General features: G+C 38.9%; 7 protein-coding genes and 1 long non-coding RNA gene across 14 annotated transcripts in view; 6 read left to right on the forward strand and 2 right to left on the reverse strand.

The window, feature by feature from the left end:
• Positions 7100 to 7630, reverse strand: LOC109949498. Its single transcript, XR_002271955.1, has 3 exons — positions 7548 to 7630; positions 7360 to 7392; positions 7100 to 7211 (listed from the first exon to the last, which is right to left on the reverse strand). It is a non-coding gene; the product is annotated as an uncharacterized LOC109949498 (long non-coding RNA).
• On the forward strand, positions 10754 to 22544 carry LOC18773055 (probable LRR receptor-like serine/threonine-protein kinase At1g53430). Of its 4 annotated transcripts, none has more exons than XM_020565203.1 (28): positions 10754 to 10893; positions 11093 to 11255; positions 11400 to 11471; positions 12586 to 12657; positions 12784 to 12855; positions 13196 to 13267; positions 13404 to 13475; positions 14379 to 14450; positions 14580 to 14651; positions 14842 to 14913; positions 15018 to 15086; positions 15342 to 15416; positions 15645 to 15716; positions 15835 to 15906; positions 16187 to 16258; positions 16474 to 16542; positions 16637 to 16702; positions 18583 to 18648; positions 18739 to 18795; positions 18872 to 18921; positions 19218 to 19582; positions 19750 to 19942; positions 20165 to 20299; positions 20394 to 20506; positions 20623 to 20836; positions 21334 to 21568; positions 21701 to 21851; positions 21951 to 22544. In XM_020565203.1, exons 1-28 carry the CDS (start codon positions 10776 to 10778, stop codon positions 22347 to 22349), a joined length of 3330 nt encoding a protein of 1109 aa, XP_020420792.1. In that variant the 5' UTR covers positions 10754 to 10775; the 3' UTR covers positions 22350 to 22544. The 4 variants fall into 4 exon arrangements, with proteins under 4 accessions (XP_020420792.1, XP_020420793.1, XP_020420794.1 ...); XM_020565204.1 differs by having other exon boundaries at positions 20234 to 20299; XM_020565205.1 differs by lacking the exon at positions 14842 to 14913.
• Positions 23288 to 26279, forward strand: LOC109949601. The gene is made up of 3 exons (XM_020565673.1): positions 23288 to 23785; positions 24216 to 25342; positions 25460 to 26279. Exons 1-3 carry the CDS (start codon positions 23288 to 23290, stop codon positions 26277 to 26279), a joined length of 2445 nt encoding a protein of 814 aa, XP_020421262.1.
• Positions 32366 to 36468, forward strand: LOC18773159 (bifunctional protein FolD 1, mitochondrial). 4 transcript variants are annotated; one of them, XM_020566887.1, is made up of 6 exons: positions 32366 to 32827; positions 32998 to 33338; positions 33480 to 33716; positions 33800 to 33961; positions 34466 to 34535; positions 35926 to 36001. In XM_020566887.1, exons 1-5 carry the CDS (start codon positions 32680 to 32682, stop codon positions 34496 to 34498), a joined length of 921 nt encoding a protein of 306 aa, XP_020422476.1. In that variant the 5' UTR covers positions 32366 to 32679; the 3' UTR covers positions 34499 to 34535; positions 35926 to 36001. The 4 variants fall into 4 exon arrangements, with proteins under 4 accessions (XP_020422476.1, XP_020422474.1, XP_020422475.1 ...); XM_020566885.1 differs by lacking the exon at positions 34466 to 34535 and having other exon boundaries at positions 32372 to 32827; positions 33800 to 33967; positions 35926 to 36468; XM_020566886.1 differs by lacking the exon at positions 34466 to 34535 and having other exon boundaries at positions 32376 to 32827; positions 33010 to 33338; positions 33800 to 33967; positions 35926 to 36468.
• On the forward strand, positions 38135 to 42620 carry LOC18774668 (aminoacyl tRNA synthase complex-interacting multifunctional protein 1). The gene is made up of 3 exons (XM_020566918.1): positions 38135 to 38735; positions 38901 to 39107; positions 42093 to 42620. The coding sequence occupies exons 1-3, from the start codon at positions 38253 to 38255 to the stop codon at positions 42234 to 42236; spliced, it is 834 nt and encodes a 277-aa protein (XP_020422507.1). The 5' UTR covers positions 38135 to 38252; the 3' UTR covers positions 42237 to 42620.
• LOC109949937 (pentatricopeptide repeat-containing protein At5g08305) lies at positions 39114 to 41971 on the forward strand. The gene has a single exon (XM_020566917.1). It carries the CDS (start codon positions 39132 to 39134, stop codon positions 40761 to 40763), a length of 1632 nt encoding a protein of 543 aa, XP_020422506.1. The 5' UTR covers positions 39114 to 39131; the 3' UTR covers positions 40764 to 41971.
• On the reverse strand, positions 47620 to 49546 carry LOC18774517 (cytochrome P450 94C1). The gene has a single exon (XM_007204984.2). It carries the CDS (start codon positions 49363 to 49365, stop codon positions 47860 to 47862), a length of 1506 nt encoding a protein of 501 aa, XP_007205046.1. The 5' UTR covers positions 49366 to 49546; the 3' UTR covers positions 47620 to 47859.
• The window catches only part of LOC18772046 (proteinaceous RNase P 2), a 7073-nt gene continuing 4091 nt past the window's right edge, over positions 67695 to 70676 (forward strand). The window contains exons 1-3 of the mRNA XM_007207947.2: positions 67695 to 69467; positions 70443 to 70544; positions 70660 to 70676. The exon at positions 70660 to 70676 is cut by the window's right edge and continues 159 nt beyond it. Coding sequence (XP_007208009.1) covers positions 68562 to 69467; positions 70443 to 70544; positions 70660 to 70676 — 1025 coding nt within the window. The 5' untranslated portion in view covers positions 67695 to 68561. The remainder of the gene's footprint in view (positions 69468 to 70442; positions 70545 to 70659) is intronic.

Below are 70676 nucleotides of genomic sequence, written 5' to 3' on the forward strand. Positions count from 1 at the left end.
AATTAAAATCCAAATCAATATATATTGATATTAATAAAATTTAAAACACTCCCCGGCAGCGGCGCCAAAAACTTGTTGTGATATTTATTGCAAGCGCACAATTCGCACAAGTAATTTAGTGATGAGTGAAGTGTCGTTCCCACGAAGAGTGATTTAATTTACCAAGTACCGATTGTGATTAACCCAAGACTTTATTTGAACAATTGATGATGAGATTTGATTGATTAATTAACTAAAACAATGAATAAAAACAAGCGTAGAAAAATAAAGTAGTGAGATTCATGTTATAAGAGCACTAGAGCTTCCGATTTCACCATAGCCAATTCTACCCAATTCCCTTAGCATGTTAATCCTAATTATTATCTATGTTGACAGTTGATTTTCCCTACTTTATTCTATACTCCATCCCTGGTTATACCAAAAGTATTCTTATTACCAACCCACTCTATCCCTAGTAATGGAATTAAGATAATAAGAACCCATTAAATTCCTTGGAAAACCTACAAAACAACCACATAAGTCATGACAAACATCCCTGTCTAATCATGTAACTCATGGCATCTATTACAAGAAGCAACCCCAAATTGAATATTCCTATCGTCAATTTAGCATCAAAACAATTAAATGTTGGCCAAACATTCAAAGCATTAAGCATGGTAATAGATACTCAACATGGAAAAATACTTGGAATTAACATTGACTAAAGTAATTGAGTATTCATGGCTAGGCTACATCGTAGCCCTAGCAAGAAGAAATTAGTTCATGACAACTTTAATAAAAACCATGATAAATAGTATCATAGGAAAGAAGTAACCAATTGAAGATTTGATCTCTGCACGACAGCAACTCTAGCTCCAGGTTGTCTTCTTTGTCTCTCTAAAACTCTCTCTCTCCTTTGAGTGTTTCGGCGATGAGTATGAATGTGTAGGAATTTTAGGGTAGATGATGGAGGATGGATGATGGGTAATGGATCCCTTCAACAATGACCTAAACTCCCTATTTATAAAACTCCTAGAAATCCTACCTAAGGAATAATTACAATTGTTATAAAAATAGGATTCCTTCTAAAATAAGGTCTTCTTTATTTCTCCTTGTTTGACTTGATAAGACTTGCACCATCTTGAACTATGAATTTTGACAACATTCCTTGCAACAAAAGGAATGACTTGGCTTCTTTTTAATTGATCTTCATCTTCTTGCCCTTTTTAGCACACTTTCTCCTATTTCACAATTCCTTCACAAATCTCACAAAACCAATTACAAACAACCAATTTAATCCAAGAAATTAATAAATAAATAAGCAAAGGAGGCATAAAATATATATATAATATAGACTTATCACTCTGCAGGTGGAAAGGCAGTAGCAAGCTTGATATCCATCACTTTTTGCATATTTTATATAATATGCTATATAGCTAGTATGTTAGTATAATAAGATTATATTATTTCATCATGGTTTTGAGAAGAATCTATCGAAAAAAAAAAATTCCTTGCAAGTAAAGGTGTGCAGGAGGAGCTTGTGCAGGTTCGTCCACTTTGTTCGTGAAATTATCACTCAAGGAAGCAGACAAACGTGAATGCAGACTAGCACTAAGGTTTGTCTCTACTTTTCATTTCCTCTAGTATTGAGAGGAACCCACGAAAAAAGAGAAGGGATATTCAGGTTGACAGCCCATGATATATAATATTAATATGAAAAGTTTATGGTAATATAATATAATATATTTATTTGCTTTCTAATTACTAATTAATAAAAATGAACGGTTTCACCTGTTATATTTTTAGTGGTGGTTTTTATTCCTACATTTATTTTATTTACTGTATGGTGTAGGTTTATTACCCATACAACAGTATCTATTTAAAAGGGTGGTGCGGGTTTATCGTCCACGCCTTTACTTTTATTTAAATGTATGGGACAGAATTAGTGCCCATACAAGCACGTTTACTTTATCGCAAATTTACTTTTACTTAAAGTATGATGTGGAATTAACCCTCATACTTTATGAATTTACTTTACCGCACATTTAATTTTATTTAAGGTATGGTGCAGGATTAACGTCCATACAGCAAGCAATTTAATTTATGAATTTATTTTACCGCACATTTACATTTATTTAAAGTATGGTGCGGGTTTATCGTCCATACCAGCAATTTATTTACCAGCAATTTATTTTATGGATTAATTGTGTTGTATGATGAGTTTTTACAGTATGCAGATCAGGACCAGAAGTTCCTTGATCCTCATCATATAATTACATCAGGACTTTAAGATCCTTGATGATGATATTAATATGAGAGCTGGCAGTCTCTCCGGTACTATATTTGTAAACATGTGATTGGACTTGAGGGTCCTTGATCCCTGACATGTAAATAAGGACCTGGGGTTCTTTAATGATGTAACAGTACCGTATTGGTTCATAGTGCCGTACACATGGATAATAACTGTACTGGCAAATGTACTGTACACATGAATAGATACGTATTCATGACTTGATAAATAGTACCGGATATATGAATAGTGACGTATACATAAATATTAACCATTTTGGGTAAACCGTCACTATTCAAAAGGGAATCTGCAGTTCCTTAAACTCATGGATGAGCAATTAAATGAGATGCCAGAAGTTCCTCAAAATATGGACAATTATGTAAGGGCTTGAAGTCCAGAAATATGTACAGAAAATTGTAAAAATGTTCATACCATGACAATATGTGATTTTGGCCCGAAGTTCAAAATCTAAGGGGATTGAATGTCCATACCATGAGAATATGTGATTTTGGCCTGAACTTCAAAATCTAACAGTGTTGAGAACCTAAAGTTCCAACAGTTAAATGGACAACCCTTGAGGTATTATTGCAAATTGTGGTACACCACATATTTCTTTGGCATAAGAAAATGATGAATTTAATAAAGTTTGATTATGTTGTAATCGACACCTCAAGGAAGAAATATATTTTGTGAATTCTGGTTGTTAAGAATACACCGTGAAATGGATAATATCAATATAAACCTCAAATAATGAATTGAGGCTCCCCACATATTTTGTTATATCTGGGCCGGAAGCACATGGATTCAAAAATATGAGAGATCCCGAACTTGAGGTTGTGGGCATATAGTAGTTAATGCTCTTCACTACTATATTGCGATATTATCGTGGCTTTTACTCAATTCATATTTCATGTCCATTTGAAAAGGGCAAATAAATTCTGAGTTTGTGTTTAGCCCAGGCCAAAAGTTTCGGGCTCCCATACGTTGAAATATGAAATTTGGGAGAGTCGATGTGGTTATTTGAACCTATAAGGCACAAGGTTCCAAACCATCATTTTGAAAAGACGTAAAAACCACAGGTGCAAGTTTAAGAATGTGTGCGATTATTATAACAGGAAAGGAGCATACAACAGATAGATTTTTTCCACCTGCAATGAAGGTGCAGGCTCTGTAAAATCTATAAAATTACATCATGTTCTGGAAGCCTCTGAAGGAAGAGGACGACGCCTCTTAAGCTTAGCCATAAGCCTCTCGTGGTCTCCCAAAATTCTTTCATTGGAGACCTGCAGCATGTCCAGCCTTCTCAGTGTATCAACGGAGTACGAACTCACCAGTTTCAACAAGGCATTATTCTCTCCTTTAAGTTTATCAACCTCCTGTTGAGACTCATAAAGCATTCTTTGAAGAGACGAATTTTCAGTTGTTAGCTTCTGAACCTCGTTTGCTCTAGCACGCAAACGATCAGCCATGTTAGAAACAGAAGCAGCACTCTGAATGCTAGAAGCCATTGAGTCATCAATAGCCTCTTCCTCAGACCTCCTTGTTAACAGTATTTCATCCATTGGAGTAATGAAATTCCTAGCTACTATGACAGCAGTAGCATCATTCATCATCACAGAATCATTAACTGTGAGATGACGATTTTGGGATACAAAGGATGGACGCCAAACTTTGGCGTCACTGGTTGTTGTGGGAGTATCATTTAAATTGAAATAATTTGGGCAGGAAGAAGAGGAAGCCATTTTAAGAAGGTTTCGAAGAAAGTCTTAGAAAAACTAAAGTTTCAGAAAATGAAGGAAGTTGAGTTGAAACGCAGTTGCTCCAATCAAGTTTTGCAAAGGCAATATCTATAGGAGGAAATATGGCTACAGTTTCCAGGATCCTAATATTATCTCAGATCCTCATATTCTCTTTTTCTTTTCCAGATTCCAAAACCTCACGCGGCCTCCATTAATGTTTGTCGGCACTTTCGGCGTTTTCAAGAATTATTTTCGTCAAAGCCGATCTTGCTTTGCGGATTTCACGGAGCTACTTTTTCAAAAGTACCCCGAGAATCTCGCAATTTTCCTATGGTTAATTTGAAATTCACCGGTTCTACCTATTCCTCTTATTTGTGTATAAATGTGTTACTAACGAAATTTTCTTTGCAGAAGACATCTACTTTTCTCCATACCTAGTGATGCGATATCTACTTGTTTTTCTTATCAGTGAGCACTCAATATGCCCGAGAAGCAAGACTATCTCTGATCATCCATTCAGGAAGCTAGACTATCCCTGATCACGTTTCCGCTACATCAAGGAACTGTGAAGGCGACCTTATGCTCTAATCTCCTGAGGTCCTTCTAGACTAGGAGAAATGAAAGCTTATTGTCTGCTCCCACCAGCTTCCTTCCCTGATTGCTTACCTTATCTTGCAATCAATATCACAATTTTTTTTTTTGCATTTTTTCTCTTTTTGTAACTCTCTATTCATAAGAGATTTTATTTCTTTAGAATGAACATCTGAAGAAAGAATCCATGAAGTGATCCTAACTCTGAGGGTTATTTGTTTTGACAGAGGCAAAAGAGTTGTGATTTTGCTCTTGCAGGATATAACTAGATCATCAAGCTCTACATTATATTTACTGGGCCGATACGAGCTTGAATGATACTTGAGAGAAGTTTCTCCCACCTAAGAATGTAAGCAATATTTGTGTTATTTTATGTTTATATACTTATTTGATATTTTATCTTGAAAGGTAACCAAATGAGGAGATAAGTCCGTTCTAAAAGAATGACTTGTATGTATCCATGAATTATTAACGCAAATTTTACAGATTGCAAGTTGGATACATTGATAATACACTGCACAGATTAAAGTCTCATAAGAACAGAATATGGGTATAGCAGTGATCAATATAATGCACGTCTGTTGCGTAGCAAATGATATGGATTGAAGTCCCAAAAGGACAACCCTTTAACATGTCAATATTGATATTGTGCACGCCTAATGCGTAGCAAATTATATGGGTTAAAGTCCCATAAATTAATTGACATGTATGTATTAATCTGTGGCATGCCTGCAACATGACAGATATATGGGTTCTAAATGTTCCAACTCCCTAAATGGAGATTATCCACGCCCTACTGTAAAATAACGCTCCATTGGAGGTTATAATCCACATTCTCACATAATAAAAGCCCCTTGCAGTGGCTTGGGTACCCAAAAGCAAAGAAATGCTTATAATTGATGTATGTGCATGCACATGAGAATGGTAGGATCATGAATTGATGAATGACAAATTTTAATTTTGGAGTAGCTACTCAAATCATCAATGGGCTGTGTTGATTGGAACCACGTTCAATTATTAAATGTCGATAATATCATTAGCCAAAATGGAATGAGGTAATTCCATTATAGATGAGAATAAACGTGAAAGAACAAACCCACAGTACGAACCCCAAAAGATGTTAATACTGAAAGTTATACTTGGGTGTTCGGAATAAAAAAGAATATACCTATTTTGTATGACACAATGTTTCTGGCATAAACAAGGAATATTGGGTTTTTTCATATTTACATATTCAATTGTGCCCCCTTACCGCACAATTACGGAGACCAACATATTATCTTTAAGGGTTATTAAATGCACGGAGCATATCGCCATAAGCGATTCCCTAAAGATGTATAAATAGCTGGGTTAAAGCTATATAATGTGTCATAAAGTTTAATCCCTTTAAACAAAATCCTTGAAAGGATTGAAATTGCATGAAGCAAGTCCCTGAAGGACATGTGCCTGAAGCACAAAATCTGTACTCAATGTTAATGTGCATAAATTGCCTCAGTGAGTATATTGATTATAATGTGTTTGCAACACATTAAAGCTTTTGAAGAGTTCAAGAAATATTTGTCTCGACTTAAAGATCGAGCATTATGCCAACGAGATTCTTGCTTATACTAAGAAAGTATTGAAACATTTTTTGAGGATTATCCGTTGGGCACTTAAATATTTTTCCGGAAGTATACTGGACCAGATAAAGCTCAGCTCTATCACCACCACTTGGGGATGATACTATGAAAATTTTTATGGTCGCTTACTGGAAAAAGCTAGTCATATCGGGGGGAGCGTGCCAACTATGATATTCAGAAAGATGATCAACAGTATGGCTTAAAGATATTTTGCCAAGCATCAGGGGGAGCGTGCTATCAATAAAGATCTTCAAACACTGTACTCTTTTTCCTTCATCCAGGTTTTTATCCCACTGAGTTTTTTCTGGCAAGGTTTTAACAAGGCAGTGTCGCACGCGTGTCAATATACACAGAATTTTATGTTACACATGGTTATGTACTCTTTTTTTCCTTCGACCAGTTTTTGTCCCACTGGGTTTTTACTGGCAAGGTTTTTAATGAGGCATATTCCATATCATTTGTGGTCTCCAAGGGGGAGTGTTGTAAAGTCAAGAATGTGGAGCCTAAAATGGTAATAATGATGCTTGCCAACACCCACGTAAAGCCAAAGAAGAATGATTAAGCAACCACATTGTTTTGCCTACAAATAAAGCTTTCCCCTCACTTGTAATTGACATAGAAAACATTCAATGAAATATCATGCTTCTATGCCTTCTCTCTATTTCAATTCTCTCTATAATCTCTTTAGTTTACAACATAACCCTCTTTATCAGCAGCTCATCGAGAATATTAAAATAATATATTTTATTCAATATGGACACAAATAACTGTGGCTAAAAATACAAACTTTTATGAAAATATATAATAATAAAAAACTCAAATACCAAAAACAAATAAATTTTGTTACAATAATTCTTTGTACAACTATTGAGTATCTACGTATTTTACATATTTACAATAGAACCCACAATATTTGCAACAAAGTCCCTTCTGGTAATAGCATCTCCTAGTCTCCGTATGCTTTCTTCTTCTTCCAATTCCTGACATCTTCATCTTCCCATTTCAAAATTGCATACAATCAGATTCAGTGAAGAAAATCCAAAATGCCCAAAAATTACCAAATTTAATTGAGGAGCACAACAAAATTCTCAAGAAATAGCAGTGGCAATGGCAATGGCACTAGCAAATGCAGCATACTCACCAAGAATTTAGGCACTCAGTATCTGGATAAAGGCTGCAAAGAGTGAGAGGATTTCAACGTCAAATGTGTTTATAAAAAAAACTGTAATGTAAAGAAATGTACAACTACAACCAACATTAAAGTCTTAAATCAATGAAGGGTCCTACAGTTGTTTTTTTTAATAAAGAAAAAGAAGAACAAAAAGGCACCTTCTACTGTTCTTGAATAGAAAATCTTGTTGCTTCATTCCATCAAGTTGAACAATCATTTTCTTGAGGATTCGAAGACAAAAATGCAAAACTGCAGTAGCACAACTTCAGAAAATCCCAATTGAACTCAAGACCAACTCATAAAATCACTAATTGAAATCAAAATGCATTCACAAACTCACCCATAAACAATAAATTTCATGCCCAAAATCGAAGAAAAAAATTAATTAAGATAAACACAGATTCTCATCTCAACACCCAAAAAGATAAACAAAAAGCTAGAAAGAAAATTTACTTTAGAGAAATCGTGGTGGTGTTTTGTTACTTGAGAGGTGGCCTAGTCAGGGTTGGTTAAGGAAGGAAAAACAGGAGAGAGAGAGAGAGAGAGAGAGAGAGAGAAGAATAAAAAACAGTGAGCGAGAGATGGAGATAATAAAAAGAAAAAATAATGGAAAAAAGAAAGATGAAAAGACGAGAGAGGCATGCGTTTTTTTTCCAAAGAAACTTCTATAGGAAGATAGGCGTCTTTTGAAATTTTATTATTTTATATATTTTTTATGAAGATTTTTGAAATTGTTCTAGGCACAATTTAAAGTATTCGTGCTCTATAGGTCACTTAAAGGGACACAATTTCAGTATTTGTGCTATAGGCCATTATATATTTGAAATGTGTGCATTCTTAACCACAAAAATTAATATTTGTGCCAAATACTATGCCATAATGCTTAAAATAATATGCGTTTAAGTTTCTTGTTTTTTATAGATAAATAAAAGACACAAATAAAAAAGCTTTAACTATTCTCACAGTGAAATGACAACTCTATGATAATATGATAATTGGACACGAAATTTGTACCTAAACTATTTAGGCACTACTATTTCCTTCTTCTGTTAGCATTGGACGCAAAACAATTGTGTTTTGCCCGTATATTACACAAATACTACATATATATATATGTCAAATGTGTTTCAAAAGGACATGAATACCTTTTTTGTGCTCTTTGGATTGTGCTTTTAGCCCAATTTTTTAGTAGTGCCTCTATTGAGTTTTTTCTTCGGTATTTAGAGAAAGCGAATCAAGGAATGTATAGCGTCAACTGTTAAGCCAGACTTACTCTTGTTTTGGTTAAGAAACAATAATCCATATTTGGTATGCCTTACTATGCCTCACTGGACTGGACTGTGCTATATAATACTTAAAACCCCTATTTGGTAAAGAAGGGGATTATATAGTCCATTAGTGTAAAAAACCCCGGATTCGCTTGTCTAACATAGCAATGACGAAATGTGGTTCGCAAAATAGCGAGAGCGCTATTTTGAACACTCGAGTCCGAACTGCTTGAATCAAATTCAAAACCCCACCACCACAGTTCCAATCGAAACTTGCTGATGAGTCTCAATTAGCTATAGTTGCCGCTCCAAGTTGGCTTGGGCTAGTCAAAGGGCAGATTGATATATAGACATAAACTCAGGAAACCAACAAAATCAAAAAGTTCAATATCCAATAATATGATTGAACCATTGGCCAAATTGAAAGGGAAGGAGGAAAATCTTTCCTGGTGGAATTCAAGAGACAGAGAAAGAGCTCAAATCAATGAGTTGGCTTTGTCATCTAGCAAGCCTCTGCCAATAAAGACCTCCAATAATAGAAGGGGATGCGGAAGCAAATCTAGCTAGCCCAAAGGCCAATTGAAAGACCCGAAATCAAAACTAGGGAGGTTAAGGAAGCAAGCTTCCTTATTTTTTCTGCAGCAAGGAGATGAAGGTTTTGGGTTAGTCTGGAGAAATATAGTGGTTTCAAGAGATAAGAAAGAAAAAGTGTTTTTGAATGGTTTGGGGGCTTTTTTGTTGGAAAAAGAGAAGTTTTTTTTGTTTTTTTTTGGGGTAGTCACAGTGGAAAAAGAAAGGTAAGTAGAAAAAAAAAAAATTTTTGAATGAAATAGGAAGGTAAAAAGAAGAAGAAAATAACAAAAAGAAGAGAGAGAGAGAGAGAGAGAGAGAGAAAAGAAGAAGAAAAGGCTGGAAAAAAAACTGAAAACATAAAAAGAGATAAATTAATAATATAATTATTTTTTAGTCCGACACAGTACCAAATATAAGTCTTCACTATTTTTACAATCCAGCTCTTTAGTTCGACGCAGCATCAAACGTAGCTCAGTACTTAATCCAGCTTAGGCCAATCCGAACTAATCCAAAACAGTCCTAGAATTTAGTCCAGTTCATGACAATCCGCAGTAGAAAACGACCCCACAAAAGCTTGTTTAATACTTGCCATTTGTTTTGTCAGTATCAAATTGAAGTCACTTTATGACTTGTGTAAGAGACAAACCTATACAGATTCAATTGCAAAAGTTGGTCAGTATTAATGTCACTGACAAGAAGCCGTTACTGATGAATTTTCGCCAGTGATGATATTTCTACTGACCATAGAGGGTTGTCGGTACAAGCTAAAAATGTAGTAGTGCGAATTTCCCATTAATTAGGAAACATCACAGCCCTTCAAGTTCTTTGCTCACCTTTGTTGCACCTTATGAACACACACTCTCTCTCTCTCTCTCTCTCTCTCTCTCTCTCTCTCACAGAGACAAATTATGTACATATATTCTAAAGGCTAAAGCTTTCGACTGAGAATAAATATCTGAATTCGTCTTTTTTTTTTTTTTTTTTTGTCTCTGCTTTGAGAATTTTGAATCAGAATCGACTCTCTGGTCGTCTTCCACCCTCATTTAGTAATTTGAGCAATCTTCAATACTTGTAAGCTTCTTTCAAAAAAAGTTATATATATATATATATATATGGTGATGGGTTTTAGTTTTACAAAGACTCTGAAATTATATATATATATTATTATTATTATTATAAAGGATTCTTAAACAACTAAAACCCTCAATATTTCTTTAAAAAGGCTTTTACAAAGAGTCGACTACTCTGACATGTGAGAAATGCATGGTCCCCCCTCAATAATTTGTCACCAGAAATATGAGGACCGCGTTCAAGCATTCAATTGTTTCGTGCAAATCATACACGAAAAAAAATCAGTGTGCAGGGTGTTTATATTCATTGTGCGGCTCCCACTTAATTAATGATTTGATTTATTAGATCAATATTTTTCTGTTAAATTATTTATAAGAAAAAAGAAAGATGGTACAACTTGTTGCATTATAAAAAGGGGAAGAAGGCATAGTGTGCGTATTGCCAAAGTAAACTAGAATCTGAAAGCAAAGCAGAATGGTTGAAACCCGTCCAAGACTTCTTGTTGAGCATATGCTCCTGAGTTTCCTCCTTTGGCAGTTTGGTTTTAGGCATGGATCTTCCGAGACAACTACTGAGTTGGATCCTAAAGAAGGTATACAACTGTTTTGTTTCTCATCCCTTTCTCTTTTTATTCACATTTCTCTCATGTTACCAGACAGACCCTCATTTTAGTTTTGCTTTATTTCACAATCCTTGATGCTACAGCTCGAGTTTGAGATATTAACACACACACACACTCTCACTCTCTCTCTCTCTCTCTCTCTCTCTCTCTCTCTCTCTCTCTCTCGCAGTGGTCGTCCTCAATTTGATCCTAGATAAGTTACGGTATAGCGGGCCATCATACTCCAATAGCTCAATTTGCCATTATGGAGACTTGGAGACTATCAAATTGAAGATCAATTGCACAGAGGACTGTGGACATGACAAAAACAGCTATTGCCATATCAAAGACTTGTAAGTCACAATAAAATTAATATAATATATATAGAGCACTCGTTCGGGCTTTTTTTAACAATGTCATCTCATGATGCGCACTGTTTGGGCTTTTTTAATAATAATATTCTAAGAATAATTTTTCCCAAATGATTTGTGTTGCAGTTCTTTTACTGGCGCCGCTTTAACTGGTTTTATACCTGAAGAAGTAGAGGAGCTTAAGCATTTGGAGACACTGTAACTATTTCCTATCATTATTCCAACAGATTTTTTTTAATGCATTCCTATATTTATAATCAGATTTATAAAAATTTTAAAAATTTAAAAAAATCAAACATCCTCTTCCCTAAAACAAAGGAAAAGAAGGCCGAGGCTTCAACCGAAATTTCGGCAGAGTCTCCCCTAAAAAACGGATTTTACCAAATATTTCAACCTGTAAAAAAACAAGAGAAAAAGAATACCAACTGCCAACAACACAAAGATTACAAAATAGGCCTCCGGTCTTAACTTCAACCCTACACGGGAAATGTCAGAGCAGTCCAAGAATCTCTAGTTAAACAGCCAAAATAAAAGCTTCAAGAAATGGACAAGTGTCCTACAATTAAGCAGAGGAACGAGAGGAGGAAGGCTCGGCCTGACTGCTCGGTTCTCGTCAACTTCAGCCTCACTCGACGAAAATGGCAGTCGGAGTCACCGGAAACGGCGTTGGAAACTTTGAAAATCACCCGAACTTCCAGTCATTCTAGTTTAATTTCCTTGGGTTTTTGAGATGGGAAAATGGGTGGGTTAGATAGAGGACATCGATACGAAACTTTTGCAACCAATTGAACTCGAATCGGACATCGGACGGTGACGAAATTGCTGTCTAAAAATTGCTGCTGTGCGCATAGATATAGAGAGCGTCAGGGAGAGATGGAGGAGAGAGAGAGAGAGACTGGTTTGTTTTAAAAATCCAACTTTAAAATATTTACGGTTGTGCCACTACACTTTCTTTGACCACAACTTCTTCATTAAAACTCCAATTTGGCCCCACTACATGTTTACGAACTCGTGAGAGCGAGCTCTATGCAATGGTGCCACTCATTTATCCAAAATCCTTCTGGATTAAAAAGTGACCAAAGTACCCCCACTCCCAAGGGTAAAATTGTAATTTCACAAAATAATTAAATCGATTAAATTGAGTCAGAGATGTTACAAATCAAGCCACTAAATATATTAATTTTTCTTATTTATTAAGTATATTAACTTGGTATACAATTTAATTTTCTTCTGTTCTTCTTTAACGATGAATCCATTGCATGTATTATATGAAAAGATTAATGTTGATTTTGTATGCTTATATGCTAAACAGTGATTTATCCGGCAATCAGCTTACCGGTTCCATACCTGATACCTTGTGGAATTTGTCATCCCTCATACAATTGTAAGTGTATATACATAAATATAGATAAGTACTTAAGGATTCACTTGAGGGCCAAACCCTACCCGAAAACATGCATATATATTGAATTTATATGAATACACAGTAATTGAGTTTTCATATATTCAGAGACCTTTCAATGAATCAACTAAACGGAGGCATATCAAAGCGCATAGAATCCTTGCGCAATCTTACTATTCTGTAAGTATATATTCAATATTGGTTTCTTTCTTTTTTCTTTTTTGCTTTGGTTACAAGGGAGACCAACAACTACTATAACTCGCATCAATTGAGTGTGGGGATAAATTCTTTCGCAACTACTTCACAGCTCCTTTTCGGAAAACCTAGCCACTAGATATATACAATTTAATTTCTTATTTATAAATTGTATTAAATTGGTATCAATTTAATTTTCCTATTTATTTATTATATTAAATTGGTATACAATTTAATTTTCTTCCATTCTTCTTTAACGATAAATCCATTGCTTGTATTATATGAAAAGATTACTGTTGATTTTGTATGCTTATATGCTAAACAGTGATTTATCCGGCAATCAGCTTACGGGTTCCATACCTGATACCTTGTGGAATTTGTCATCCCTCATTGCATTGTAAGTGTATATACATAAATATATATATATATATAAGGACTTAAGGATTCACTTGAGGGCCAGACCTTACCTCAAAACATATACATATTTCTTGAATTTATATGAATGCATATTAATTAAGTTTTCATATATTCAGAGACCTTTCAAGAAATCAACTGACAGGAGGCATATCAGAGCACATACAATTCTTGCGCAATCTTACTGCTCTGTAAGTATATATCCAATATTGGTTTTTTTTTTCTTTTTTGCTTTGGTTACAGGGGAGGGAGACCATTGGGTGAGGGACATTCTAATTATGGTATTGAGAGCGGGGGTAAATTCTTTCCCAACGCCTTCACAGCTCCCTCTTTTCTTTTTTTTTCACAACTCTTGAAATATATGAGCTCCTCAAAGCTTGCCCTTAAAGTTCTTTTTCTTTTCTTTTCGGGTATTTAACCTTTCAATTTGAGATTTTCCCCAATCTTTCTTTTAATCAAATTAAAGCAGATACACCAACAACTACTAACTCACATCACTACTTACAATGAAACATAATCTCAAATAAATAAAGCCTATAAATTCAAAATATAAAAATAAATAATAAAAAAGTAAAAGAAGAGAGGAGAAGGGAAGAGGGGCAGTGATGCTTCCTCTCCCCCTCTATGGAGTTTTTTCTTCGGGATTTAGAGAAAGCGAATCAAGGAATGTACAGCGTCAACTGTTAAGTCAGACTTATTCTTGTTTTGGTCATTGTAGTTTGTCCATGAATTTCTAATAGGTGTGGAGTGTGGAATTGGCATGTGTTTTAAGGGAAAATCTATTGAAAGAATATAAGGTTTTTTTACCCAAAAAAAAAAAAGAAGAGAAAAGAATTGAAGGTTTAAATACATCGGTTCAATTAACTTCAATGAATTTAAACATGGTTTTTTCCTCCTTTTTTCTTACATGGGCTGACTTTCTATCTAATCTTGAATTCTATGTTGTAATTTGTATATATCTATATCTAATTTCAGTATTTCTTACAACTCGGCTTAACTCGACTTTAAGTTTAATCTGTTTCTACTCCTCTCCGAGCTTTAACAAGGTAACATAACATCCAATAACTTAGCTCCATTTTTTTCTGGCCAAAAAGCTATCTGGGTTACAACTTCCTCAGCGGACAGATACCATCATCTTTGGGTGCTCTGCGTTCTCTGCAAACGTTGTAAGTAAACTCTCTGCAACTTGTTTTCACCATTGCACTGAATTCTTTGACTTTTTTTGACTTGATATGATCAGTTGGTTCCTTTGTATAACTTTTCAAATTCTTCTTTATAATCTGTGAGTTTTGCAGGTCTCTGTCTTATAATGAGTTGTCAGGTCCAATTCCCTACCAATTAGGAAACATCACAGCCCTTCAAACATTGTAAGTTCTTTGCTCGCCTTTGTTGCACCTTATGAACACACACACACACACACTCTCTCTCTCTCTCTTTCCCCATCACACACGCACACATACAAAGAGAAAAATTATGTACATATATTCTAAAGGCTAAAGCTTTCTACTGAAAACAAATATCTGAATTCGCCTTCCTTTTTTTTTTTTATGCTTTGAGAGTTTTGAATCAGAATCAACTCTCTGGTCGTCTTCCACCCTCATTTAGTAATTTGAGCAATCTCCAAAACTTGTAAGCTTCTTTGAAACAAAGTTACATATATAGAAAAGAAGGAGAAAATTTTGGTACTTAAATCTCTACTGGGATTACATTGTTTTATTCTCATGTTGTGGAAGCTGGGCGGCATCCAATGATCTCACTGGAGAATTCCCGGATTATGCCACTCTTACTCAGATGAACGTATTGTAAGTGTTTCTCATTTAATAATGTCAATCTTACTCGATGCACATCTTTACTATTTTGTTGGAAATAAATGGGTCAATAGTGGACCCAGATTTGAATAAATGAAACACGGCACCGTCATTTGAGTAAAAAAATTGGGTAATGGAATTTGGTGACAGCAGCAGGATTAATTCTTCTTTATTTAATGTTCTTGATGCCTGCAATCCACAATAAGGTGAATTTATTAATATTTGAGAGAGCCTAATTGGCCAATGCAGTTCAATATCTGGCAACTATATGTCTGGTCCCTTTCCAGCTGACTTCATCCGAAATTGGACCCTAATCTCTCATCTGTAAGTTTTCCTTTACGTTACTGCATGCAATTTGTATCTTTGGGAATAGGGTTAGAAATTCTAATTACAATAGTATAACAAGTGCTTACAAATTAAGAGACGAGACAAAGTTCTACATATTAAGCTTCTACTCTCTATGAAATCTCATAGAGACATTGACAAAATGAATTGTCAAAGTTGATAAGATGTCATACATCTGAATTTCATATCACTCTGCACTGCTCACAGGTCAATTTTGGGAAACAATTTTGAAGGGAGTCTACCTGCAGAACTTTTTAGTTTCTCCAGTCTTGATTATTTGTAAGTACACCGTCCCCTTCTGTTTCATTAACCCACTTTTTCAGGAAAAAATAAAAATAAAAATAAATCAGTAGCTCTGTTTTCGTGATGAATATAATTTTTTGTGTCCCTTTTGCAGAACGATCAGTGACGTAGCTAACTCTGGTTTCCAATTCCCACGAACTGCGAACCTGAGCAATATAGAAACTCTGTAAATGGTTTTATCACATGTCTCACACATCTATTCATTTTAAAAGCCAAAGAGGTTGAATGCATGCAAAAAAATGTTCACTGGCCAGATTTAAACTTTTACCAGTATAATGAACTATGTAAGCAAGCTTTATTTTGCTCTGCAAGAGTCTTTGTGCTAGGACAAAACCCAACATTTCTTTAAGTTGCAGAATGTCTTATGCAGTCAGCATCACTAGATGTAAACATCTCATGTTCATGATGTATATCCACTCACTCACCTCTTCTCATGGTTTCTATAGGATATTAAGGAACTGTTCCATCACTGGTGAAATCCCTGAATACATTGGTAAAATGTCAAATTTAGAATACTTGTGAGTCTCTCTCTCTCTCTCTCTCTCTCTCTCTCTCTCTCACACACACACACACACACACAGCACCTTCACAAGTCCCTAGAGTAATGGTTTATGTTTATGCTTTTTACTGATTTGTTTCAATTCCTGCTTTTGAATGTACTTTGGTACAATTTATATCACAGACTAGTTAATTAAGTTCCCAAGTTGTTAATGCCTCTATGTATTCTTAACAGGGATTTGAGCTTTAACATTTTAACCGGACGAATCCCACAATCCATGAGTGGTTTAAATTTAACTCACTTGTAAGTGAATGTTATTCGTGTGTTTTTGCTACACAAAAGACAACCGAACTCTTGTTGATGTTAGTATTCAATTGTTAACTTTCTCTCTCCTCAGGTCCTTGGCAAAAAATAAACTTAATGATACAATCCCTGCTTGGCTTGTTGCAGTCAAGACTAGATTGTAAGCTTCTGTATTCAAAATCTTAAACTATATATGTACAGTTATTTTTATCTTCGTGCATTGGCTGTCAAGTAAGTCCGAAAGCTTAGTATCTTGTGAATTGATCTTTATTTCTTAAACAATGATTGCCAGAAAGCTTAGTATCTCATAATTTCCTTTAACATCTTTGGGATTAAAGTAAGACCAGTTTAAAGATGTTTATGACTCAAGTTCACTATTAGAATTAGGATCGTTGCTTTTTGAACCTGCAATTGATGGCAAATTCAAATATACTGGATTCACCTTCAGTTGGACGGAGTATGTAGCAGTCGGGTTGTTTACATGCGGTAGTAAACCTTGTGTGCGCATACATATATGAAAGAACCATGCAACAGCCTAGCAAATAAAAGGAAACTATTTAGGAAGTACTCTCTATAATGAGGAATTGTTGGTAGCATCGTAGTTATCTTTTTGCAGTCACAGCGGGGGTGACCCTGAGGGTATGCAAGTGGTGCCACCACACAGGGCCTCCGATTTTTAAGGGCCTCGAAATTTTTTGACTTGTATATTAATATATTAATATTACAAGTATTATATATATTTAAGCGTGTAGAAAAATAACACAATTGTATATTTGGTTTTGTTGGTCTTCATTGCCTCAATTTCCCTAAAAACTCGCCAAATGACTCCTCCCACCATATTACCTAAGTTTTGGAGTGAATTTGATATCAATTTGTCAAAGAAATTGGACACTTCATGTTCATATGAAGTTCTTGCGAAGTTTATCAAGTGGTTGGAACATTGCATAGTTTTATTGATTGGATTTCACTAAAAACTTACCAAATGAATCCTTCAACCATATTATGATGTTGCCCAAGTTTTGGGCCAGATCCGAAATCAATTGGTCAAAGAAATTGGACACTTAAAGTTCGGACTGTGGTTGGAACATTGCACAGTTTTAATGATTGGATTTCACTAAAAACTTACCAAATGAGTATGTCTTTCAAAAGTTTTGTATTTTTATTTTGTATTTTTACTTTTTTACTCTTTTTTAATTGATATCAACAAAAATACATACAAGCAGTATATATACGCTTTCTTCAATTAACCAAATATATATATATATATGTTTTCATCCACTCAAAAGAAAATAAAATAAAAAGTTATTATCTTCTTCTTCCTCTTCTTTGTTCTCAAATTGAAACATTAAAACTCTTATAAATTTGATTCATTATTATCATTATATGATAATTGATGATGAATTTTAGTTGTTAAAAAAGTTGTTTTAAGGTATTAAGTCATGGCAAATTTTCTATTTTCTTTAGCATTTTCATATTAGATTATGTGAGGTCCCTATTTAAGTTTTGCACAGAACCCTCAAAATCTCAGGACCGGCCTTGAGTGACAGTTGTCAGGAGTAATGCTGGTTTCTTAAAGCCATTGTGCACTTGATTAAAACCAAAAAGGCGCTATTTGAATTCTGAGACCTTTGCCCCAGTAGCCAAGATTAACACTATCAGAGTTCTATTGTCTCTAGCAGCAAATCTCGATTGACCATTACATCAGTTTGATGTCAAAAATGCATTCCTACATGGAGACTTGGAAGAAGAAGTATATATGGACCTACCACTAGGATGTAATTTAGCGCGTGACAAGAAGAATCACGTTAGCAAGCTCAGAAAGTCATTATATGGATTATATTACTTTTGAGCTGATATTTGAGTGTCTTCTTAACTTCAATCATATCAATGCAATGAAATATTTATATGAATAGTTGTTGTGAAATGACCATTCTACAAAAAGTCATTCAGTAATTTAGATACTAAAATACTTCTTTCATCAGACAGCTATTTTGATTTGACACCGGAATGCTTAATGAATTTGACCACATGTCTTTTCAGGGATCTGTCGTACAATAGCTTTTCAAAAGTTAGCTTCGGAGTGCCAGACGATATGCGAGATCATCTGTAAGAATTGGCATTAATTTTCTTTTTCTATTGTTACCAATCTCTAGTTGCATGTGGAATTATGATGAGATCGTTTTCCATACATTTCAGGAACTTGTTTGCCTGCTGCAGAAGTTCAAGTTTAACCGATCCAGATCAACTATTTGTGTATGTTAATATTTTTATCTGTTCTAGTATAGGAAAAGCCAAGGGCCATTTCTTACAAATTCGGTGGTTTATTCAGGGATCCAAAGAAACGCATGCCTACGCATTGTCCTAGACGAAAATCTAAATGTGAGTTTGGTTGGTTCTTCAGACATGTATACAATCACACATAACTTTACCTAAAGGATTCCTGATTGAAAATTGGCACCGTTAAAATCTTCAACAATATCATTTTGTCTGGTGAGGGCTTGTATATTATCTCTAGGAAAAACAATAAAATTAACCTGAGCTGCAAATGTTAAAGTTCAGATTATGCTTATGTAACCAACCATTTACAAAATTCATACTCTCTTAGGTCAATTTTATTAATGTCTCATTTTCACTTTATTTTATCTAATCTATCCCTTTCTGACTAACATTTGCAGCTCGTTCCTTGTTTATAAATTGTGGTGGTGAGGGATTAACTGTTGGTGACAAGTATTATGAAGCAGATAACTCAACTTCACTCTATTATATTAGTCCTTCCAAAACCTGGGGTTATAGCCTTTCTGGAGACTTATCACCGGAGTCCAATTCTAGTAATTTCATACAGACCCAGTCATGTGGAATTCATGTTGCTGAGTCAGACTTATATTTAAAGGCTCGGATTGCCCCTCTCTTCCTAAGTTATTATGCTTTCTGCTTACAGAAAGGCAAATATAACGTGACCCTTCACTTTGCTGAAATAGTATTCAAGGAGAAGGAATCATATAGTATACTAAAAAGACGGGTATTTGATGTTTATATCCAGGTAAGAGCTGATGTCATTCAATTAATCCTATTATTTGTCACTAAATTGACTGAAATCTTGTGTACCATCATTATATATTAGAGCAATAATACGAAGAATGGGTCCAACTAGTTTTGTTCCTGCACATATTTACTGTCTGCCAATGTTAAAAGAAGCGTTTGTTGTAGGAAAATAGAGTGCTAATGAATTTCGACATTGCAAAAGAGGCAAAGGGTCCAGATGAACCTCAAACCAAATATTTCATAGCTGATGTTAGTGATAGTGTATTGGAGATTTCCTTCTACTGGGCTGGAAAGGGATGTGCAGACGACCCGCCTACTTTGAATGGACCTCTCATTTCTGCTATTTCCATAACTCCAGGTGATTTAAAAGGCTATGACTTTAGTTTCTTCTGGTTGGTTCCAAGCTACACTTGAACCCCTTGGCTTATATGGTCATCATGCAGGCAGGCAGTTTTCATTTCACTTAATTAGTTTAATCTTGTTAGACTGCATATATACTGAATTAATTTGACAATCTTTTAAAGAAGTTTGACTTTTCTCTTGCTATTATCCCCTCCTTCGATGAAATATCACTTCAAAGTTCCCCAACGCTCTGCATTGTGGCGAAAATTGAAGAAAGCATTGATTATTACTCTACCTTCAAGTGTAGTTGTTCTATTGCTTCTATTAGCTTTCATGTGGAAAATTGGCTGGCTGGGGAAAAGAGAGTTGAGTGGTGAGTGAAGCTACAACTATATACTGCACCATGCCCTTTTTCAAGAATTCTTATTTCCTAGTTAACATGTCATCTTTGATTTTTCCCGGAACAGAAATACAGATAGGCCAAGATAAACATGTTACCCTTCAAGAATTAATAGGTGCAACTCGAAAGTTTAGCAGCAAAATGGAGATTGGTAGAGGGCATTTTGGAAGGGTTTATAAGGTATACTTTTACATTGTGAACTTAATTTGTGGTAGAAATTTGATATTAGGGTGGGGTATCTTTGAATGTTGCAAATTTATTCGGATACATAACATTTGTCTATTGTGTTGATGCAGGCTGAACTGGAAGGTGGTCAAACTACTGTAGCTGTTAAAAGACTTTCTACTAACTCAAAAGAAAAAGTTGAGGAATTATTAAATGAATTCTATGCCTTAAAGTCATTGAGGCATGAGAACCTTGTTCAATTGTTGGATGCTTATTTTGGAGAAGGCTTGCATTTGCTCATCTATGAATATATGCCAAACCTGTCCATTGCAGACGCTTTTTTTGGTAATTCATCTTTTCTCCTCCCTTTTCTAATTCTTCAAGCACAACATCAAATTGTTTTATTCTATATTATAGGAGCAGTATACTTCCTCCTTTTGTGTACAAATAGAGATACTTACAAGTTACATTCATTTGAGCTTAGCCAACATTCTCCTCTTCCTACCGTGTATTGCTTTTATATTAAGAAATAAGATCCGGTACTCACTTGTCATTGAAATACCATCAAAATACTATTAGGTGACGCATACCAGATGTCGTCTTTTGAGAAAACTTTCCATGACCCTCCCCAGACGACGCATATTACGACACTTACCTCGAGTCATTAAATGCCTTCCATGATGCAAATCAGGTGTCGTGAAAGGTTTTTTCTGTTGTAGTGACTTGTGTTTTCTGTGCTGATACAGTGTTTATGACAAAAACAAAGTCGTTTACGGTTTACACTAAACTGGAGGAATATATGCATAGAATGCTAAAGTGGTCATCATTCATGTGACTTGCAGGATCGAAGTCCAGATTGAAGTTTAATTGGGAAAATAGATTTAACATTTGCCTGGGAATAGCGAGGGGTTTAGATCATCTTCATGAGCACCCTAGACTCAAGATGGTTCATAGGGATATCAAAGCTGAAAATATCCTTCTTGATGGAGCTCTTAATGCTAAGATCTCAGACTTTGGAATGGCAAGCCTGTATACCGAGGAAGAACAACTTATGATCATCAAAGTGGAAGCACCAAAGTAAGTGTACAAAAAACAAATACCTTACGCTTTCTGAAACTCTGTATAAAATAATACCATGAAATTCAACTTATACTACGGGTGCATTATGCAAATATAATTTGAATTTATGCTTTATTGTTGTTGACGCAGCGGACATATGGCACCTGAGTATGTAGTTCAAGGTTTTGTAACAAGCAAAGTTGATGTTTACAGTTTTGGGGTGCTTATACTCGAAATTGTTAGTGGGAAGAAAAATGCAGGATACAAATTTAACCATGAGAGTGAGTATCTCTTGGACATGGTAAGTAAAACTGACAGGACGTATGGTATTTTGTAATTTCTCCTACTTTAAAGTGAACATGCACACTTTGAATTCTAAACCCTCATCATTTTACTGCAGGCTTATGTTGCATATAAAAATGGAAGCCTCGTGGACTTGGTGGATAAAAATTTGTCAGGTAATTATGATGCAAAACAAGCCATCACCATCTTAACCTTGGCCGTGATGTGCACGAATATATCTCCTACTTTAAGGCCAAGAATGGCAGACGTTGTGAGTATTCTTGTTGGTGAGAAAACCTTTGAGCAGATTAATCGGCCTACAGTGGATGATCATCAGCTTAATGTTGCCATGGCTCATGGCGAATGTACCAAAGCTGATTCTTCTACTTCCACAGACGTGAGCGCAAGGGCATCAACTTCAACTAAATTAATCAAGGGGATAGAAGAAACAGAAATTCATTATGCAGAACCCGATCTTGAAATATTGGAAGAGAGTCAGACCTCTTTCAGCGGATGACAATTATGGCGTAGTAGTTATGCGGAATAAAGGCAGTGGCAGTTTGTTTTGTGTTAGATTGTTGAATATATTGCTCTGCATTATGTATATGTAGTCGGACTTCTTTATGCAGACAGTAAGAATATTGTTTCAGGTTTTGTTCTCTGCATTATGCATATTTTTAACAACTACAACTACAATGAAAAAGAAAAAAGCTAGAAAAACCATTTATTGGACTTGAGAATTTAGTAATTAGCATGAGCATGTGTGGGAACCTAATTAAACCAAAACCCTAGGTCAATTAATTAGGCCAATCAATTTGGGAATTATTTGACCTAATTAGGAGTTACCTAACCTAATTGGGAATTACCTAATCAAATTGGGGGTTACTTGATCCCCAATTTAATTAGGGATTCGGTTCATCCATAATCCCTAAATGCACCAACCCCACCAACCACACCAACTACACCAACCACACCAACCACACCAACTACACCAACCCCACCTACCTCTCCAAAGGCCACTATAAATACCTGGTTACGCACAAGGATGAGGTACGTCTAAATTCTTACTGAAACTCTGCATAAATTATTTCTCAAAAACCCTAGCCACCTCCTCTCTTTCTCTCTCTCACACAAGGCTCCGGCCACCACACACGGCTCCGGCCACCCGGTTTTCCTTGAAATACCCTACCTAACTTAGGCATCGGAGGGCCTTTGGCCAACACCCCCCGGGTGTGGTCCTTTTACTCCGATCTATTTTGCAGGGAGAAAGAGAGGCGGAGAAGACGGAGGAATCTTGGGCGAATATTCTCCCGTGAGATTATTTGCACAAACAAATTGGTGCTTTCATTGAGAGCACGAGATATATTCAAAGCGTGCTCCAAATCCATCTTTCACACATTTTTTTTTCAAACAACCATGGTTGATACAAGACGTACGAAGAGTAACGCTACCACGATGGGCCCATCTCATGGTTTCGTGGTCGAAAGCTCAATGCAACCGTACGGAATCGTGGCTACCAACACCTTGCAGTCGTCCTCTAGTGCTTTGCAGCCGCCTTCAGCTGCTGGAATTGCAGAACAGCCGCCACATGACCCTGGGACCTCCACAGCCTTGCAGTTGCCAGCGCCGATTACCGGAGCTACTCTGCCTCGCTGTCCTGCCGTCGGATCACAGCAGCAGCCACACCACTCAACTACCGGATTTGCTGCTCAGCCCCATGGCTACTCCGACGTCATCCCAGTCTTGGAGCAGATCCATTCTCTCCCTCCTCTGCGATCACACTCGACATATGCACCTGTGTACGCGTCTAATGGAGCCCTAGCCCATGTGCCGTTGGGCCCGATGCACAACGCTCTACTTGACCCGCGCAGTCAGGTGGACCTTAACTCACGGGTTGATCAACTCACACAGATGGACCTTAACTCACGGGTTGATGATTGGACAGCTACTCAGGTCAGAACAACCTGATTGGACAGCTACTCAGGCAGATCAACTTGAATCAAGGCCCTAACCTTGGACCCCGTGACGAGGAGATGAGGGCACACCAGCATGTCGGCGAGCAGTTCGAGAGGTCCCAAGCTGGTCAGACAAGGGCAAACCGGCAGAGGAGAGATCGAGATTGAGATCGAGTAGATGAGACGCAGACAGCCGCGAGCCGTACTCTGAGCCGTTCGGGGCTAGAACCAAGGACCAATGTGCTCGAGAGACTAGGCCCACAAACCAATGTCCACGCCCGCTTGGGCCCACAAGGAGCTCGAGTTCGTGAGCAGTCGCGTGACGAACGCAACGACCGCGCCCACCAACCCGCTCGAGGGCCAACACTCGACGGCAAGCTGTAGAGGGATCATTCCAAGCCCAATCTCCTAATCTGCCCCACGGGCAGGGCACCCAAGGGGATCGACCCTTGGGAACCGAGGAAGGAGTTAGCCAGTCACGCTCGAGACACCAAAGACGTCGACCTGAGCGACCATCCTTGCAGGCAGAAGATGATGATCGACGCCCACCAACCTGCTCGAGGACCAACACGCGGCGACAAGATGTAGAGGAATCCTCACAAGCTCAATCTTCTAATCTGCCCCACGGGCAGAACACCCAAGGGGATCGACCCTTGGGAACCGAGGAAGAAGTTAGCCGGTCGCGCTCGAGGCACCAAAGACGCCGGCCCGAGACTCCAGTCCTGCGAGCAGAGGACGTCGAGAAGCTAGTAAATGACCGACTCCAAGCTCTCCAACTTAAAGGAAGCGCGGGGGAGGCCCTGCACAAGGAGATTGATCGAGTTGACTGCTCACCCTTTACTGACAAAGTGGAACGAGCTCCTCCACCGAAGCGGTTCACAACGCCATCCATCACTCCATTCAAGGGAGACTCTGACCCTGAGAGCCATTTGAGGCACTTCAAGAGCGTCATGATCCTGTACAAGGCAGACGATGCCCTGATGTGCAAAGTGTTCGCGATGACCCTGCGAGGAGCAGCTCAAGACTGGTTCCACACTCTACCGTCCGCGTCGATAGGAAACTTCAAGGAGTTGGCCTTCATCTTCACAAAGGAGTACACCTCCTACAAGACGGTCAGAAAGCATGCAGACCATCTGTTCAACCTGCGCAAGAAACCAGACGAGTCTCTACGAGACTACCTGAGACGGTTTAAGGCTGAAAAGGCTAACATCATAGGATGCAATGACCAAGTTGCATCCTCAGCTTTCAAGAAGGGCTTGCCAACCGAGCACGAGCTATACCGGGAACTGGCCATAACACCAAGTCAAACCTTGGCAGAAGTGTTCGCGACGGCAGAACGCTACACACTTTGGGACGATGATCGAATCGCCGCAAAGAAAGCCAGCAAGCAAGTTGATCACCCGACGAAGCAGGCAAGCCAAAAGAGCAACCAGTTCGAGCAAAAAGCCCGAGATAAGCGCAGATCGCGGCCCCGAGAGGGAAGCTCAGAAACAGGGACCTTCACTGAGTTCGCTATCCCAATTCATCAGATCCTGGCTCAAGTGAAAGACAAGCCGTGGGTGAGGAGACCGCCACCCATGAAGGGAGACCCCTCTAAAAGGGACACCAGTAAATACTGAGCATTCCACGGGGAGCACGGACATTACACCAACAACTGCAATGCTTGGAAAAGGCATCTTGAGGAGCTGGTCAGAGGAGGTCATTGCACAGAATTCGTCGCAAAGAAGGCCATTCAGCAGATCGAGGATCGTGATGCGGCTGCCAAGGAGCCTCCCCAAAAGGTCATTCGAATCAACACCATTCTAGCTGACTCCCGGGAGTCTGGGCTGACCACCAAAGAGCGCAAGAGGAAGATCGCGCAGGCGGCTTATGTCTCCCAAGTCACAACAGGAGTACCAGTCATTGTGGATACACCCATCATTGGTTTCCAGAAGAAGGACTTGATCGCGCTTGACCTACCGCATAATGATGCGCTAGTCATCTGCATTCAAATTGAACAAGCTGTGATCGAGCGAATTCATGTGGATGAGGGCAGCGCAGCTAACATCCTGCAACTATCTGTCATCCAACAGATGGGATTGGAGCCCAAGATTAGCAAACTTGCCAGGTCGCTTACCGGCTTCAATGGGGCCACATCAATCACTATTGGAACGATCGACCTTGACGTCCACTCACCCCCAGTGCTCTGCTCGCAAACCTTCATGGTCATCAACGAGATCTCCCCCTACAATGGAATATTGGGCCGACCGTGGATCAGCAAAATCGAGGCCATCACATCTGCTCTGCATCAGAAGATTCGATACCCCATCCCTGGAGGCGGAATCGGGCAGATCAATAGTGACCAAGCCATGGCAAGAAGATGCACAGCCCAAGGGCTCAAGAAGAGCAAGCAGTTGCAGTTCACACCAGTAATGCAAGCTGCTACCGAGGCACAAAGCGTTCCCAGCAAACAAGCAAGCTCGAGCGAGAAGGGAGCTGTTACCCCACAATAGCAATTAATGAGCCAGGATCAAGGCGAGGGAATCCGCCCGGAAGACTCCCCTGAAAAGGGTTGGAAGCCTGAGGATGACGTCGAGTTAGTACCCCCTGATCTTGGCCAGCCAGACAAAGAAGCGCAGGTCGGCTCGTGCCAGAATCCAAACAAGAAGGATCGAGAGGAGAGAATCCGCCCAGAAGGCTCCCTTGAAGAAGGTTGGAAGCCTGAGGAAGACGTTGAGTTAGTACCCCTCGATCCTAACCAGCCAGACAAGAAAGCGAGGATCGGCTCGCGCCTAAGCCCAGATGAGAAGATGGAGTTGACCATCTTCCTCCAAAACAACAAAGACATGTTCGCGTGGTCACCATCTGACATGCCCGGCATCGACCCAGACATCATCTGCCACCGCCTCCATGTCAACCCTGCCAGCAAGCCCGTGGTGCAGAAGAGACGCAACTTCGCTCCTGAGCGAGTCGCGATCATTGAGGCCGAGATCGACAAGCTTCTAGCAGCCGGATTTATTGAAGAAGTCTCATACTCAGAATGGCTGGCCAACGTCGTTTTGGTGGCAAAACAAGAAAAAGGCAAATGGAGAGTGTGCGTCGATTATACCGACCTCAACAAAGCATGCCCTAAAGACAACTTCCCGTTGCCGAGGATCGACCAGCTCGTGGATTCAACTTCCGGCAACCAGCTGCTCAGCTTCATGGATGCCTACTCAGGCTATAATCAAATTATGATGTACGACGATGACAAGGCGAAGACCTCTTTCATCATCGAGAGAGGGACCTACTGCTACAAGGTCATGCCCTTCGGGTTGAAGAACGCCGGAGCAACATACCAAAGGCTCGTTAATAAGATTTTCAAGGAGCAGATCGGCAGAACCATGGAAGTCTACGTGGATGATATGCTGGTCAAAGCCCCCAAGCGTGGAGACCACCTCAAAAACCTCACCGAGGCATTCAGCCTGCTCCGCCAATACCGCATGAAGCTGAATCCAAGTAAATGCACGTTCGGTGTATCATCCGGCCGATTCCTGGGGTACTTAGTCACACAACGAGGTATCGAGGCACACCCACGCCAAATTAAAGCCATCCTCGAGATGAAGTCACCTTCCACGGTGAAAGAAATACAAAGTCTGACGGGCAGAGCAGCAGCTCTCAACCGATTCCTCTCGAAGTCTACCGACAAGTGCAGACCATTCTTCAAAGCTTTGAAGAAGGGGCAAAAAGACAAGTGGAACGAGGAGTGCGAAGTAGCTTTCCAGAGTCTAAAGACCTACCTTACTTCACCTCCCCTGCTCTCGAAGCCAGCTCCTGGTGAAGACTTGTTCGTGTACCTGGCAGTGTCCGACTCAGCCATCAGCTCAGCTCTCATCCGAGAAGAACTTGGGGCCCAACATCCGATATTCTATACGTCAAAAGCTCTCCTCGATGCAGAGACTCGCTACCCAAAATTGGAGAAGCTCATTTTGGCCCTTGTCGTTTCCGCGCGAAAGCTGCGACCTTATTACCAAGCTCACCAAGTCATCGTTATGACTGACTTTCCTTTGAGATCAATCCTCCACAGCCCTGATGCTTCTCAGCGGCTTATGAAGTGGGCAATAGAACTAAGCCAATACGACCTCCTCTACCGGCCAAAGACTGCTATAAAAGCCCAGGCCTTAGCAGACTTTGTTGCAGAGTACACACCATCAGCCGAAGAAGAGAAGCTGGTCAGCAAAAAGAAGGAAAGTTCGAGAGCAGACAAGACCTCCGCGGAACCTGATCAACCTAGAGACATGTGGCAGCTACGCGTAGATGGAGCGTCGAACCAGAAAGGAGCTGGAGCAGGCGTCGTCATCATCACCCCTGATGGAACCCTGTTAGAGCAAGCTATCACACTTGGCTTCCTGGCTTCAAATAACGAGGCAGAGGAAGTTACAAGCTCGACACTCTAGAAGAGAAGGAAATTCCAAGACAATGGAATGCCCACCACCTTCGGAGATACTATCCGTGAAGCTTTTCGCTTACCAGCTCGACTCCTAGCAGACGACGAGCCTCCCGTACTTCAATTGAAGACAAACTGCTTTCGATGTTGCCTATGTTGTTAATTTGCTTTATTCAATAAAGCGATGTATTCACACCAACATCAATACAAGAGCAAGTTTTTCAATGAAGTACTTTTTCGAGCATTATGTCCCACAAACATATACATGCGGGCAACAAGCCTTACCTCCATTGCAGACAAGCTGCTCCCCGGAGCACAAACTCAATGGAGTCTTTTTCAAGCGCTATGTCCCTGACATACGTACACAGGCGACGAGCCTTACCTCCATTGCAGACAAGCTGCTCCTCGGAGCACAAACTCAATGGAGTCTTTTTCAAGCGCTATGTCCCTGACATACGCACACAGGCGACAAGCCTTACCTCCATTGCAGACAAGCTGCTCCCCGGAGCACAAACTCAATGGAGTCTTTTTCAAGCGTTATGTCCCCGACATACGCAAACAGGCGACGAGCCTTACCTCCATTGCAGACAAGCTGCTCTCCGGAGCACAAACTCAATGGAGTCTTTTTCAAGCGTTATGTCCCCGACATACGCACACAGGCGACGAGCCTTACCTCCATTGCAGACAAGCTGTTCCCCGGAGCACAAACTCAATGGAGTCTTTTTCAAGCGCTATGTCCCCGACATACGCACACAGGCGACAAGCCTTACCTCCATTGCAGACAAGCTGCTCCCCGGAGCACAAACTCAATGGAGTCTTTTTCAAGCGCTATGTCCCCGACATACGCACACAGGCGACGAGCCTTACCTCCATTGCAGACAAGCTGCTCCCCGGAGCACAAACTCAATGGAGTCTTTTTCAAGCGCTATGTCCCCGACATACGCACACAGGCGACGAGCCTTACCTCCATTGCAGACAAGCTGCTCCCCGGAGCACAAACTCAATGGAGTCTTTTTCAAGCGCTATGTCCCCGACATACGCACACAGGCGATAAGCCTTAGCTCTATTGCAGACAAGCTGCTCCCCGGAGCACAAACTCAATGGAGTCTTTTTCAAGCGCTATGTCTTCCAAGTGCTATGTCTCCGGACACACACTTACAAGATACAATGAGAATTGAAGTTCGAAAGACAACTGAAAATTCCGTAACAAAGCGGCCAATCAGCCAAGTTCAACAAGAAGTAAGATGGTCAAACAAAAGACCACTTATTGAAAGAAAATAACAAAGTTCAAAAATAGCAAAAATGAACTACAACTACTAGGGAACTTCGGCAGGTGACCCTTAGCCGGTCACATCCTCAACTGCACTGGCAACAGCCTCATTCTGCCCAGCCAGCACAACTTGCTTAACCGCCTCGGCTGCTTGCTCCTTCACATCCGCTTTAGCCTCATCAGCTGACCCACCTTGGCGTTTGTCTTCCTCAATTGCAGCTTCATCTGCTATCTGCTCTTCAACTGTTTCTGCATCCATAGCATCCACCTGCCCACTCTGAGCGGGGGGCAGGTCAAGACCAGACTGCTCACCGTCATCATCTTCGAGAGGGCAGCAAGGAGAAGCACCATTCTGGCAATAACTAGCTTAGCGCAAGCAGATGGACTTGACAGAAAGCCCGTTTTCAGCAGATCAGACATGGGCTCGCCCCCAGCAGAGTTATCACCAGTTCCCGGACCGGCAGTTCGTGCAATTGGAGGACTCTTCGCTCGAGCAAACAACTTTTTAGCTCTTTTGGCTGCAACTTGCAACATTGAGTCAGCCCTGCGCTTGACTGTTCGTGGCCCCGTAGATGAGTCGTGGTTGCTAGGCAGAGGTACAGTCCTCTCAGCTTGATTCCCAGATCGGCACGGATGACCCAATCCTTGCTTCCCAGCGGCTTCCTTGCATGGCAGATCACGAGTCTTAGGCAGTACGGGCAAAGACTTGAGCAGAATCTCCCGAACCTCCTGCATGCCGTTGGCCTTCTTGCTGTTCGCTGACGAGGCGTTTGATCCTGGCAGACGAGGCAGGAGCAACTCCCATATGGGCCTTCTGAGCAGGCAAGACCTCTCTTGTAGAAGACTTGTTCGTGGCAAGGGAAGATCTCGGCTGCCTTCGCTGTAGAGACGTATCCACTGATCGTGAAACTACAGCTTCATCTCGAGCAGAGCTACTGCACGCTTTCCCACCATCGGGGGAATCAGTCGATGACTCCTCCCGCTTAACTGGCAAGTCACTTAGCTCCAAGTAGCTCGACTTCCACCTTTCAATATCTTCAGCAGGGGGCAGGCCACCGACTTCCTTCCGATGTTCGCTCAGCAGCCAGCGCCATTCACGAAACTTGGCGGGGATGCTCAAAGCTTGTCGAACCTTCGTCATGTCCGGGTCGAGAACGAGCTTCTTTTGGATGGCATCATCTGCAAGTATGAGACGAACTCCTCTTCCCATCTGCCGCTAACTTCCAGCACATCCTTGCTCCGCACATGATCGCCTTGACTCATACTGATCCTAGTTTGTGGCACAAAAAGAAGAAGGAATTGAAGCAATTTGGATCAGCCACAAAAAAGATGATCTAAACTGCCACCTGCTCCAGCAGCAGATCGCGCACCTCCAGCCCAGTTACAGCTGGACAGCCCGAGTAAAAAGCCTCCTCCACGCAGGAGCCCAAGTCCACGAAGGAAGTCCAGTTACAGCTGGACAGCCCAACGGATAGTTTACATCTCCTACATGCCGCCACGCGCCATGCAGAAGCTGGGGGGCATTTGTGGGAACCTAATTAAACCAAAACCCTAGGTCAATTAATTAGGCCAATCAATTTGGGAATTATTTGACCTAATTAGGAGTTACCTAACCTAATTGGAAATTACCTAATCAAATTGGGGGTTACTTGATCCCCAATTTAATTAGGGATTCGGTTCATCCATAATCCCTAAATGCACCAACCCCACCAACCCCACCAACCACACCAACTACACCAACCACACCAACCACACCAACTACACCAACCCCACCTACCTCTCCAAAGGCCACTATAAATACCTGGTTACGCACAAGGATGAGGTACGTCTAAATTCTTACTGAAACTCTGCATAAATTATTTCTCAAAAACCCTAGCCACCTCCTCTCTTTCTCTCTCTCACACAAGGCTCCGGCCACCACACACGGCTCCGGCCACCCGATTTTCCTTGAAATACCCTACCTAACTTAGGCATCGGAGAGCCTTTGGCCAACACCCCCCGGGTGTGGTCCTTTTACTCCGATCTATTTTGCAGGGAGAAAGAGAGGCGGAGAAGACGAAGGAATCTTGGGCGAATATTCTCCCGTGAGATTATTTGCACAAACAGCATGTATGATCCTTGTCTCTTTTTACGACAAATGGGGGATTCAAAGGTGGAAAAGGATTTTCCTTTAAATACACATGACAAGTCTCCCCTTTACTCTTTTCTTAACCGAAAGTGTTTAAACATAGAGGCTCTGCCTTTTCTGTAGTCTTATCTCCCTCATTTCCTTCTTTCGAGTGATTGGAGGTTTTCCCAGCCGCCCATTGAGGCGGCTCCTCCCCCTTTTCTTTTTGTTTTTGGTTGGTTCTTCTTCTTCTCCTCTCTTCTGTCTTTTTTTGACCATGCCCTTTAAAATCAGCCCAAAATGAAGTATGGGATGGCTCTCACCCGGACGCCTAAAACAAAACTAGTACATTGGCACGCGCATCACACATGTCAATTAGCCTTTTTTTTTTATTAAAAAAAAAAAAATCTCTTTTGTATAGGAACCTTTCTTTCTTACAGAAGTTGTCAGCAATGTAGTCCGTAAATATAGTATAAATATTATTATTATCCTCTTTTACTAAATTAAAATATTTAAATTTACTAATATTATCCTCATTTAATATATTATTTTCTTCCTTAACATTTTAATTAGCTAAGAGTATTTTGGGATTTTAGATATTTCACCAAAGTTTTTCCCTTTATATATATACTAGAGCGCTTGTGTCAATTGGCAGTTTTTGTTTTTTGTTTCATTTTAGTATTATGAAAGGGAGAACTTGATATGCTTGCATCCCATGAAAATAAAAGCCAATTTTTAATTTATTTTATACATTGTAATATAAAAAACTGTTAATTTATTTATTCTTCTTTAACAATCTACATAAGAGGAGAGACCGAACTCAAATGCAAAAGTGGACTCCCTGCCTTAACCCTCCCTTCTTTTTTTTTTTCTGTTTTCAAGGAGTCACTGCCTTAACATATGTGGTTTCGTTTCTTAATATTTTATTAGCTAACTATATCTTTTTGAATTTGAAAGTTTTTTTAATAAGAAATAAATAAAAGAATTATGAAAGTTTCATTTTAAGGCATTAACAGAAGAAACTCACATTTTCATAATATCCGAACAACTACAACAACTAGTGGTTTTATTTTGTCTGTATGAAGATCGAGGATTGGAGGTAGTGGCGTTATGGTGGGTTTCTGGCACAGATTGGGGAACAAAGGCAAGGCCTTATACTCAGCGACGCTCTCACCGCCATGTTCAAGCCCTCTCACTCTCCCTCACATTTGGGTTCCCACCCAAACCCCCCAACGTCCCCTCTCATCTGGGTTTCACCGTAAGTGCATTTCTACACCACATTTATGTTCTTCAGCTCATAGAAAATCGTGGGTCTCTCTGTTTTAGCTTGATTGATTGATTGATTGATTGATTGATTGATTGATTGAATGAATGATTGAATGATTGAATGATTGAATGAGTGGTTGTTGATTGTTGTTGTACGCAAAGCTGTGAAAACAGGAGCTACAGGGAAGACTCAGAGTGCTGCTGAAATAATGAGCGGAAAGCCAATTGCAAAAGACATAAATTTGAGAGTAGCTGCTGAAATAAGCAGAATGAAAGCTGCCATTGGAAGACTTCCTGGGTTGGCTGTGGTTTTGGTGGGCTACAGAGAGGACTCACACGCTTATGTCCATATCAACTTAAAAGCTTGTAATGAAGTTGGGATTAAAACTTCCATTGTACAACTGCCCCAAGATTGTACTCAAGATCGACTTATTGATGTTGTTTCGAGTTTTAACAGCAACCCATCTGTGCACGGTATAATTGTTCAACTTCCTCTGCCACAGGTACCAACTCCTTGGAGTTAATTTAGAATTATTGCTTCAAATTGGGTTTTGTATTCTTAATTTCTTCTAGTTCTAGGCATGTGATTTGGTTTTGGCCTTTTGGGTTTCTAAAAATATTGTACATTAACTTGTTTGATTCAGCATTTGGAAGAGGAAACGATTATAAATTTTGTGAGTCCGGAAAAAGATGTGGATGGCTTTCATCCCCTCAATATAGGGAATCTTGCATTGCGGGGAAGGGAGCCGTTATTCATCCCTTGTGCCCCTAAGGCTTGCATTGAGTTGTTGCTCAGGTATCGTGTGGAGATCATTGGGAAGAATGCAGTGGTAATAGGGAGAAGCAAGATTGCTGGGTTATCCACTTCTTTGCTCTTGCAGGTGACACATATTTTTGTTCTCTACTGTATAGACATCAGAATGTTTGAATAATTTTTCAATGATGCTCCATTAGTCCTGGACAGAGGCACCACGCGACGGTTAGCACTCTCCATTCATTCACCAACAACCCAGAACAAATTACTCGTCGAGCTGACATTGTTGTATCAGATGTTGGCATTCCAAATATAGTTGGATGCGATTGGCTGATGCCAGGGGCAGTTGTAGTCGACATGGGGACAAATTCAGTTAAGTTAAATTATCTTGTTTCTATCTGACTTTCAGATCAAATGAGGATTATATCTGTGCAGAGTCATAAACATTTCTTTCTTAGGTTGTTGTGAAGTTTGGTCAGTTTTCCTGTCCATTTAAGTGCAATAACAAAGGAGCAAACTACTGTTCATCTGCCAAGGAAGCAGTCATTTCTGGTTGCGATTACCATAAAATACTCAATGCACCCGCGTTGGAGGGTGCATTGGAAAAAAGTATCCCAAATCTTTTTATTCTTTATCTTTTGTCCAAAACGGAACATTGAAAGTATATATTACTTCAAAATCCCCTCTCTTAAAATGCATTTTAAAAATAGAATTTTCCTAGAGAAACTAGATTTGTACGATCATAAGAATTTGTGTCTATCAGATTTTACCTTCTTTACTCATGTGTGGTCATAAAGGAAGACTCAACTGCTTCAGCCTCACATGAGTCGTGACTGTATTAGACCATAATGATATTTATTGTTTCATTAAATGTAGAAAAGTACTTTTGAAGGCCTGATGGTGGACTGAATCAATATCCACCTATTTAGATGAAGTTCCAAAGAGTGTAAGAGTTTACTCATCCACCTATTTAGATGAAGTTTCATATAAGTTCTTTAGTCGTATCATTGCATTAGGGGTTGGAACTAAGACAATATCCTTAATTATGCCTTACCTTCTAACCATTAGTTGTCACTATTACTATATTACCTAAATGTCGCTAGTTACTGTATTGTTGAACATCTATTAATATGTAAATCAACCAGAACCGCACGAGTAGTATAGAAAACTGCGGCCATAACTTGGGTTGAGAAAATTTATCCTTTACATAGGCCCTAGACCTCTAACTTACAAGAGTTTTGTTCCTTCAGTGGTTGTCTTTGATAAATTGTAAAAGTGCTTGTTATTTTTATTTTAATATGGGGAAATGACAGTGTCATTAAAACAAAGTGACTTTGCGTGGCCATAGGAGTATATTACTATTAGTAAGTGTATTCTGGGTCTTTGTGTTTTTGATAGGGTTTTAATGGATGGTCATGATTAGTTTGATTTTTAAGGACTAGGATTTATTATTATCCAGCCAAAGTCTACAAATAAGCTTGTGATCTCTTGTTCTTTGTAGTAAATGAATTTTGATGTAAAATTAGGCTAGTTGTGTTTCAAGGCATAGCTACCTACTATTAAAGACTAGGATATTATTATCTAGAGGTGTTAGTCTAAATGTGATAAAGACTACAACATGCTTATGCACAAGTGTATGCATTGTTGTGTCTTTCCCGTCTTGCTTATTTTTCTCAGTTGCCTTCATTTCTTTGCCCTACTTGCCCTCTGAATTGCCTGATATCCAATTGAATTTCTCATTAGATCTGGTTCACCTGTCATAGATCCCTAATTTACCCCCAAATTCTTTCATCAAGCCAAACCCTAATTGGACTCCTCAGTTTCACATCAACCCCTAACCCTAAACTTTACAGTTTAGAGCTAGAAGTGCCGATGGTTCGTGCTGTTTTGAGTCAACTATACAACATCAAGTATGTTATGTCAAGGATTTTAAATAGCAGAGGGTAAGTGGTAATCCATGTTCGCTTCCCATTATTAATAGACAAACTGGACTGCAATGTGCTCAATGAGAAAGCCATTTCTCAATGAGGGCATTGATCTTGTTCTCTCGATGTGCAGCACCAATTTGTTTTGGCATATGGACAGATATTGTATTGCATGGTAAGTACCAAGAAAAACAATGCATTACATAGAGTCTTCAATGTTATATCACAAGTACAGAAGCCATCAAGGAAAATCAATTTTCACCGCCGCATCTCATGTCAAATTTGTAAACGTGTGTTTTTCCATGCCAATAAAGAAATACAGTGATATTTCACTAGGATATAAACTTGTCTGCGTATTTGGTTTGAATTCTTGGGCTTGCTTTGTCATGATGGATGTGTCATAATATGCAGGATCCCAATAGTCCCCGAGGGTTCCGTACCACCGATGATGTTTGCTACGAAGAGGCAATTAAGGTGGTGTCAGCCATAACTCCTGTGCCAGGAGGAGTTGGACCTGCTGTAATCTCAATGCTCCTCTCCAACACCCTTGACTCTGCAAAGCGAGCTTACGGATTCACTTGATCTTTTCTCCTAAGAAGGGAATGTATATGTGACTGGGCGGGACATGACTTGTGGGGTTTAAAAATTGGAAATACATAGATCGAGAGCAATTTAACTTCAATTCTAATTGCTTTTGTTTACCTTTTTACTAGTAGTTTGGCATATGTTATGGTATGCATGTGAGAGTTATTGCTTGGAAAGTCGAGAAGAAAGGAAAGATGGATTAGTGGGAGAAAAATATGAGAGTATTTTATTTATTTATATAGTAGTTAATTACTATGTTGCTCTTAGTATATTACCTTCTTTTTATTGAATGTAATTTAAATTTTTGTTTGGCAACTTAAAATTGAGGAGGAGCTCCTCCGCACAACAATGGAATTTCGACATTTGTTAGCTCCTTTAACTATTTTATTTGGAATTTGATTTGGTGTGAGGAGGAGGTCTCCTCACTTGTATGGAGTTAAGCAATAGGGCATTTTTCTCTCTTAATTAATACTATAGATTACCGCTTTATGTTCAGTTAGGTTTTAACAAAAATCATGAAGAAAATCAAACGGAACTAAACCACTATTGGGTTCAGGCAGTTTTAAGCGTGATTCGTGTAAAATAAAATATAAACAAAAATATATAAATGGCTAGTCTGCTTCAATTTAGGGTAGTTTACGAAAGCTTAAACCCGCAACCAAACTAAACAATTACAATTGGATTTGATTTTAGACTGTTTGATTTTTTTTATTATTGTCAAAACAAACAAACAAAAAAAACAAAAAAAAAAGTTAATGGCAAAACATAGAAACCCTGTAAATATGGCAAAACATAGAAACCTTGTGAACATGGCAAATGTAAGGCAAAGAACACATAAACCATGTGAACACGACAATGGCAAGGCAAAACAAATTATAAAATGTTAAATTTCAAAGAGACAGGTCTTTGATGTATGATTTACATATGTCCATGAAAGGTACTGATGATCATTATCAATTTGCACGTCTTGCTCGGTTTGCACAAATGAGAAAATAGAAAGATATAGTTGAAATAAAAAGTCAAGTTGATAGGTATTTGCTAGATCGTGCTGAAAATATTGAAAGTGAAGAAAAGTTTGACACACTTAATTGGTAGAGGGTAAATTCCACTAGATATCCTGTTTTATATCTTCTTGCTACAGATGTGTTTGCTGTTCCAGTTTCAACAGGCCTCTGAGTCTGCGTTTAGCACTGGAGGTAGAATCATAGATCATTTTAGGAGTTCCTTGACTCCTAAGATGGTTAAGGCACTTATTTGTGGGCAGAATTGGCTGCGAATTAGGTGATACTGAGGACCTATTATTACCTTGTTTATTTGTTTTAATGTACTTATTTAGTGATTATTTATTTTTACTTTGCTTTTGAGACAATGCAGTGAAATTAGAGGATCAGGTGCAGTTCTTGACTTTGTTATTTTGAGGAGATGAAGACATGTATATGATGTGTTATTGCTAAACATCATCATACTTTAAGGTCCCATGTTGTAGACTTGGGCTTGGACGCTTCATGAGTAAGAGAAAAGCTCCAAAAATTTTACTGTGAATCGTTGAAGCTCTGCAGGAAAAATAGGAAATTCAATTGAGGGTGTTGTTTATGCGGCGCCTTAGCAGAGTAATAGTGGGGTTTCTAAAATTTCATTTATGCTTTTTTACTTCGACTTTGATTTAGATATAATTTTCTTTGAGTTTTGAACTAGCATTGAGGGGAAGCTGGAATTGGGAGATACGGAGGGGAGGAGGGGAGAAAACGGCAAAGCAAATGTTAGTTTAGAAAAATAAAAAAACTAAATTTTATTCTATAGCTGATATGTCATGTATCAAAACGTTGGATTGTTATAACAGCCTAGATGAAACGAAATGCGAAAAATGCGTGAACTCTAAATGTAGATGCTCGGAATCATTAAATAATGTATAAGAACTTAAATTTTAAAGTGTTTGTTTTTTCTTATCCACAATTTTTTTTTTTGATCTTTTTAAACATACCCAGCTCGACAAAACCAACCGAGTCAACTCGATCAAAAGTGGGTTGAGTTGAGTTGGATTGGTCTAATAATAAGCGGGTCTTGGGTTAAAAAAAAATTGTACAACCGCATACAGCAGCGAGGCAAGAGTAAGAAAGCAAAGTCAGTGTGGATAGAGAGAGGGGGGAAAAGGAATGGCAACGAACCTTTTCAAATGCAGTACTGGCATCGGCGTCCGCCTGCTATTCCCCTTTGCCCATTCTGAGCTTCCTCTTAATTTCCATCAAATTAATTCTGCCATTAATGGTAATTATCATCATCTTGGTCTTCGCAACAAAAAACCCAAACTACCTTCTGCAAGAAGTCTGCTCTGGCACTCATCTTCTTCCTTTTGCACCGCCGCCTCGGCCACCGATGCTTCTGCCACCGGTGCTTCTGGGGCAGTGAGCGATGCTTCTATTGATGAGGCAGTGCCGCCGGTGAGCGACGTCGAGGACCAAAAACAGAGGATAAAGGATGCAGCCGACGTGCTCGACATAAGGGTTGGCCGAGTTCTTAAGGCATGGAGGCATGAGGAGGCTGATTCTCTTTATGTCGAAGAGGTCGACATCGGCGAGCCTGAACCCAGAACAATCTGCAGTGGCCTTGTGAAATATGTTCCTCTTGATCACCTTCAGGTACCCAAAATACTTAAATTTAAGTCCTTTAGCTTATATGTAGCCAATTGGGATTGCAAAGGGTAATGTAGAATTGGAGTAGGTGGAGATTATTCTTGTGTTAGAGAATGGAGAATGATCACTTTGAAAATTGTATTCAATGTGATTTTGTTTGGTTTGATGCAGGATAGAAATGTAGTTGTGCTTGCTAATCTGAAGCCCAGGAACATGCGTGGTGTTAAGTCTAGTGGAATGCTTTTGGCAGCTTCTGATGCTTCCCATGAGAATGTTGAGCTTCTTGTGCCTCCCGAGGGTTCACTCCCTGGCCAAAGAGTATGGTTTGGATCTGAAGATGATCATCAAAATCAGCCTCCTCCTGCCACAGCTAACCAGGTACTCCCCGTGTCCAATTCTCAAATGCTGAATTTATCATTTCCAAGCTGCAAAAATGCTAATATCATTCAAAAGCTAGTCACCCTTCATGAAAAATTCAAATCAATGTTTGAGCTCAAGCAAATACATGCTCTGCTCCTCACTTGTGGCCTCTCCCAAGAACAGTCTTTGACATCCAAAATCCTTTCTTTCTCGGCGCTGTCTGATTTGGGTAACATCGACTACTCATATCGGGTTTTGTCACAACTCCCCAACCCAACAATTTTTGACTGGAACACCGTTATTAGAGGTTACTCCAAGAGCAAAAACCCAAACCGTTCCATATCTGTCTTTGTCAAAATGTTGCGTGATGGGGTCTCACCAGACTACTTAACGTACCCTTTTCTTGCAAAGGCATCAGCCCGCTTATTGAAGCGAGAACTTGGTGTGGCTGTGCATGCCCACATTGCCAAAAATGGTTTTGAGTTCGATAGGTTCATAAGTAATTCTTTGATTCATATGTATGCTGCCTGTGGGGATATCACATATGCATGTAAGGTGTTCGATGGAATTCTTGTGAAAAACTCGGTTTCTTGGAATTCCATGTTGGATGGGTATGCAAAGTGTGGAGATGTGATTTCAGCACGAGAAGTGTTTGATTTGATGCCAAAGCGTGATGTTGTGTCATGGAGTTCTTTGATTGATGGGTATGTTAAGGTTGGGGACTATAGGGAGGCCTTGGTAGTATTTGAGAGAATGCGGGTTGCGGGGCCTAAAGCAAATGAGGTGACTATGGTGAGTGTTTTATGTGCATGTACACACTTAGGCGCTCTTGAGCAAGGGAAGGTCATGCATCGCTATATGGTTGATAATAAGTTGCCGTTAACTTTGGTGTTGCAAACATCACTTGTGGACATGTATGCAAAATGTGGGGCGATAGAGGATGCTTTAGGTGTGTTTCGTGGGGGTTCGCTGCACCGATCTGATGTGTTGATGTGGAATGCAATGATTGGAGGACTTGCAATACATGGATTAGTTCAACAGGCACTTGAAATTTTTGCGGAAATGCAAATAATTGGGATTGTCCCAGATGAGATAACGTACTTGTGCTTGTTGAGTGCTTGTGCCCATGGGGGATTAGTAAAGGAAGCATGGCATCTCTTTGAATGTCTTGGTAAACATGGTATGAAACCCAAGTGCGAGCACTATGCTTGCATGGTGGATGTTTTAGCACGTGGAGGCCAGGTAACAGAGGCATACCAATTTATATGTCAAATGCCCAGGGAGCCAACAGCTTCAATGCTAGGTGCTTTACTTAGTGGGTGTGTGAACCATGGAAAATTAGATCTTGCAGAAAATGTTGGAAGGAAGCTTATAGAGATAGAGCCAGGTCATGATGGTAGATATGTTGGTTTGTCAAATGTTTATGCTCTTTCCAAACGCTGGGATGATGCGAGAAGCCTGAGAGAAGCCATGGAAAGGAGAGGGGTGAAGAAGTCCCCTGGGTTTAGTATAGTGGAGATATTTGGAACCCTTCACAAATTTATAGCTCACGATAAATCATATCCTGAATCGGAAGAAATTTATATGACACTAAGTTATATTGTGAATGAAATTAAGTTTGATATGGATTATAGAAATCAAGATTATTTTTTGTGTACAATGGAAAATTTCTAGTTTCTTTGAGTTTTTTGGAACTCAAACCTGGGTGTTGAGGCCTTTCAAGGAGTATATTTCTCGGGAAAAGTCTGAGGATAATCAATCTATTCCTTCAGATTGGTCTAGTCATCACAAGCTCATGCTGGACCGATAGGAAAACCCCTTCAATTCTCACATCAAGTGGACACAAGGCTTGAAAGTTGATACCTTTTCTAGATTCGTCAATTTCTATGGAGAAGCTGCACTAATTCCATCCATCTGCACTACTCCTATATGTCCTGTCTCCAATGAGTATCCATAGATAATTGAACATATCTTATTACTCTGTCCTTGGACTGTGGGGTTTTGGTTTGGGGTACATTTTGGCTACTAGGTGGATTGATCAACTATTCCTACCATGGATGACTGGCTGCTCAGAGTTTTACTCACCCATGTGTGAATGGAATTGCAAGAAAAGAATTACAGAGTTGGATTCCTTTTACCTTGTGGCATATATGGAAACCCAGGTGTGACTGCCTCTTACAAAGTGTGTGCTGTTGTCAAGGAACGGCTGAGCATGTAAGGTCAAAAAGTGAGCAATATAGTACGCAAGTTTCAACAGAAACCCATCCTTCTACTTGGTGGGAACCCCCTAATGAATAAGAGGTTAAAATCTACTTTGATGGTGCTTGTGAACCAGGAGGGATGGCAGGATCAGCTGCTGTTTCCAGGGAGTCTTTGGGACGGTTACATGGTGGAAAGTCAATAGCCTTCTTTACGTCATCAGTGTTATGAGCTGAGACTGTAGCTGCGCGGAAGGGATTGATTTGGGCAAAGTCAGAGATCAAATATGGAAACAATAATGAGCAACTGTTCAAGTCTGTCACAAAGGAAATAAGACAGCCAAGGGAAATTTACCCTTTGATGAAAGAGATCTTGCATGTTCATGCAGTGTGCATCTTGGTCGGACGAGAAGAAAATTCTGCAGTTGATTGGGCTGCTAGGCAAGCAGAACAGGGGATATGCACAGAAATTGGGTTTAGCAGGCCCCCATCCTCTCTTGTTCTGATTTCGGTATTACATGGTTTACTATGATCTTTACTGTCGATTGGGGGTTCGTAGTTTCTTTCTAGGGCCTTGTGTTTGCTTCTGTTATTTTTTCTGGTTGGCGTTAGTTTTCTCCTTTTTCTGGTTTGGATTTGTCTCTTGCCATCTGTTTAATGGAATATCAATTGGACCAAAAAAAATAAAAAGAATATGCCTTCAGGCCAGAGGCACTGGATTGTTATGGAATAGTTGGGTGCATTTTTCTCCATCTATGATATACTTTGTTTTTCATTTATGGTTCTTGCATATCACTATCTGCAGATTCAAAAGAAAAAGATATGGGAATTGGTGCAACCTCATCTGAAGACTGATGATTCTTGTATTGCTATACTTGGGGGGCATGTAATGCAGACATCTGCAGGCGTGGTAATCTCAAGTTCTCTGAAAAACGCAAATATCTCCTAATTGGACTTGGAACTTCATGCTATTAGTCGGTCTCTCCCGCATTCTTGATACCAATTTGTCATTACTGCCATATGATGATTTCTTAACTGATTTGTAGAAATTTGGTGCCACATGTTTTCTTTAGTTTGTGAGGGTTTCCGAATTTGTCAATTGTCTTATGCATGCCTGTTACCATAACATCTGATTTCGAGGTTTTGTTGTGCGTAGTTTTTGTTCTTTTAATGAGAATGAGGCTGTGTTTTCCCATTCCAATTCTGTTATCTTGATTGGATTTCTGAACCTACAGCCTTGGCACGAACATTGCAACGATTCAAGGCTAATCTAGTGAACTTGTGGATTTTCTCTATTGAAATTGAATGGATAGGTCTTGAGATTTGTGATCCATAATTCAAGTATTCATCTGGAACTTCATTTTCACCCAAGTTTTTTTGCTTGAATCCGTTTGTGAAAAATGTACCAAAAGACTAATTTGGTCTTACAATCAACCAAACAATTCCAATTACTAGATTTGATTAGATTGCTCCACTGTTATTCAATCTATTATCAAAACTATTAGCAGCGGCTCGAATTTAGAATGGCATATGCTATGCCTTCCTTAGGAAATTATTGAAAGATTCACCCCACAAGAGAGAATAAACTTATCTATATGGGGCTTTCTCTATAAAGTCTGCTTATCCAACCTTTTTTTTCTTTGAATGAGGGGTTGGCGTTGGGATTTTATTTGGAACTTTCCCTTGCCTCCCGAGTTACATATTTATTTATCAGAGAAGGGTTTAAACCTCAACTTTGGGCTTGTCTGAACTACAAGGGAGAGTGGGGTTTCTCACACAATCACACTACCAAGTTATCATGGAGGTTCGACTCTAAGACCACTGACATGCAAGTCAAAATCTTTTGCCACTGAACTAGACCTTGTTGGTGGATCCCTATAATTTTATATGAAAAAGAATGGTTGCCTGGGATTGTGGTCTAATTTTCCATAAATTTTACTGAAGCATGTTAAACACGTTGTGGCCTTGAGTTGAAATTTGCTTTATGTCTCGCTCTATCTAATCCAAAATAATTCATTGACTTTTGTTACTATTGTTTGTTGTGTTGAAAGCCCTCCACTGAAGAGTCTTTAAACCAGTATGGTAATGGCCCTAATAGGCCACATGACTTAAAATAACTCTCTTGGTGTTTTGACTAGGCTGTCCTTTTCTTGATTTCCACTTTGAGAATTAAAAGTCAATACCAAATATGAATTCAGTACAATATTGGGCGGCCAAAATTCTCTTATGATATGTTTATAATCTATGTTACAACTTACAAGAGAACATACATGACCGGAAATGACACTTGTCTTATTTCAAACATATGAACAGAATACGCATAACGTGGACTGAATTGAAATTGAATTCAAACCACGTCACTGCTTAATAATTGCATAAATTCTCTCCACATTCTCTTATACTAGTAGGTTAGGTCAAATATTTCAATCTAATTGACTTAATTAGCAGACATTGAAATCAATTTAATAGTCCAAATTCAAGCAGCCAAGTCAGAAGAGCAAAGGATAATGTTAAAGTGGTTGAGTTAATTACAAGATCACATGAGAAATGAGGCAGAGAGAGAAAGATGACAACGAACAAGCCTGTGTGTGACTTCTCATGGTTTGTGGTTTATGGCTTTCACAGTAAATAACGCACATCTCTCCCACCTAGCGATGCTTGAAGACATTGTTGGTGGTTTGATCAATTTAATAATTAAATTAACAATAATGATATGCTTTTCCATGCTCTGTGCTTGATTGATGGTGTTGAACTGAAAACAACATCTAAGTTCTGTTTCACGCCTTCTACCTAATATTTCTATATAAACAATTCATAATAATTGCAAATTCAAAACATGGGAAATGTTTAATTAATATTGTTTCATATTTTGTTTTACAAATTATTATTATATCGAGAAAACGTTCTTTTGTCAAATTATTTAATTCATTGCGATGTTGTTGTTTTTTCTGATTTTCTTTTGTGTAGCTAGTGCAGCCAGCTAAAACGTGTGAAAAGTGTTCTTGATCCGTACCAGAGAAATGAGTTTTTTTTTTGGGGACATTTTGAGTACCAAAAAAAAGTGGAATAATTGAGATACAGAATCCATATAAAATCTATAATCAGCATTATTATCAATTTGCTATAATTGCTTCACTTCAACTTTCTATGAGTGCAAATGATATCATGTGTGCCATAGCAATTAACAATGAGAATAATTTTCATAATTTAATCTCTGATATCCAAATTAACTTTTTTATCCTTTTGTTTTTGTCAAGGATAATGCTACACTGACTGAATATCTCTCTTGAAATAAATGGCTTCTCCAGAAAAGCTTTTTTTTTTTTCTTTTTTATACAAAACTATATTCTATTTTAATCTAATCTAAATTACAGGGACTAGGATTCAAATTCGGATGTAAAGTGGGGAGTACATCCACTCTAGCTAACTTGACTAAGCCCAAATCTGCCTAAGAAGGTCATTTTTAAACACTTAAATTGAGGATCATGAATATGTAATTATTTGATCCTAAGTTCAAATAAAAAATGATCAATATATATCCTACACTCTACAAGAAAATTAAGGGCGGCAATGTTGTGGGCAGGGCAGATGCATTAATCCGCTGTCGTTTCAGACAAGAAAGAAACAAAATCCCACTGCAGAGGCAAAAGATTAATTTGTCGTCTGGTTCAGAACTAGACAGTTATGAGAAGATTAACATATTTCCTGTCACGGGGAATCCATGAATCCATTACTTATATGCTGTCAATGTAGCTTTTGGTTAGCACGAGGGAAAAACCTCTTAAACATCTAGTAGGTGAGCTCCTCCAACTGCTGCATTGGGGGCTCACATGGCATGCATATATTTTCGCAAAGCAAAGCTCTTGACAAATGGGTGTGGTCCTGGCTACAGAAGTAGCTCAGTGCCCCATGTAAAGTGCAAGAAAAGATAATATTAAGAGGGTATGTAAGAAAGGAAAATACTCACTCCAATTCTCTTCTCATGTATCATGCAACATGAACCAAAAATGTGTTTAATTATTATTGTGCGAAAACATTGCAAGATTTTATATATCATGCATAATAAAGCACACACTAAAAACGTAAAGAAAACACACAGAGAACACAAGAATTTATAAAAATTTAACATTATATGTACGTGTTCTTGATCTCATAAATCATCGCATGTAAGTAGTGCATTTCCCTCATTTGCTCAAAGCTTGCAACCCTATATATCCGAATTCACCCCGACCCCGTGCTGATCGTTTCCCGACCCATGACCGGATCCGAAGATGGTCATATATGCAAAAAAACAGCAACCTAATTGCCAATAGCCATCATACATACTGGCAATTATGTCAACATATTTATCAATATTTCCTATTAAAGTACAAGACGGATGACACTAATCAATGAATTCAAACAGACAATTAGGAGAGACTGCATATGTACATAACCATGTTAATGTTCTAAGAAAATCTCATGTACATAGAAACAAATAAGTCTCTTTTACTTTTCTTCTCACCGTAATTAATTAACCACTTGACTCTATTAAAAAGACAAAAACAAAAGCCACTAGGGCATAAAATAGGTGGGACATAGCTTGCTCTCAGGCCACCAACATCCAGGTGCTGCACAGATACTTATCAGATAGCAGTTGGCCTAGAGCCATTAATTATTAGGTAAAAGTGAACTGCTAGTTTATAATCTGGTTTGGCCCAATAGAATAAACTAAGTTTGCATCATGACGAGTAGTTGAATGTCAAAATCAAAAGCCTAAGCATGCGACTCATCACCCCACACTACAATTGAGACATCAAATCTCACTAATTTGCCTGAAACAGCTCAGTAAAATAGATCTGAAATCTCAATTGGAAAGAGCAATTTGAAGTGGGATTTTATTTATGTGTAGATTCATAGAATCCAATATTCTGATGGGGAAATAAAAGTTGGAATATTTATGTATAAATTCGTAGAATCCACCAACAACTATATGCGTGGATGGATCATGCTTCAAGCGTACAGAAAATAATATGTTACTTCAACACTTATAACGCATGCATGAGACTTGTCCAAGGAATATTGATTTAATAATGCAAATCATGGGGCGGTAGCCCACCTTATCCATGGCCTATTGAAAAATGAAACCTCTGATCTTGCTTCGATGCACGGTCTGAGAGCTGAACATGTTGTCGGTCTGATCCTGCAATCTAAATGCAACCGTTAATCTTTTATAATAAAAAAAAGGAAATATACTTTACAAATTTTTATTAGTTTGTGGTTATGTTAGGTATGAACGGATACAATCATGTGTCTATCTCTCTCGTATTCCCGCACATTTAATAGGCTGCTGTAGCCTTATGCGTAGTTCTAGCTTAAAACAACTTAAAAGAAGGGGGTGGAAAACTAGGGGTGGGCATCAATCCGGCCGATCCGGTCAATCCGGCCGAACCGATTATATTGGATTGGTTTGGTTTGGTTTTGACTAAAGAAAAAGTCAACATTTTGAAAAACCGAACCGAACCGGTTTGGTTTGGTTCAGCTGTGGTTTGAGAGTTTTAAAAACTGTCCTAAACCGAACCGGACCGATTATAAATTAATTTATTATTTATTTAATTTAGTTTACATGTGGCAAGGTTTGTGTGCGTTTTGTGAGTCCGCGTATCTGAATGTTGGTGCACGTTTTGATCTTCTAATTTGCATATCCCAGTTATTTGTGTGTGCTTGTATTTCCCTCTCTTTCTATCTCTACTATGTGTGTTTGCTCTTTGTGTTGTGTGGCTCTTCTTACTCTATCTATCTTAATTAATGGGTCCATTTCATAATTTCATACGCATTCAAACTCCACCTCTGTGATAAAAGTATTTACCTCTCTGTGATAAAAGCTTTTCATTTGTTTGTATTGTGATGAATGCAATGAGTAAATTTAATGCTACTTGGTTAATGCAAATTTTGTATATGTTTGTTTTGATGGAAATTGTGAACTTAGATGCATGCTAGACATTGGACAACCTTTGAATAAATGGAATGATGTTGTATTAGCCTTTGATGGAATGGAATGGAATGATATAATGGCAAAATGTTAGCATTATAATGTAAGAGTAGGTTGAAAAATGCATGGTTTTGTGTTAGGCACAAACCGGCCGAACCAATCCGAACCAAACCGATTACAAGTGGTTTGGATTGGTTCGGTTTCCATTATGATTTTAGGCTAATCCGAACCAAACCGGACCGTTATTTTCTTATTGGTTCAGCTATGGTTTGAGAGTAAAACCGAACCAATCCGGACCGTGCCCACCCCTATGGAAAACCGTTTCAGAAGCAAGTCATCTACCTTATTATTTACAGTAGGATAAAGTGACCGACTCATGAGAAAACTATGACATTAATTACTTGATCACAAACCCTTTTGAGGCTTTAATCACGATTTAACCACATGGGTTAGGGTAATAAGTTAGCATTCTTCTACTGCCAACTAATGCTAATTAACATGCCCTTGAAAGGCAAACTAAACTAGCTAGCTAGGGACTTTTACAAGACTATACATCAAAAACATATATAATATTTCTGCATGATCCATAATGTTGGGCTGCTCAGCCTTTTCTTTCCTGAATTCGAACCGGCAGGCCACCCCTCACGGTGGCGGTGAGGCCAGGGGCGAACCGCGGTGTGCGATCAGGTTCGGAAACCTGAATATCAAACCTCCGAACAAGCGCCACCGCGACACTTTTCATTTCCAAGAGCGCCAATTCCTTGCCCAAGCAAACCCTCTCCCCGCCTTGGAAAACCGGGTACTTAAAGGGGCACTCGGGCGTGAAAAGTCCATTCTTCAGCCACCTCTCGGGCTTGAATTCGAGACAATCAGAACCCCAAACCCGCTCCATCCTGCCCATGGCGTACTGATGGTACGTAACTCTGGTCCCACTTGGTACAAAAGTACCATCTGGCAACACATCATCCTCTTGGCAATACTTGGAGTCGAATTGTATTGGCGGGTACAGTCTCATGGTCTCATAAATCACCGCATGCAAGTAGTGCATTTCCCTCATTTGTTCAAAACTCGCAGCCCAAGATCTAGATTCGGATCCACTCCGACCCATGACCCGATCCAATTCCTCTAGAATGGCCCGTTTGACTTCCGGGTGCTGAGAGAGCAAATAAAACAAACTGGTCAACCCGGAAGCGATGGTGTCCCGACCCGCCAACAGAAAGCTCACGACAATGTCCCGGAGATACTTATCGTCGTCAATGTTGGCCATAAACCGAGAGAGAAGATCCTTTTGTGTTGAAAAATTACCCATTTCCCGGCGCTGCTCAATCATGCTCTTGGCTAAGCTGTCCACCATCTTGACGGCGTCCCTCAGCTGCCTCTCCGAGCCAATGTTGAAGAATCTCTTGATCTTCCACACGATCGGTGATGACGTCATCGCCCGCTCCGCGGAGAGCTTCGACGCGGTGTCGAATGCCACGGCGAAGTCCGAAATGGGCAGCGACAGCTGGAGACAGCCCGGGTCCAGCCCGAATGAGAATTTACAAATATTGTCGAACGAAAACCGCCGAAAGAGGTCCTGCAAGTCAACGGCGCTGTTTCGGTCTTCGGCTAATGAGGCCAGCAGCGGAATTAGCCTTGATTGGATTTCGGAGCTCACGATCTCGAGCGCGTAGGAGCGGACGGAGACGCTGCCGAGCTCCAGGCTTGCCATTTTGCGCTGGAACAACCACGCGTTGCCGTCGACGTTGAAGATGCCGCGGCCCAGAAGATCGCCGAGGATTGTGGTGAATGGCTTGCCTTTGGGGTAGTTGTGAAACTTGGTTTTGAGGATGTGCTCCACGTTCTCGGGGTCGGCGGTGATGATGTTGCCGAGGACGTGGAGGTGGATGGTTCCGGTGGGCGATTTTCTGAGGAGATGCGTGTACCAATCGCAGAGGTTGTCGAAGTCCTTGGACCAGCTGGAGGTGAGGAAGCTCCGGCACACGTGGCAGTTGCACCATGGCCGGAGCCGGATGATGAAGACAAGTACGGAGAAGAGAGAAAACAGAGCGGTGAAGGAGAAGAAGAAGAGGCAGAAGGCACTGCCAATGGAGTCCAAAGCAGCCATTTTTTTAAGAGAGAGAGAGAGAGAGAGAGAGAGAGAGAGAGAGAGGAAATTGGTTGGGGATGGATAGTGAAGAGGAAGGAGAGCAAGAAGAAGGTGTTTTTATATTGAAGGAGTGTGGTGGGTGAGCTGATTAAATATCGGGGTGTCTGGTGTTGTTTTGGGGATTTGACAAAGTGACAGGCAGAAGCGCAGAAGAAGAAGAGAGGAAAAAACGGCATGAGAAACGCGTGCGCAAAAGAACAATTGCATGATGTCATGCTCGTAGTCACTCGTTTTATTTTTATAGCCCACGTGCTTGTATTTCTTTCTAGATGTAGACTCTCTACTGCATGCGTTACACTCTCTCTCTCTCTCTCTCTCTCTCTATCTTTCTCTCTCCATACAGCTCTCTCTGTTTGTGCCTTTGATGTTGGCTTGCGTGGCATTTTTTGAATTTTTATAATTTTGGTTTTCCCTTTTGGGCCAACGTAACATCTGATGTTGACTTGATGAGAAGGGCCTTGGCTGGCACGAGCTTTGCTACTTGCAGCTTAATAGCTGTTACTACTAAAGGCTCTGCATTTTTTATTTTCTTATTTTTGCGTGGTATGTTTAAATTAAACAAAACTCATTCTTTCTTTTGGCAAAAAAACTAAAACAAAAAGGAAACGGTAAAATACTTCTGCTCATACGCATTTTTATTATAAAAAAATCTTAAATTTTCATTAAATAAATTCAATTGCTTACTGAAAAGCACTTGGGATTGCTTCCTAAAAATACACATGTTATGTGCTTCTCCAAAAAACGCGTCTATAACTTAAAAACACATCTAAACTTTTTTATCAAACGTTACCAAAATCGCTTTTAACTATTTTAAAAACACTCTTAAACCGACCCTAAATAAATTATTAGTTACTATTAAGGGTTTGACAATTCTTAGAGTTATTTAATAGTAGTCAATATCTTTTTGGACAAGTAAGGACAAAGCCCATGTGACCTCATGTCTTATCAACATAACACTTTTCTTTTTCTTCATATTTATCTCCCTCTCTTCTATCCCCTTACTCTTCAGATTTCCCCATTGTTTTTCTTTTTGGATGGTTCATCAATGTATTTTGGGTTGAATTGCAGTGGGTGTTCCAACAAAAGAAAAGTGCTTTGCGGACTTATGGGTGCGGAATAGTAAGGTGTTTTTGTACTTTTTTTGGGGTCAAAATGTGCTTTTGTACTTGGTGGTCTTTATTGAGCAGTGACAGTAAATAAAACGTAGCAGTGAAGTATTTCTGGACACAATATTGCCCTAGGTTTTATAGCTCAATGACACTAAATTGTTGTCCTTGTTTGTTTAAAAAATTATGTTGGATGCCATTGGTTGTTAAAAAAATATATGTGAGAGTTTGTGTGGCATTTAAAAAGTTGTCATAAACCTCTATATCACCAACCCTTGAATTAAAAGGAAAAAAATAAATTGCGAAGATGAGACATACAATATAAAGAAATTGAATTAATTAAACCAAACCAATTAGTTCTTAATATAATAGAATTTCATTTTAAAAATGAAAAAGATTGGAATTTTTTTTTTGCGAGATTTGAAGTTTAAATACTCGCACCAACGATAATTTAAAAAAAAACAAATTTACTGTATTTGTGGATAAAACATGAGTATAAGACTAGAGGTTAAAATGTTGTAAGAGATTAAATTAGAGATGTTTAGTCCTTAAAAGGAAGTAATCTACATATATATAGTTAAATTTTCATATAACCCAAAATTGTCCTTATAAAAATTTCAAAACACAACTACTTCATTTTGAGGGGAAAAATAGGTATAAAAAATTGTATATTAAAATGAAAATAATAAAAATGAGAGTATATGTAAAAAAGAAAATATTCTTTAAGTATTAAAAAAATCCAATGGTCTACCCTAATGAAAAATGACATTGATCTGCAGTTGCAGACCAGTAGTCCAAGGGCAAAACTTTAGCTAGCCCATCCATTAAAAAATTCCTAGTTCCGCCCTTACAGTGGTCTCAAATTTGAACCGTAATGACACCTTAACAGTGTGTGTGAGAAAACCTTTAAAACAGTTATGAATCTAAGAGAAAATCTTAGAAGAATATGATTGATTTCTGATTTTTTATTATTGATTTACTATCTAACTATATAAACTATCTAACTAACCTTCTAACAGTGTTACAGACTCAGTCTGAATAAAATTCTCTATAAAAAATAAAGAGGCTGTTATTTTCTGTACCTCGATTTAAATGATGTCGAAAGACAAAAGTTTCCACTTACCCAAAATGGATCTTGTCTTGATAACGTAAAGCGTAAGCGTGGAGATAAACTTTTAAAAAGAAGAAGAAGAAGATTTCAATTCAAAGTAGAACAAATGTATACTAATTTTCTTTTATTTATATTTAACAGATTAAAAAATTGAAAATGACCTCATGAAAAAGCATGGTTTGCAGCAGACTTTGACAACCCAACCTTAGAACCCCACAATAATTTTTCCACAAAAAGGACGTTGAATTTATTGCATGGAAAATCACCAAAAGATACTAATTTTCCATAGAAAAATCTAATAAATCTCTAATGCCCTAATAACAAGTAAATTACTGTCAACTTTATCAGTGTGAACATATGACTTAGATAATTTTTTTACAAACGGTCTTTCTTTCGCACGAAAGGAGAGTCCGGCGAAACGATTGGGTGTCTTGTCCTTCTCTTCTATCGGTGTCGTTACATGGGTTGTGGTCTTCTGTGTGAATGCCTTCAAGGGCGGAGGTACTCTAGGGCCTGAGGTGGTCCTGACCCCTCCACAATTTGTTCTCAACGCAGTAAAGTTTGGGTTTTAGTTCATATATTTAACAATGCAAACCATATAACCATTCTAATGGCCCCCCCAATTGCAATCCATAAATAACTTCATTTATAATTATATGTAAATTGTTTGTAGGCCCATTACACAACTAACATAAAAAAAGGAAGTATTAATCCTCTAATAATCAAACCGATGAGCCAAGAGAATAGAAAATAGTTTGACAAAAAAAAAAAAAGGAATAGAAAATAAATAGTTTAAAGGGAAATGAGATTTTACCAATAGACTTTTTCGTTTTGATACATGAAATTAAGTACAAAGCTATAAAAAAAATGTCCATTTTTTCTTATATATATATATTATTGATGGAAGATTGAATTTTTTTTTTCTATACTTGTATTACAGTTCGACCCCTCCACACATACAATCATGGCTCCGCAACTAGATGCCTTCTCCTTTCTTCGCGGTGCGTTATTTTCTGTGGAGATCTGGTTCCGTTAGGGTTCTTGTGTTGATCTTTGGCATCTTCTTGGTCGGGTTGCGATAGGGAAATTTTTGCGAGAGGGAAGGTTTCCTAGCGTGTTGATTTTTTCAGTGGTTTGGTGATGAGGGTTGCGACATGGAAGGTTTCACGAGGTGTTGGTGGTGCAAGCCGGGGGTTTACAGGTGGTTGGCATCTAGGTTTTTTCTTGGCTGAATGGATCTGGTGCGTTCTATGATCTTCGTTGTTGGTCATGATTTTCGACGGATATGGCAGTTGATTGCCATTTATGTTCTCATCTCTCAGGGTTCTTTTGTGATGTGGGCATGGTGATAGAGCCTTTATTGTTTTTGAGCAATTTTTTGGGCGACACCCTTTGCTCACGGATTATTCTGGTGAGTGTAGAATTTGCATCGGCGAGATTGCTGATTAGGTGACGGAGGCCAGCCTCGCTGGGTCTCCCAATGCTCCCTGATTGTTCGCTGGAACATTTATGGGCTTGTCATCCGATAAACGTTCCTATTACGATGATTTTCTATTGGAAGTTTGTCAAGGTAAAAGGGCAATCTTGTTACCCCTACCCTGTTGGTTTGGGGTCTAGATTAAGAATCAAGGAGTTGATATTTGGTACTTCTACTGGGTATGTTCTAACGCTCATGACACGTTGTTCAATACAATGAACTATGAGTGCATAAGAGATTTTTCTTTAATAGTATTACGTTGTGGTGGGTTGTTCTTTGTGGGACTTGAAGTTATGCTTTGTTTTGTTTGTTTTGGTGGAGATGGAGTTGCACTATTGTGTGCTCTCTTGTGGGGTCTACTGTCTTGGTTTCTTTTAGTTTTCTTACTTTCGGGTTATTTGTAGTGATTTAAAGTGACTTGAGTTGGACTCTCTTGTTAGTCCAGGGCATGCATGGTACTCTTTCCTACCTTGGTGTTTGTCTTATGTGGTTTTGCTAGGAAGGTTTTAACGAGACCACTATATTCGTGCCAGTCTTTGTATGTCTTTTTGGTTTATGAGTGAAATCTTATTCTTAAAAAAAAAAAAAAAAAACAAGGAAATTACTCTAATGACTTAGGGACCAAGATATATGAGAAATGAAGAAGATTTTCCATGTCAACACGCATAGTAACTAGAACAACTTTTAGTGGATGCGACTATGAATAAAGGAAATCATAGTAATAGATTAGAATTTTTGGTATTCCCTTTAGTTTAATGGAAATTATATTGGGACTTACCTATTTTCTTTTGAAACTCAACAATTCTTGTTGTTGCTATTTTTAAATTCCAACTACTCTAAAGAAAATTTAAAAAGGAACATTTATTGTTTGCTAGCAATGTTGCCGGCTTTGGCAGGACACTGATTCTCTAGCTCACATACTGTTCATATTGGAGTTTTTTGTGTTTGAGTTAAAATTGTTGAAGTTTGGCTCACTTAAAGATGCGGAATTTTGACAATCATTATTGCTCTTCTATCACGACTAAGTTACCATTCATACTTAGTCTATTTGATATCTAGAGAATGTCAATCACAAAATCAATACTAACAATTAGATCGGAGGTTGTTGAGTGCTAGTGTCGTTCTTCGTTGATGCTAAAATGAAATTTGATGCTTTTATTGAAAAAAGAAATGAAATTAAGGAATAAAAGATTTGTTAAATTCATAAGATATTCTTATTTAAATAGCCTTGATCCGAAAGGGTTGGTTGAATTGAATTCATGGAACCCAAATCCTACACGCCTTATCCCTTGCAACCCGAAACTAGGCCAGGCATGAGTTGGATTGGATTCGATACATATGGCTGCCTATAGATAAGTAGGTCCTCTCTATTGCTGGCTACAGCAAATGGGTGCGTGTTTTCTTTTGTTTCTTTCCATGCTGGAAACTTTATGCTTCTGGACTTCATCATATTTTTCAGCACTAATGTGGATAAGAATATATAGCAAACCCATTCAAGTTCTCTCGCTCCTCCTTGTGAGTTGTCAGCACGACATCCTTAATTATGGTCTGTTCCCACTAGCGAGAGAGGGAGAGAGGGAGAGAGAGAGAGAGATTCATGGGATTGACCGACTGCAGAGACATATGCATACGTTAGTTGGTGTCTTGTTACTTTCTTGATATGTACAGGAGTGAAAGGTACAGCCGCAGTCATTTTTGCCGACTTCTTTTGATCGGTTTTTCTTTTTATTTTTTATGTACAACTTCTTTTGATAGCTTTGTTTTAGAACATGTGCTCCACGTTTTAAATGTTGAATTGCAAATATCACGCCCAAATATACAGGCTAGGAGCCCATGTACATTTACTTTATGTCTCAAGCACTATGCAGCTGTGCAATATGACTCATCAAGCATTCTATAGTGGGGGACTTATATATGGCCAGTGGTGCCCTCCAGCTCGGGCAACAAGGGGCCCAAGCTCTAGTTTGATATTTCAACAGGCTTCAATAGCTTGGGTAGTTGGTGGGCTCCACAAGCCTGGACAGGCCCGAAGGCAAGAATAGCCTGGGCTGTTGCTTGGGTTTGCTGGCGATGATGTCAGCAACAGAAAAAAATACTAAAAATTTTATATTTAAAAAAATAATAATTACTTAGTCATATTATTCACTTCCCACACTAAAAGTCTATACAAATTCATCTCCTTATATTTCATGTGAATAGTGGTTACTCTTGGATTGTCATGGCAATGAGTGGAAGTACTCTTAGGTGAGGCTCTATGTCTTAACTATTTGATCAAATTGGTCAGTCGTTAGATCAAATTGGTTAGCTTAATTCAATGGTCATTATAATTAATAGAGCTCATGAGCATCTCCAAGGGATATGTCAAATACCAAACATCAAATTTAAATTTGATGGCTGATGTGGCAATTTGACATTTACACAGTTTTACACTCCACTCGATATGTCAAATAAATAATTATTGTAACAGTCAAATCATTTAAGATAAAGAAAAAAAATATAAAAAGAAAATAATAAATGAAAGTAACAACCAGCTGTCTTAAAAAGTAATAAAATATTCATTTGACATTTTGCTTTTGGGATGTCAAAAATAACATCTCAACCTCCAGCCTTCATTCCACATCAGCTTTGACACATCGGTTGGAGTGATGTGAGATATTATTTCTAGTTGTTAAATGTCTATATGACACTTTTGACACGTCGGTTAAAGATGCTCTAAGAACGACAAATTCTTTTTTTTTTTCCGTTGAACCATGGGCTTGACATTGATTTAAAAAAAAGTCACACACAATTCGATCGGTTTTACATTATTTTATTCTACTCTTATTTTCTTTGTGTTTTAATTCGTTTTTTTTTTAATCTCAACAAAACCCATATTTTCCATTTATTTCATTGTGGATTACGATTTTAGGAAACGATTTGCTTGAAATAAAAGTTGTCGGCACAAACACTTTTTAAGGATAAAATATATATAGCCCAAATGTCAAGGTGCATGCATGCCTTAGCTTAGCCGGTGATGTAAACTAGCTAGGTATCATCTTGCAATCTTAAAATTTGAGATAGAATGATATATTCAAGAGATTACCATTTGAAATATAAGTGAATGAGTGGAAATGCAAAGACCTTATTTTCTTCAATATAAATACATAAATCATGTTTCAGTTAATTTCTGACAGCATCACGGACCCAGAAATTTTTTCATGAGTGGGCTAATATTTTTCTTGAATATGGAGACTCCAAGTAAAAAAAAAAGGTTTTAAAACTATAAAATAACATATTCTTTTATTTTTTTAAAAACCAAAAAATCTAAAAAACCCTTTCTCCTTTTCTCCCTCTCCTGCTAACCCTGATAAATAAGTATTATATTGCGCTAGAGTGAGGAAGAGAAAATAAGGAGTCAGGGCAAAAGACGAAAAAGCAGCAAATATTTGTGGGGTAAGCTAATATTTGTGGGGTAGGCTATTCTACACGAGTGGAGCTGAATTTGATGTACAAGGAACTATTTTCTACTTTGACTGTTTGACAAATGGTTACACATGCAGAGTACATTTCACTTTAGACTATTCTTTTGTCGCATGAGTTGTTAAGTTGCATTCTTTGACATTGAAAACATAGAGTTCTTCGTTTTTCTTCTTCTTCTTTTGTTTCTCTTTTGCAATGAAAATAAATTTGCAACGGCAAAATAGGATAATCCCAAAAGTGACGAGGAATACATTGATAATATTGTTGCTATTTATGCTAAAACTCGGTAACAATGTTGGCTGCCCGAAGATTTAGAGTTTTTAAAAATTTAAAGTTTAGAATTTACGGCTTACGGCTGCAGAAATTTAGTCTTAAAGATAATGGACAATAAAGAAGAATTCGTTCTGGTTATATCATTTGGCCGGATAGTTCTCTTCAATTTGTTGTAACATTTAGTAATCTTTGATGTGAACTATAAATCCTACGTACGTAATCATCTAAAAACACTAACCTGAAACCATTGAATTATCTTTGGAGAAAGTCTTCTTCACTATACCGTTTCTTTCGCACAACTACAATAGGAGACATTTTATTTTTAAATATGTGCAGGCCGATTAGGTTTCCTACCCACAGGATAACCTATGAGGTGGTAGGGACCTTACAATTTTCTCTCTCTTCATGTGAAACCAAGATAAAAATCGGTTTATTTAATTTATATATTGTTTATATATATGAAGCTGTTTCAATTGATCATGTATAATTAAATGAGGCATTCCCACTGATCATGAATCAGGTCATTATCAAGACATGGGAACAGCCGACACCCAATCAACTTGTTGTCAACAAAAGAAAAAAGATAGTGGAGAAAACACATAAGAGATGATGGCTTTTAAGGTGTGCAATCCTTTTTTTTTAAGGAATTTTTCTATTAAGAAGGACGATAGTATATTATGTCAAATAAAGTGGGTAAAATAGTTTTAAATTATATTTTATTATTCAAAAGGAGGTATTTATAATATAAGAGTACAAACCGTAGTAGGGTTATACTACGAAACTAAGATAAAGTCCTAATTACATAATATCTATACAAAAGGAAATAAATAGAATCATAATATATTAGGAAGTAAATCTCCTAATTACACTAGGATCTCGCTAACACTCCCCCTCAAGTTGGAGCAAAGATGTCGCACATGCCCAACTTGTCAAGCGAGTTGAGGAAGTTACTGGTAGAAACAGCTTTTGTAAGGACATCGGCTAACTGATATTCAGAACTGATGAACAGGAAGGAAACAATCTTCGCATCCAACTTCTCTTTAATGAAATTTCGATCAACCTCCACATGCTTTGTATGGTCATGTTGCACCGGGTTATGTCCAATTGTAATCGTAGCCTTATTGCCACAATATAAATCCATAGGTTTCTTAGGTCCAAAGCCAAGATCTCTCAATAATCTCCTCAACCACAATAACTCACATACGCCATGGGCCATCCCACGATACTCAGCCTCAGCACTAGATCGAGACACCACATTTTGTTTCTTGCTCTTCCAAGTAACAAGATTACCACCAACAAACTTAAAATACCCGGACGTAGAATGCCTATTAGTAGCTGAACCTGCCCAATCAGCATCTGTGTATCCTTCCACATCTGTATGTGACCATACTTGGAAAACATTAACCCCTTGCCAGGAGTTACTTTGAGATATCTCAAAATACGCATTACAGCTCTCATATGGTCTTTACTAGGCGAGTGCATAAACTGAGGTCTTTACTAGGCGAGTGCATAAACTGACTCACTACACTCACTGCATATGTAATGTCATGACGTGTATGAGCTAAATAAATTAATTTCCCCATAAACCGTTGATAGCGCTCCTTATCAGTAGGAATTTGATCAGGATATAACCCCAACTTGTGATTCTGTTCACTAAGAGTATCAATTGGTTTACAATCCAACATTCCAGTTTCTGCAAATAAATCCAAAAACTTCCTTTGAGACAAAACAATACCATGCTTAGATCTGGCAACTTCAATCCTGAGAAAATACTTCAAGTCACCTAATGATTTCATCTCAAACTCAGACGCTAGATATTTCTAGAGACTCTGTATTTATGTCTGATCATCTCCAGTTACAATCATATCATCAACATAAATTATTAAAGCTATCAATTTACCTTTGCGGTGCTTTAGAAACAAAGTATGATCCGAATTACTTTGCACATACCCAAATTTCTTCATAGATGTAGCAAATCTTCCAAACCACGCTCTTGGAGATTGCTTCAATCCATACAAGGACTTCCGCAGTCTACATACAACACCCTCCTTAGAGGTCACATGAATACCAGGAGGAAGATTTATGTAAATCTCTTCCTAGAGGTCACTATGTAGAAATGCACTTTTGACATCAAACTGCAATAAGGGCCAATCGTGGTTAGCAGCAAGGGATAAAAGCACATGCACAATATTGAGCTTTGCCACTAGAGCAAATGTCTCCAGATAATCTACTCCATATGTCTGAGTATACCCCTTGGCTACCAATCTAGCCTTGTAATGATCAATGGAACCATCAGCCTTATGCTTCAAAGTAAACACCCATCTGCATCCAACTGCTTTCTTCCCTTATGGCAAAGGAACTAGATCCCACGTCTTATTCTTGTTTGAGGCATCCATTTCCACATTCATGGCATCCGTCCATTTGGGGTTAGAAAGAGCATTCTGGAGCTTAGTTGACACACATACACTAGATAATTGACACAAATATGATGCATATGACTTAGATAAACGATGAGTTGTGACATGATGGCTAATGGCATATTTCGATTTGGCATGTATATCAGGAGAATTTTGTACTTTGGATTTCCCACGAGTAGTTCTTGGGGGTAATTGATAAGTAGACACAGACAGATCATCAGAAATTAACTCACTTGACTCAGTATAACGATTGGACTGGGGTAATGGCAGGGCAAAGGGGCGTATTGTATCAAACTCGTCTTCGCAGGAAACATATGGAATAACATCAGTTGACCAAGGCGACCGGTTGCACCTATCGCTAGCGTCAAGCGACCGGTCGCTATCTTCTAGGCGACCGATCGTTTCCAGGCAGAGTGTATTATCGTCAGGCATCGGGTCACTCAACCGGTTGTGCCTATCTGGGCGACCGGTCGTTTCTAAGCAGAGTGCTTCCTCTTCTGCTCCAGACCTGTGCGACTGGTCGCTATCTACTGGGCGACCGGTCGTTTTCTCTTCGAGATCATCATTTGTATCATCCTCACCCACATCTCTAAGTTCAAGATCCTGTAATCCGATTCTCTCCAATTTACTCCCCTTCTCTTCCTGAATTGGAAAGGAGGGAGAAACATAATACGGTACCTCTTCATGAAAAGTCACGTCCAAAGTAACATGCACCTTCTGAGTAGGAGGATGATAGCATTTATAATCCTTCTGAGTAGTAGAATAACCAATGAAGACACAGCGGAGAGCGCATGGATCCAGTTTACTCTGTTGATGAGAGTAGACATGAACGTAGGCAACATACCTAAACACCTTCGGAGGCAACTTAGAGACAGAGACCGGAGAAGTATGGGCACACAAGACATCGAGCAGAATCTTGAAATCAAGAACTCGACTAGGAGTACGGTTAATCAGATAGGTTGCGACCAAAACACCATGGGCCCAAAGATGATGGGAAATAGACTTGTCCAATAGAAGGGAGCGGGCAGCTTCAAGTAAGTAACGATTCTTGCGTTCAGACACACCATTCTGCTGAGGAGTGAATGGAGTAGTAGTTTGGTGGATAATGCCTTGATTACGAAAAAAATGGGTTAATGGATTATTCACATATTCACTTCCGTTATCAGTCCGAAACACTTTGACTGGATCATGAAACTGAGTAGACACAATGACACAAAATTCAGGAAGAATAAAAGCAACATCATGTTTATTCTTCATCAAATACACTCATGTTAGGTGAGTGCAGTCATCAATAAAAGTAACAAACCAATGGAAACTATTAGAAGTCACATGAGCAGGTCCCCATACATCCAAATGTACTAAATCAAAAGGTTTTGCAGCTTTACTATCACTCAAAGGAAACACAGTGCGATGACTCTTGGCCAAAATACATGTCTCACACTGAAAACTGGACTCATCACAAGAGCGGAATAAAGATGAAAACAGACGCTTAAGGTAGCTGAACGACGAGTGTCCCAAGCGACGATGCCATAACCAAATTTGTTGTTTGTCCTTGACACTGCAACTTTGAATAGTATGAACGACACGATCACGAACTGGTGCAGAAGACAATGTCAAATAATATAACCCCCCTATCCGTTTACCATGCCCAATCGTCTCGCAAGTCTTGAGATCCTGAAAAGAGCTATGTATAGGATAGAAAGTAACAGAAGCATTAAGTTTATCAAGTAATCGACCAACAGACAACAAGTTACAATGGATATTGGGAACGAGTAACGCACGAGACAAGGACGAAGTAGGAGTGAGAGAGATTGTGCCCTCGCCAGAAATTGGAGAGTGCAAACCATTAGCGCTAGTTATATATGGGTCACGGGTGTTATTAGACAACTCATTAAAAAAAAAGTAGCATCATAAGTCATATGGTCAGAAGCACCAGTATCAATTATCCAAGTATTGGAGCCAGTACCTGAAATACAGTCTGAACCACATAAATTTCCATAAGTAGTAGCAACAGCACCAACAAAGGAGTTATCACCCATGATTGCAGCAGAAATTCAACAGATCATGGCAGGGTGTACAATGGAACACAATAGAGGCACAAATACAGCAGATGCACGAAGACAGTAGATGTATGAACACAGCAGAGTGCATAGTGGAACACAGCAAATGTGCAAATACGGCAGATGCACGAAGACATGAATGACATGAACACGACAACACAACTTACAAACCCAGAGAGGGGCACACACGGCACAGGTAGATAAAAAAATATGGGGCTAGAATATGGGTGGGCACAACACACAGGGCACTAGAAAAGTTTGCTCTGATACCATGTCAAACAAAGTGGGTAGAATAGTTTCAGATTATATTTTATTCTCCGAAAGGAGGTATTTATAATACAATAGTACAAACCCTAGTAGGGTTATACTAGGAAACTAAGATAGAGTCCTAATTAGATAATATCTATACAAAATGAAATAAATAGAATCATAATATATTAAGAAGTAAATCTCCTAATTACACTAGGATCTTGCTAACATATTAAACTTACACACACTATACGGATGCTAGGACTTGAACTTAAGACTTTTCCTAAGGGAATAATTGCTCAAAATCACTACACTAATGGATCATTTATCGATCATTTTATTAATTAATTGAGGAGTTATTTGTTCCTATTTGCAAGGGCTTTTCTATGAGAATGTGAAGGTAAAGAGTCTCACATTGGAAAGTTGAGAAACCTAACAAGGGCTTATAAGGAGTTGGGCTACTCTCCCCATTGCCAATTGATTTTGGGGTGGAACCTCAACTTCCTTTATGGTATTAGAGCGGGTTGCCCACGTGTGAAAGCCCAACGACCACACGTGCTCTACGTTATCCAAAATATGTTGTCCACGTGTTAGGCTTGAAAATTCGCCACACGTGTGAGGACATGTGAGAATGTAAAGGTAAAGAGTTTCACATTAAAAAGTTGGGAAACCTAACAAGGGCTTATAAGAAGTTGGACTACTTCCCCCATTACCAATTAATTTTGGGATGGAACCTCAACTGGATTCTCGGAAAATTTCATGTAGAATATAATAAAACTTGGACAAAAAAAATAATTAAAAATTTCAATATTATTGTTTAAAATTATAGTCAACGAAATAAGTGTCACTGTAATATTCTAGAATGCTCTATCTATATATAGTATATATTAATATTGGTTCAGAGTTCATCTCTCGGTCAACTTTCATTTCGATGATCAACATGTTGTTGTCATGTAATTGACCAAGTCATCAACATGTGTGTATTCTCTCTACACAGCAACTAGTTTATCATCCTCAAGTAAACTAGAGATGCCACCGAGGGGGCATACGTGCCAGAATCTGAAGACCCAAGTATTTCTTATGACCCATTCTGGCCAGGAAAAATCTGCAGCAGCATTAGTCATTAGATTCTCTGTAAAACATAAAATGGAGAGAGAGAGAGACTATGATTCCACCAACAGAGATATGGTGATGTGACAAATGATGTAACAAATCAAACCGAAGCATGAGGCTTTTCTGAAATTAATCACAATTGGGAAAAGTGCGATTATGTAGCTGAAAAAAACAAAGGGACTGTTAACAAACATTGATAGCATATATACACGGGTGGTCCTTTGATGGTGCAAGTAGCGTCACTAAACATAGAGTCTTTAATTTTTAAAGACTTTAAAAAAAATAAACTTTTATATATATATATATATATATATGTTATAAAGAAGTGAAGCTCACATAGATAAAGTTAGAGGTTATTAGTCAAAAGATGAAATTATGATGTTGGAGAGAAATCATTATGTCTCCCTTAAAAGCCATTTGCTTTGCCTATAAATTGGCATTATATTTGCCTCATCGCAACATATATACATGGGCTGCCCTTGGGTGGTGCAAGAGGCGCCACCGCACAGGACCCCTAATTTTTAAGGACCTCGAAAAAAAAAATTCTTTATATATATACATATATCAATATTACAAGAATTGTATATATATTTTAGCGTGCTACATGTTGGCATAAAAGTGTGTGTGGCGGAATTGGCTTTCCAGCGGATATCCTTTAACAAAAGGCCCAAGTTCGTCAGATTCAATTAAATCTCAAAGAAGAGTTCTATATAGATTAATTGTTAAAGGATCACATACTACAATTGATGAAAATATTTCCAATTAACAATAATAAGATGATGTTGCGGAATTACAAAATATTGAAAACAATATGGATGAATGTGTAGATAATGTTGAGCATAATGAGAATGAAGACAATGAAAATGTTGATATTGATGAAAATGTTGTTTTATGACATTAAGGTATGACAAAAAAAAAATTATAATATTTTCGTATTAGATTATGTGAGACCCCAATTTAAATTTCACATAAGGCCCTCAAAATCTCAAGTACCCCCTCCATATATATTATGGATGATTATTCAAACCCAAGAAACAAGAGCATAAAACTGAGCAACAAATCAAAAGACATTGAACTTTTTCTCAATTCCACCATCATGGTTTGGGAGCAAGACCAGCCTTGAGCTTTTGAATGGTGGCCACATCAGTCTTCAAGGTCAAGGCCAATATATTGCCATCAATTCCCCTGGTGAACAAAGTGCTGGGAATTGAAACAGTTCCGGCATTTGCGCTTCCAAAAGCAGAAATCGCCAGAGCTGGTTGAGATCTGGAAACTCTGCCAAGGTTGCCTTCAATACCTTGAACGTTGTGGGAGGGGCTCCTCCAACAAGAGCACGCATGCCAGTGAACGTGAAGAAGTTTGCATCTACAGTTGTGGTTGGAGCCACTATGAAGTCGCTTACAATGTCGGGAGGTCTTTCTTGGTTTCTTTTATATATGGGCCTAAAAACATTTTGGCCGGGCCTGGTGGAAGTGCTTGAGGCCATGGTATTGACTTTGAAAGTTGATTTATATATTTTTTTGGTTTTGAAGAAATGTGATGATAAATGATTCTTGCTGCAGGCCTCTCTGATTCCAAGGTATGGGGAGATGAAGATTACAATGTTTCTTGGTTGTGCAGTTTTCCAGGTGCTTGCTAATTTCTTGAAAAAAAGAAAGTGTATATATATACTAAGAACTTTTCAAGTTACAACTAAATTAAATTAAATTTGACAACCACAGCATTTGCTTATCTTCATCATCACCAAATTATAACGGGATGGTTTTCAATAAATAAAATTAAATGGAATATACCAATGTTGGTCTTAGGGCTGAACTAAGGCTGGGCAGTGCAAGTTTTGCGAAAACAAAAATATCATATTTATATTTTTTATAAATAAAATTTTAATATTATTATTATTAATCGGTCAATCTTTATTAATAAGTGGAAATTTTATTCATAATTCAAGAGGGGTACATTAACAACATACATAATACTAGTAAGGGTGAGCATCAATTCTGTTGAACCAATCAAATCGTAACGAACTAATGAAGTAAGCCGCCATTCATGTTAAGGTAGAATACTTCATACTCGGGAACGTGCTACCTACGACGACCCATGGACCATCTGTACCCCTAACAACCACAAAACTCCCAAAGGAGTAACTGCTATTGTTCTTCTAATGATGCACCACGCAGTCGCAATTTTAAAAGGAAGGAGGGTTATCAACCATCTTTCGATAACACCAAGCATGGTAAAGAATGGTCAAACCAGATTTTTCTTCGATTCTTATCGTTCTGGTGGCCACTTGTTACAAAAAAAAGGGCGAACTTGCACCTTTAAACCCAAGCCACAGTTTGAAGTCTTCACCACAGTCAACTTCACTTATGAGTAGGTCCTTGTCAATGCGGCACCGATGATACCTAAGCCTCCTATCATAGGGCCAACTAACAAACCCGTGGCTGATACTGTTGTCTTTTGCCTCTTCCACTAGTTTAACGAGCGCGACACAGTCTTGCATCGCCCTGTGAAACATTACTAAAGTCCTTATTCGCAAGGGGTAAACTTGACATGTATGTGACCCACACCACCCTGCCGAACTTACTCACTGGTGATCAACATGATTTCCACTATCAGTGATGGACCTACTTTAGTTGTCACCTCTCATTGATTCATAAAGCATTACGTCTGCTCTTTCTCTGCACATTAAGTCTTTAGTGCCGAGTGCTCATTAACATTGTTAGTTCCAACAACGTCATGTTCGTCGAAGCTTTCAATACCCTCAAAGTGGATTATCACTTGATTAATCGGCACATTACACCCTTAATTAGCTTCTCTGGCGATGTTGTCCAACCCATCGAAAACATCAACTTGCCTATCACCATTGGTACGTCATAAATTTCCCTATCGCTATCGTTGACTGTTCTATCGCTTCCAATGTAATCTTAGGGCACATGGTCTTGGCACAGATATGCATCTTCATCTCCACACATAAGTTGATGATGAAGTACTTTATGAGACAAAAACAGTAAGGGGTAACCAACTTAACGCTCCCAGTTGCTATGCTTCGGCTGAAAAACGAGCTCCACACTAATCTTATTGCCTTCATGCAACATAATGCCGAAGTATTTGTCTGGTCCTATAGTGACATGCTTGGTATATCCCCTGAAGTAATCTCTTATCAGCATAGCATTGAACCCGTTATACGACTCGTTCGACAGAAGCGACGTGCTTATGATTCTGAGCGATATGAAGCCATGAAAACCGAAGTAAAGAAGCTCCATGGTATTGGCTTCATTAGAGAGGTTGATTACCTATCCTGGTTAGCCAATGTAGTTCTTGTACGGAAGCCAAAAGCAAATTGGTGCATGTGTGTGGATTACACCAACCTTAATCGTGCATGCCCGAGATATAACTTTCTCTTACCACAAATTAATCAGCTGGTGGACGCTATGGCAGGCCAAGAGTTACTCAACTTTGTGGATGTTTACTTAAGCTACAATTAGGTCTTCATGCATCTGTCAGATTAGTCGCACATATTCTTCATCAATGATATGGGCCTCTACTGTAGATCAGGCGCACACATACGTCATTGAAGCCAACCCTGAGTAAATCCAAGCCATCCTGGATATGAAGGTGCCAGAAACAATGAAGGACATCAAGAGCCTTACCGGATGTGTTGCCGCTCTCACCAAATTCATTTCTAAGGCTACCGATCGGTGTGCCCCATTCTTCAATGGTAATAAGCACAACATCGTCTGGACTCCCAAATGTGACAAAGCCTTTACTGAACTTAAGAACTACATGAGTAAGGAAATACTCCTATCTAAACCGGAGTATGGAGAGGCCCTTATGATCTATTTATCTGTCTCTTCCAGTGCCGGAAGCACTCCTATCTTCCACTGTTGTTAGCTCTGTCTTAAAATGAATCATAGATTCATAGCATACACAAAGGGCGTTGGAAATTTATAATCTCTAACAGTTGTAAATCAAATGAGGTTGAAAATACAAACAACACTATTTATTGTGAAAAAATGATGTCTATATATGTCCAAAATAAAATTAATGCATAGTTCCCTGTATGACATAACATTCCATCGTTAAATTAAAATCAATACATGTTTTTTTAATTATTGTTCATCAATTTTTGTAACTTAAAGAAACACCAGCAATTAATTTGAGTACTCAAAATGTGTTAGCTTATACACAATAGTAATAACATACAATGTGCAGTAGATGAGCAGAACATGAGAGAGCCTAGAGAACATGTTGTAAAGACCTCTTAAAACCTTTAAAAGGAAACAGAAAAGTTTTACCACAAATAAACTTGCAACATAAATATAAAGTTTAGAGAAGACATTGTTAAAGCCTCTCTAGACCTAAAATTGTTTTCATCATCGTCTACATTGTGTCCATTTATGTATTTTCATCATGCTTTTGAATACCAATTGCCTTAGCTCATACCCGAACATTAATTAGACTAGCTTCTCTGCACTCGCTTTCGCGCATGCGAGATGCCTTTTTTAATCACGCGGGCTACGTGCGACTTACAAAGTTTAATATTTTTAGTTTTTTGCAATTATATTTTGCTAGATGCTCGTCTTAAATGTTTTCATTTTATCACCCGTATTTTTCTAGACGTCCGCCTCAACTGTTTTTTTCTTTCTTTTATTATGCATAAACTATTGAGGCAGGCATTTAGAAAAATATGGGTGACAAAAGAAAAACATTTAAGACGGGCATCTAGCAAAATATAATTGCAAAAAAAAAAAAAAAAACCTTTATGAGTCGCGCGCAGCGTGCGTGATTAAAAAAAGTATCTCGCACATGCGGAAGCATGTATAGAGTGCCTAGTATATTATGAGAATTGCCTCTTTTGAATATGCACCGAAAGAGTGCATTTGTTGAATATGCCTTGGATATGCATTTGTTGCATATGTTAAATTTAAGCCCCGCCCATACTTATTTAAACATTCCAAACTAGAAACTGCATTTTCTTTTCTCAAAACCCTACACCTATGTAGCATGGATACAGTTACGGGTACGCCAATACGACAAAACTCCAAAATTTAGGATATGAGTATGGCATTGATATGATCATTAAAATAATACACATTTAAAAAATAATATAAATAATAAAAACTAATATTACATCTATCATGTTATAATCATCCATTCAGTTCAAAACATAAAACTAAAAACCAATGCAAAAGACCTACTAGTGTGTGAGTTTAGAACGCCATCGCCCATCTCAATAGGAATTAGGAAATGTCTTTAAAAAAAAAAAACTAAAAACCAATTAATACAGGTAACCAAATTAAATGCATTTTGATAACAAATACATTTCAATACAATCATCCATCCTGTGAATCAAATGCGTTTTGATAACAACAAAAACGAATTAAATACATCTAACCCAAATCTAACAGCAGCTAGCAATAATAAATATAATAAAGGTTTTTTTACCAATAAAAAATAAAAAATAAAGGTTTTGCTGCTGACAAACGTACAGCACAGTTTGCCCCTTAAAAAATGGGTTGCTCTCTCAAAAAAGAAAAAAAAACAAGGTTTTATTCCTTAAAACGTGCGTTCCAACTTAAGTGAAATTGAAAGCCCAACAATGAGACGACGTCGTCTCAGAGAAAACCTACAAACAAAGAAAGACGCGCTCTCTTCTTCTTCCTTGCGCAGCAGCGCCGCTTTTTCGTCTTCCTCGCGTAGCAGAGCCTCACAGACGACGACGCTTCTTCATCTTCCTGTCCCACAGACTTCTCGCAGCAGCGCCGTATCGGGACCGTATATCGGAGACGTATCGGACGATACATAGCGGTATCGGATACGTATCGCCGTAACCGATACGAGCATACCCCTCAAGACTGACGTATCGGTGCAACACAGCTGCACACTCCCATGGGGACCCCAAAGAAGACCAAGAAGAAGCAAACTCCAGAAACCCAATTCCACTCCTCTCTCACTCTCTGCTCGAAGCACAAAGACTTGCCCAGCGCAATCTCGCTATACGAATCCGCCGTCTCCCAAAAGACTCACTTCAACCACCACCACTTCAACACTCTCCTCTACCTCTGCTCAAACTCCGTCAGCGACCCCTCTCTGAAGCAATTGGCTTTGGACAATGGCTTCCGCGTCTTCAACCAAATGTTATCTATCGGAACCCTTCCGAACGAGGCCACGATCACCGCCGTGGCCCGGCTTGCCGCCGCCAAAGGGGACGGCGATTACGCATTTGGCCTGGTGAAGGGTATGGATAAGTATAATGTGTTGCCGAGGTTGCGCACGTGCGACCCGGCGCTGTTTTGCTTTTGTGAGAAATTGGAAGCGGAGAAGGCGTATGAGGTGGAGGAGCATATGGGTATGGTGGGGGTGAGCTTGGAGGAGCCGGAGATTGCGGCGTTGCTGAAGGTGAGTGCGGAGACAGGGAATGGGGAGAGGGTTTATGGTTATTTGCATAAGTTGAGGAATGTAGTGAGGTGTGTTGGAGAATCAACGGCTAAGATCATTGAGGATTGGTTTTTGGGTGGAGTGGCTTGTGAGCTGGGTGAAGCGAATTGGGATTCGGGTGGGGTGAAAGAGGCGGTTTTGAGGAATGGGGGAGGGTGGCATGGGCAGGGATGGATTGGGAAGGGGGTTTGGGATGTGAGGAGAGCCAATGCGGATATGAGCAGCAGCCAGTGTTGCTCTTGTGGTGAGCGTTTGGTTTGTGTTGACATTGATTGTGGGGAGACCCAGAGGTTTGCGGAGTCGGTTGCTGCTTTGGCAATGGAACGGGAGGTTAAGTCAAATTTCAGTGAGTTCCAGGTGAGCCAAATATTTTGATTAGTCAAATTTGCCATGTTTTTGTTTTTTGTTTTTTGTTTTTCCAATTTGAATTTATGTAATGGACAGAGATATAGTATTCAAATTTGAGGAATTGAGAGCAGAGTTCAAGATTTAAGCAGATATGGATGTACATGTTATATTTTGATGCTGGTTCCCCTCAATGTATAAGGACATTCTTGTTTCTGATAGATAAGTTGGGATTTTAATAATAAAACATGCAGGAACTGGGATGCTTTCCTGTTTATTAGGTTGTCATATTAGTGGTAGATTCATAGATTTACTATACTTAATGTATAACAGGGTTTATGTGAATTTCGTAGTACTTTTCATTACCCCAAAATGACAGACTCACATCAGGTGTAACGATGACTAGTAGCCTTCCACGCATTACTCAAAGTCATAACATTAATTAGACCTCTTTTATTGTCCCAACTAACTTCCTAAACTACCAAGGATGACCCTTTCCTAGGTACAGCACAGTTTATAATTATTTGAAGCTTCTAGACCTCTAGACTTATGTGACTCCTTTTCTTGAAACTCTCTTGAAACTCTCTGAAGCATTTATTCATTCCTGTGGGGTGGGTATTACTTGAACTCCCAGCTTGGGCCTGCTGTACCATGGTCCCACCAGATCAATTGGGCTGAGTATTCAATTTTTTCTTAGTCCGGTTATAAACTTTAATGTGGGCCTGATTGCCCATCGAGATGCTGCTGCATAATCTGTGGTGGTGTTTCTTTAATTTTCGATTGCATTGGCATTTAGTCTTGCACATTTGTTTTGCCTTGAAATGACAGAAATCAGAATTAATGAGGCGATTTTGAGTTGTTGAGGCTATGAAGAAGATTAAAGTAGCAAATCCAATGTTTTTTTATGTGTTCAATTTGATTATATTTGGGTCAATGTTACTTTGCAAACATATTGTAATTCTTATTTTCCCCAATGTCTTAATAAAGGATTGGCTGGACAAACATGCTGAGTATGAAGCTATAGTGGATGGAGCTAATATTGGGCTCTACCAGCAGAATTTTGCAGATGGTGGATTCAGTCTTTCTCAGGTTGTACATCCGAAGATGATTGTTGCTCTCTTATTTTGTCAATTTCTACTTTTATTTTGATAGGCCCCTTAGTCACGTTTAATCATGACTTATATTTCTGTTCTATATAGAGCAGCTTGACGCTGTTGTGAA

The sequence above is a fragment of the Prunus persica genome, chromosome G6, assembly GCF_000346465.2.
Source record: "Prunus persica cultivar Lovell chromosome G6, Prunus_persica_NCBIv2, whole genome shotgun sequence".
Taxonomy (NCBI): Eukaryota; Viridiplantae; Streptophyta; class Magnoliopsida; order Rosales; family Rosaceae; genus Prunus; species Prunus persica.

Excerpts from the sequence above, each read along its gene's own strand:
- LOC109949601 (XM_020565673.1), top strand. The coding sequence starts at position 23,288 with ATGGGCCCATCTCATGGTTTCGTGGTCGAAAGCTCAATGCAACCGTAC. Across the intron at positions 23,786-24,215 it reads ATGATTGGACAGCTACTCAG|GGCACCCAAGGGGATCGACC; the intron begins GTCAGAACAACC and ends CCCCACGGGCAG. Across the intron at positions 25,343-25,459 it reads GCTCAAGTGAAAGACAAGCC|GCATCTTGAGGAGCTGGTCA; the intron begins GTGGGTGAGGAG and ends TGCTTGGAAAAG.
- LOC18773159 (XM_020566885.1), top strand. The coding sequence starts at position 32,680 with ATGGTGGGTTTCTGGCACAGATTGGGGAACAAAGGCAAGGCCTTATAC. Across the intron at positions 33,339-33,479 it reads TTCAACTTCCTCTGCCACAG|CATTTGGAAGAGGAAACGAT; the intron begins GTACCAACTCCT and ends TGTTTGATTCAG. Across the intron at positions 33,717-33,799 it reads CCACTTCTTTGCTCTTGCAG|AGGCACCACGCGACGGTTAG; the intron begins GTGACACATATT and ends AGTCCTGGACAG.
- LOC18774668 (XM_020566918.1), top strand. The coding sequence starts at position 38,253 with ATGGCAACGAACCTTTTCAAATGCAGTACTGGCATCGGCGTCCGCCTG. Across the intron at positions 38,736-38,900 it reads TTCCTCTTGATCACCTTCAG|GATAGAAATGTAGTTGTGCT; the intron begins GTACCCAAAATA and ends GGTTTGATGCAG. Across the intron at positions 39,108-42,092 it reads CTCCTGCCACAGCTAACCAG|ATTCAAAAGAAAAAGATATG; the intron begins GTACTCCCCGTG and ends CACTATCTGCAG.
- LOC109949937 (XM_020566917.1), top strand. The coding sequence starts at position 39,132 with ATGCTGAATTTATCATTTCCAAGCTGCAAAAATGCTAATATCATTCAA.
- LOC18774517 (XM_007204984.2), bottom strand. The coding sequence starts at position 49,365 with ATGGCTGCTTTGGACTCCATTGGCAGTGCCTTCTGCCTCTTCTTCTTC.
- LOC18773055 (XM_020565203.1), top strand. The coding sequence starts at position 10,776 with ATGGTTGAAACCCGTCCAAGACTTCTTGTTGAGCATATGCTCCTGAGT. Across the intron at positions 16,703-18,582 it reads GTTGCAGTCAAGACTAGATT|GGATCTGTCGTACAATAGCT; the intron begins GTAAGCTTCTGT and ends ATGTCTTTTCAG. Across the intron at positions 18,649-18,738 it reads GACGATATGCGAGATCATCT|GAACTTGTTTGCCTGCTGCA; the intron begins GTAAGAATTGGC and ends CATACATTTCAG.